Consider the following 72,089-nt stretch of genomic DNA (forward strand, 5'->3'; position numbering starts at 1 on the left):
AATAGGAAGCCAAAATGTGAACATTCTACGGCTTATTCACAGCCCTCCAGCCTTTTCGAAGCCCGATTTTGGGCTTCGTATGATTTTCTTGTCGTTCTTAGACTTACAGGGGGAAGGGGAAGGAGCTGGTCGAACACACACATGTATTGGGGGGCTACTAATAGCTTGCCGTCTTTAAGTTGCCCAAAGTTCGCATATATAATGAGTAAATATTAGAAAACCTGCAATTTTTCTGGCTTCATAATGATGGAGTTTATATCTATATATACACCATTTAGTGCAAGCTTTTGCCGCGGAGTCGCTGTTGTAGTCGGTGTATATGTTTTTATACAGATTTATGTTGTAAGCATTTTACGAAGCCCTAAAAAAGGCAGCATGGCAATATCATATGTTTTAATTTTTCATCTTAAAGATAACAAATCTGTGATTATACATTGTGTTTGATTGAATACGTTGTGCGGGCCTTGTGCGTCCCCAATGAAGCGTTCGCAATGAATAGTAGCAATGGTAAATGCCAGTCATGAAGATGAAATCAGGACAAATGGAAGTGAGGTGAGTATATTTTTTAAATAGATAAATTCAATAAATTTCACATAAACCACCCATATGACTCCGCTTTACAGTCGAAATTTATAATTAATTACATCTCATAGCCCAACTAATTTAAGTGTACCACAATTTAAGTGAAAATCAGACTGGTTAACTCAACAAGATTAAATCCACAGGTTTTAAAACTACTTTTCTAAGATCGATTCATGGATTTATATCACATTACTTGCACATATTTATACAAACAAGTACTATTTTTAAAAGGATAACAAATATAGGTCCTATTTTGTGTTGTAGAGGCTGGTAAAATCCGAATTGGACAAGCTTTGTTGGAGAAAGTCCCTGTTTTCTTTCAAATTTATGACAGTAGAATAGAAAAATTATATTAAAAATTCAATATATTTCATTTGCTTTTTTTATATCAAGATTAATGGAATTAGAGATCGTAAACAGAATATTTTAGTTAGGTCAACCGGAGGATAAACTCACTTAAACATGAGGTTTCAGATTAATGTGTAGGAGTGCTAACATAAGTGCACTTAAGTTAAAAAGTTAAGCTAATTTTTTATATTTACTTCATAAATGTACATATCTTTTGAAGAAAACACCCGAAACATACCCGAATCTTCATCGATGTTTTTGAAAATAAGTTGAAAATATTTGTAATTGAATTCTTTCAAAAATAAGTGAAAATTAAGCACTATCGTTTTATTTTTTTTTTCAGTCATATAGTTTTGAAATATTTGACTTTTTAATTTATTGTTTGATGTAGCAGCTAAAAAGCTAAAAATCTGGACGATTTGCATGATCAACATCTTTATTACAAAATAGAAACTAGCTTTTAACTACAAAACGTATGTTTTTACAATTATAATTTATTATTATGGCTCAAGCACCCAATCTGATTCAATTAAACTAATGGCATTTCTGGAATCAACAAATGATTTTATTTTAAGGCAAGCAGTTTTAAAATCTCTTTTTCTAGTTCTTTAAAACCAGTGTAATAAAAATATATTAACTAAGCGCGGACCACTGACTTATGCAAGGTATTTGCGGTTTTTTTTTAAATTTATTTAAGGGTTATTGTTTATCGAAAAATTAACTTTCTTGTCTATAGCTGTAGCAAATTCTTTTTTCATTTTTGAGATCCGAAAATAACAGGTTTTTTTTAAAATATAATGTATATTATAATATAATATAATATAATTATTATATTATAATATAATATAATATAATATAATTTATTCGAATAAAATTCGGTATGCATTTGTTGCGCAAGCCTCTGTTCTAGCCGGTATATAAACCGGATATATTACCCAGACCCAGATATATATGCTGTACGCATTTTACGAAGCCCTAAATCTGTTACGTAGTAACACAATATGTTTTCATTTTTCTCGATAAAGATCTTAGATCATTTGTTTAATATCACCTTCTAATGAATAGGTTGTGCCGGCATAACGAGATGAAGCGATCTCAAAGAATGGTAGCGATGGCCAAAATAAATGCCAATCAAAACGGCATTAATGAAAATGAGGTACGGACATTTTTTTAGAATTGATCAAAAATTCACTACCTGTGAAATATTCACTGTGAACAAAATCTTAAATTTACTATTATGTTAATATTAAAAAAATAAACGGTGAATGGTAAACTGGTAATGAGATTTTATATAAGTAAGTAGTTGCTAGTAGCAACTAGGCATCTTGTTAATATATAATTTTTATTTCAATTATTTAAAAAATCAAATAATTAAACGTCTTCTATAAATACATTAGTTAATATTGACAATTTAATTAAATAAATTAATTATTATTTTTATCTATGAATAAAATGCAAACAGAAAATTGCAATAAATTAAAAATACAATAAGAATAAGGTTTATTATTCTATTTTATTATTATATTTGAAGACACAAGTTCATGAAGGGTGTATGTGACAATTTTTTCAAAATATGTTTTTTATGTTAAAAGTACGTTGTTCGAACCTAGAGATCTTTCAAAGAAGTCAAACACGTTTTAAAATTAATATTTTCTAGAGTGTAAAGGATCTATGTACACAGTAAATTTTTAAAATGTAACTGCATAAAGGACCTATGTACACAATGTACATATTATACAGTGATGAGCGCGCTAATAACCGGCAAAATAGCGCAAAAAATGGAAAACATACTAAATTGTGAGATAAAAAAAGATAAAGCTAGTCGAGCTGGGATATTTAGCGATATTAACCTATACATTTACATTATATTGATGGTTTCCCACCTTTACACGTATCAGAGGAGTATGTCAACTAAAACTGTAACTGTGACAGTGGCATTTCTCAAACTCGTCCGATACGTTTAAAGGTGATAAACAATCAATATAATGTCAATCTATAAGTTACTATCGCTAAATTTAACACCTCCATTAGTGTTCGTCTCTTTTTTTCTCACAACTTAATATGTTTTTCATCTTTTGCGCTATTTTGCCGGTTATTAGTACGCCCATCACTGTATAAAAAATATATAATAAATTATTATTTTAAATATTGTTAACAAATATATTAGTTTTAGGACTACATATTCTATAAATTTACTATATTTTGATCTTATAGTAAAAAAATTCTAGTATAAAAATTTTAACATCATTTTTCTCAATAACTTAAAAGTGTGACATAGACCCTTCATGCACTTGTGTCTTCATTTATTTTGATATAGTTATTTAAACACTTTAAAAAGCTATAAGGAAGTTTCCCCAAGAAGTGCATCATTTTTTGGTTATTTCACGTTGAAATATTCGCTTTGACACTTGACGAATATGAACCTATTTTTCATTACCTACAACTTTGCTTCTACTGGGTCTAGAGTCTAGAGAGTTCATACTTTCATAGACCATTTTTTTCAATTATTTATAAGCTATATTTTTACTAAGAATGTTTTTTCGATAAAATACTTCATTTTTAAGTTATTTGCAAAAAACCGTCTAAATTTTTTTTTTTTTTTGTTGAACAGTGAACATATTATTTTCTCGCACATAACTCGAAAAGTATTAACTTCGTGAAAAAATGCTATAGAATAGAACAAAAGTTACTTATAATTAGTCAGTTTATCCATTTCTGGACTTATTTTAAACGTATATTTTTCACCCCCGAGAAGAGGTGAAACTCACCCACAGGTCAAAAGCACACATTGGCACAATATACAAAGGAAGTGCTATTTAATATGTTCACAATATACAAGGTGTTTTATAAAATAAGTAAACGACTGTTACAATAAAAGTAAAACTCGACAGATTTTTTGAATTATTTTTCGAAATAAAATAATGTTGATGAACACACTATACAAAACATGTAGAACTATAATCAATTTTTTTGTAGAAAAGAAAAGTAAGGCTGGGCGTGAACGGTGGTCTAAGGCAGAAAAGTCACTAGTATGTCAGTATTTTAAGGATCATATTCAGAAGAAAATTGCGCCCAAAACAGGCGAGTGTGCAGAATGCATCCCTAAATATAAGGACTTTCCAAAGAATAAAGACTGGCTGAAAATAAAGACTTTAGTGTATAATACTTTTAGAGCAAAATGACCCATTTTACCATTTTTCATTTTAAATTAGAAATGTTTATTAGTTTAACCGAATGCATTTTTCTTTAATAGTTATATAATAAGATATTTTACTTTATCTTTAGTTTATTTCTATTTTTACACACATGTTTGTTCTACCGAATATAACCTTTTTTTTAAATAGGATGTGTTAAATTAATAAACCATTTTATCACATTGTCAGACTTTTCAATATGCATTTGATCCTATTACCAGTCGTTCCCAAACTTTTTGTTTCTCATGGCTTTACAGATTAATCCATTGAAGTTAATCACAAATAATACAAATTAACATTGGGAGTGAGTTTGTTGACCATTAAGAAGATGGGTATTATTTTCGGCTGCAATGCTCTTCAAATGGGGATTAATTGTTTTTTTCGAATCCTGAAAAAACTAATAAGTATTTTTGAAAAATTTAAACGCAGAATGAAAGACGGAATTATTGCCGAGGGCCGAAAGTCCCTTAGAATAAATAAAAAGTTTATTTTGAATGAGATATTTGAAATTAAAAATCACACTAAATTTTCTCTTAGTTTTTCACCCCTGTAACTTATTAAAATAAACATTATAGAAGTTTTCAGGGACTTTCTGCCCTCGCTAATAACGTAATCTTTCATTCTGCGTTTAAATTTTTCAAAAATACTTATTAGTTTTTTCAGGATTCGAAAAAAAAATGAATTCCCATTTGAAGAGCATTGCAGCCAAAAATAATACCCATCTTCTTAATGGTCAACAAACTCACTCCCAATGTTAATTTGTATTATTTGTGATTAACTTCAATGGATTAATCTGTAAAGCCATGAGAAACAAAAAGTTTGGGAACGACTGGTAATAGGATCAAATGCATATTGAAAAGTCTGAAAATGTGATAAAATGGTTTATTAATTTAACACATCTTATTAAAAAAAAAAGGTTATATTCGGTAGAACAAACATGTGTGTAAAAATAGAAATAAACTAAAGAAAAAGTAAAATATCTTATTACATAACTATTAAAGAAAAATGCATTCGGTTAAACTAATAAACATTTCTAATTTAAAATGAAAAATGGTAAAATGGGTCATTTTGCTCTAAAAGTATTATACACTTTAGTATTAGACATAAGTCTTTATTTTCAGCCAGTCTTTATTCTTTGGAAAGTCCTTATATTTAGGGATCCATTCTGCACACTCGCCTGTTTTGGACGCAATTTTCTTCTGAATATGATCCTTAAAATAATCACATACTAGTGACTTTTCTGCCTTAGACCACCGTTCACGCCCAGCGTTACTTTTCTTTTCTACAAAAAAATTGATTATAGTTCTACATGTTTTTTATAGTGTGTTCATCAACATTATTTTATTTCGAAAAATAATTCAAAAAATCTGTCGAGTTTTACTTTTATTGTAACAATCGTTTACTTATTTTATAAAACACCTTGTATATTGTGAACATATTAAATAGCACTTCCTTTGTATATTGTGCCAATGTGTGCTTTTGACCTGTGGGTGAGTTTCACCTCTTCTCGGGGGTGAAAAATATACGTAAGTCCAGAAATGGATAAACTGACTAATTATAAGTAACTTTTGTTCTATTCTATAGCATTTTTTCACGAAGGTAATACTTTTCGAGTTATGTGCGAGAAAACAATATGTTCACTGTTCAACAAAAAAAAAAAACATTTTTAGACGGTTTTTTGCAAATAACTTAAAAATGAAGTATGTGATTATTTTAAGGATCATATTCAGAAGAAAATTGCGTCCAAAACAGGCGAGTGTGCAGAATGGATCCCTAAATATAAGGACTTTCCAAAGAATAAAGACTGGCTGAAAATAAAGACTTATGTCTAATACTAAAGTGTATAATACTTTTAGAGCAAAATGACCCATTTTACCATTTTTCATTTTAAATTAGAAATGTTTATTAGTTTAACCGAATGCATTTTTCTTTAATAGTTATGTAATAAGATATTTTACTTTTTCTTTAGTTTATTTCTATTTTTACACACATGTTTGTTCTACCGAATATAACCTTTTTTTTTAATAAGATGTGTTAAATTAATAAACCATTTTATCACATTTTCAGACTTTTCAATATGCATTTGATCCTATTACCAGTCGTTCCCAAACTTTTTGTTTCTCATGGCTTTACAGATTAATCCATTGAAGTTAATCACAAATAATACAAATTAACATTGGGAGTGAGTTTGTTGACCATTAAGAAGATGGGTATTATTTTTGGCTGCAATGCTCTTCAAATGGGAATTCATTTTTTTTTCGAATCCTGAAAAAACTAATAAGTATTTTTGAAAAATTTAAACGCAGAATGAAAGATTACGTTATTAGCGAGGGCAGAAAGTCCCTGAGAACTTCTATAATGTTTATTTTAATAAGTTACAGGGGTGAAAAACTAAGAGAAAATTTAGTGTGATTTTTAATTTCAAATATCTCATTCAAAATAAACTTTTTATTTATTCTAAGGGACTTTCGGCCCTTGGCAATAATTCCGTCTTTCATTCTGCGTTTAAATTTTTCAAAAATATTTATTGTTTTTTTCAGGATTCGAAAAAAATGAATACAATGTCCGTGGTAATATTTTCCAAATCTATCTTTGGCTTACAACGCACTCAGTCGAATAGAATATTGTCAGCATATTGCTTGTCAGACAGCGACAATCAGTGACAATTTTAAATATTTGACATGGCATCAGGAATATTTTGAGTTGTTGATTAAATAATATTGATATACATATAGTGTATTTGACAAATAATTGATTTAAGACGTGAACTTAATAAAAAGTTGTTTATTGTGTATTATTTGTGGAAGGTCCAAGGAGAGAATACATCAGGATAATATATTCTGTGATCCAAGTATTTTGTTGTTGAAGATGTTCAAAATTGTAAGCGTTCCATAGTAACAATATATTATTAAAAAATCACTTTAACATTTTTCCTCTTTTCTCGATTGAGTATTAGTTTTTGTTGTACATATAAATTATTACAATCAGTGAATACCTAGTTAGTGAAAAAATTATCACATTTATTAACTGAATTAATAATTTGCAATTATACAAATAGCAGTTATCCAAGAACATTTAAAAGCCATCTCTTTAAAGTTAATCATGACATTGTCAAGTAGAATGACATTCTAGTAATGTTTACATATCCATACCAGTGTGAATTTTAGTACACGTAATTTGCCGTGTAAAGACAGAAAAGTAGGGATAGCCGTAAAATATTTGCGAATTATGTACCGATGGCCTTAAACAATAATTGAAGAGTGGAAATTCAAAATGGTCTAATTCCATTTTAGTCACATTTGACTTGTAACTGTTGTGAATTTCAACTTCCAAAGGGCTTGACCAACACTCATTAGGAGTCCCTGCTATAAACTAAAGAACCAACAAAAAACATATAATGCGTGATCCTATGTAAAGAGCACACAGTCAATTCAAAGCCCGGGTCGTAAAGTAAGCTGGCAACACAGCAGGGCTTCCTAAAATGTATTAAGTATACTTTTTTACACATTTGGGCTTCGATTTGCTGGATTATACTCCGGGCTACTAATAGTCTATTTAGTACATATAAAAAAATAAATGAAGGAAATTATTTCCCCTCTCAGGTTGCTCTTGATAAACTCGTTACCCTGATCATTTTAATAGAAAATACACTCCTATAAGATGAATATTTCACCCGGGCTGTGGGTTGTCTGTTAAGTATTCCGGGCTTCTAATTGTCCGATTGGTATGTATATATATATATATATATATATATATATATATATATATATATATATATATATATATATATATATATATATATCAAATAAATACAGTAAATAAGGTATAATCAAGTAAATATAGTACCTAAATATTGGAAAAAAAATTTTAGTTATTATACTTTTACCCAAAAAAAAATATGTAAGTATTAACGATCAACTGTACATACAAATACACCACTGGCTGAAGGAGTAAAATTTGCAATAATATAATATATATGTTAGTTACTTATACTTCGTTTCAAATTCAACCTAGAATGTAAGCTGTATGACAAACTATAAAAGAGGTTTCAAAATCTCAACTAATTAATAGATACAGCAGTGACAGTATACCTGTTAAGTATTAATAAGTAATTAAAAACAAAATAAATCAGAACAGAATGTATAAAAAGATATCAGAAGGGAATAATACAAAAAAAAATACAAATAAAAGAAAAAATGAACTAAAAGAACTACTGTCTTAGAACCTAAGGTTGGCACCAAGTTGGGCTGCCGATGTAACAAAAATACTACTTTGCAGTAGTATTTGTAGGACAAAAATGATAAGATGAAATGAATGAAGGAAGAGTGATGAACTGATAATGGAAGTATGGAGAGACAGAGGCAAACTGAATAGAGTTGGCTAGCTATAGATGCAAGAGAGCAACTTGACACTCAAGGATGGATACGGCTCATTTGCATGCCTGTCGAAGAACAGTAGCTCAACCTAAAGAGAGATGATGACTAGAAGAAGGGAAATCTTTTAAGATAAAAATATATGTTCAGAAAATAAATTAGATAAATATAATAATATAATAAAAATAGAAGGATATAGGAGATAAATAAAATAGACTGAATTATGGGCGCCAGAAGTTGGAATGGACCAAACTTCCAGGTATCTTACACTGCTGTTAAATAGTAAATATATTAAATTCAAAAATGGGAAAAAAAATAATTGATATACAAAACAAATAAATATTTATTAAATATAACTACTTAGATTTTTGACAACCTCTGAGTTAGAAAAATACAAACTATGTAACTCTAAAATGACAATGGGAAATAATTACCTATAGTAATATAAATATAATCTATAGTTACATTAGTAATGGAGTAGCTCTTATATGGAGCATACCCCCAACTTACATATACTAGGTTAAATAACAACCTTCACCAAATAATTGTACGATTGCAATACGTACAGCAACGTTAAACCCTATAGAACTAATGAACCAGAATATAATTAAGGGAGGATTATTCACAATGAATAATTTCCGTAACTCTCAAAGAGTTAAATAGGCACTAGCCTCATTAAGGTGAACCTACGGTCTACTTGATATATAAAAATCAGTTGCTTCGACACGTAGTCACTAAAAAATATAACAAGTAAAATGGATAGCTATTCAAAGGGAATAGCGTCCAAAGATATAATTAAAAATTGATTAAATGAATTTAAGTAAAGTTAAGCAAATAAGTTAAATAATTATGATTGACTAAAGAAAGATTAAAGTTATATGAATAAGTTAATAAATTAAGCAAATTAAGCGGAAAAAGTATATAAATTTAAATTGATAAGTGGAGACAAGCAAGGTTAGTACTAAAAATATAAAGTTAATTAAGTAAATAAATGGTAGAAGTAAATTTCAGGTAATATATAAAGGTAAAGAGAATCTCATATGGGGAAAAGATGATCTGAGCTCAAACCTCTTTGACCAGAGAGTTTACTGGTTTGGGGAACACTAGCAACTATTATAGATATATAAAAACAATATGCAACTTAAATATTGAAACAAAATATGTGCGATAAACTATAAAACTTAATCATCAAAATAAATGTCCCGAGTCTTATACAAAAAATGAATGTGGTGTAATAGTGGAAGTGACAATCACTAGCAGATACTAAGTGTCCCAAAACAAACCCTATATGGTCCCCGAGAGTGTCCTTGCTACGGATTCCAAAATCCCTGGTAGGCGAATTAGCACAGGGATGGTGCTAGCTTGTACCAATTAATATACCGATGCCCTTCTGGGGTGCAGAGGGCAGGATACAAAGTAGGTATGTGGGAGGTTCTCCAGGCTGGTCTCCAAATGACCTGGCTTGGCGTAGAACGGTTGCTCCCAGTTGTGAGGGGAGCTGACGGACTGGTTACAGTTTAAGATTTCCCCCAAGTGGCGGATGACATGACTTCCAATTCCTCCGGGATCTCCTAAAACTTAGTCTCCTAGCTTCTCCAAAACACCACCAATAATTTGCCACTAAATATCACTTATAAAAGCTTGAAACTATTGTATTAAAATTTCCGTCCTTTTCAATCAGTCATCCGCCACTTTTCCGCTCTAGCGTACCAAGCGAAGTCAATTATTTCCCGTCGTTAGACGAGGAGCCTCACAGAACAAACTTACATGACAGCAAATGGTGTCTAATACCAACTGAAGAACTCGTGCCAACTACTAGTTAAGTATGACGTCAGTCAAAGATTTATTTTAATTAGATCTTACTGATTTTGAGTATAACTTAATGACAAACCGTTAATAATTAGAAATTAACGGAATGTTATAACCATATAAAATAATAAAACCCCGTTAACGTTGTAGTTCCTTTCTATAGTACATAATCAATAGCCTATAGGTACCCATCCTCTTAACGTAAAAAAGGAAACTATATATTATAGTTCATATAATTCAATAAAAGTTTCAAATTTATACATTGTAAAAAACAAGAAAACAAGCTTTTTCCATTAAAATCGTTTTTTTTTTATTTAAACAATTGATAAACACAAACAAAAATTTTTGATCTACTATTCGTGTATTGTTCCCGCGAATGCATATGTCTGCAAAATTTCATTCATTTGCATTGAAGAAAAGGCAGTCAAATTAACGTCTAAAAATTTGACGCAAACGATTGAACTAAATAAAAGCGTTTAATAATTATGTTTATTTTTAATACCATTTGTCTGTGTACACTTAATAACAAACACAAACCAGATAATCTATTTTCTGATATAGGTTGACCATAACCAGGTTTTAACACGTCCGTCGCATGGTGCTGAACGACCCTTCAATGGTAACACTCGTTGGCGGCATCGCTAATATATAAAATATATTGTTTTATCATAAGCTGTAATTATCCAGAGAGGCTCGGCGGAACCTCCCTGATCCCCCTTGCCGGCGGGCCTGGATATAGCCTTGCAAACATTATTCACGACGACGTTCCCTTAAAAACAGATGTTAAAAATGCCCTCTGGCACGAAAAAAATCTTTAATTCTAGGACGACATTCTGGAATGACAGACGGTATATCAATCTGACTCCTTCAGCATTCCCTATATGTACGCATCAGGTGCATTATGTGTGGTGAGTGGCGATATCCCAAAATGATCGACCAGTATTCGGAGAGACTCCCTGGCTGTGTGGCAGGTTGCCCCGTCCTGCAGAAATCATTGTTGATTTTAAGATTGTACCATTTTCGTGATATTTTCTGAAAAATATGACCGAAAATAGTAATAATATGTAAGCACTACGAGCCTAATAGGCCCATGGCTTGATGCACTATTCTTTTCCACTCCATTTTGTCAGTCGCTTTTCTTTCCCAGTTCCTTACGTTAAGTCTTCTCATATCTTCCCTAACTCCACTACTCCATCGTGAACTCGGTCTTCCTCTTCGCCTTTTCCCTGCCAATGCGCTAGATAGTACCATTCTGGGAATTCCAGATGGAATCATCCTCTGCACATGGCTCAACCATCTAAGTCTTTGCGCCTTAATTACTGCTAATATGTTAGGATCTTGATAGAGTTCAGTTAGTTCCTTATTTGTTTTTCTTATCCATTGTCCATTTAAGTTTTTCCCACCGAAGATTTTGCGCAGTATTTTCCTCTCCCAAATTAATAACAACTCTTGGTGTTTTTTTTGTTGTGACCTATGTTTCAGAAGCATACGTTACTGTCGGCCTTATTACGGTCTTGTAAGTTCTTAGTTTTGCTCTTCGTGATATATTTTTACTTCTCAACAACCCATTAAGAGCAAATATAGCGCGGTTGCCCGACATAATTCTTTTTTGTATTTTTTCTTCACAGTTAGAGTCTCTTGTGAAGACAGTTCCTAAGTACTCAAATCTTTCAATTTCTTCGGATTTACACTGTGTTCCCTTCGCTGTTTTCATTGTTATGTATTGCCCCCGAACGAATTGCTTATTTGTCCAGTCCATATACTTTGTTTTTGCTTCATTTATATACAATCCTTTGGTTGCTGCCCTCTCCTCGAGTTTCATGACTGTTTCAAAAGTTCTATTTTGCTCCTAGCCAAGATTACCAAATCATCCGCGAATGCCAAGCACTGATGTTTTTTTTTGTGGTAGATCAGACCTGTTCTATTAATTTTTGCTTCCTGTATAACCTTTTCTAGTAATATGCTAAACATTATAGACGATAATGGATCACCCTGCCGCACTCCTTTTTTGACCTCAAAGGTTTCTGTTGTAGTATTGTTTATCTTGACTTTATTCATTGTTCTTTAGAGAGTTAATTTTATAATTCTAATAAGCTTTGGACAAACGTCCATGTCTTGCAATGCTGTGAGTAATCCGCTTCTTTTGACTCGATCGAAAGCCTGTTTAAAGTCAATGAATAGAACCATGGTGTCTTTATTATATTCGTAACTTTCAGCCTGTATTTCTCGTAGTGTGAAGACTTGATCCACAGTACTTCTGCCTTTTCTGAACCCGCATTGACATTCTTCTATGCTTTTATCAACCTTCGTTGTTAATCTGTTTTTAATATGCATAACCAATATTTTATACGTTATGTTTAGCAGCGCTATGCCTCGGTAATTCTGACAATCAGCCATATTTCCTTTTTTGTGAATAGGACACAGTATTGCTTCTGTCCATTTCTCAGGTAGTATTTCTTGTTCCCATATATTATTAATTAGTTTATGGATTTTATCTAATAACTGATTTCCTTCAAATTTAATCATTTCAGCCATTATGTAGTCGCTTCCTGGGCTTTTGTTCATTTTTAATAAATTTATCGATGATATTCTGAATTTCGCTTATATTCGGAGTCTGCTCTTCACTCTGTTGTTTTTGTATTTCATTTACTAAATCCTCTGTTTCCTCGTTATTATCGTCTGCCTGTTCAGGTCCATTTAGAAGCTCATCAAAGTACTGCTTCCAGCGTTCTAATATCTCTGGTTCACCCATAATCATTTCTCCATTTTTGTCTTTATAATGTACAGTTTTCGGTTGGTGCCCTCGTTTCTCATTTTTTATCCCTTCGTACAGGTTCCTAATTTGATTATTTTTGTAGCTTTCCTCTATATTTCTCAGTTTAGTTTCATAATGTTTCCTTTTTTTCTCGTTTTTGGTTTTATTTCTTTGTTTAGTGTAATTTTCCTGCGCTTCTCTTGTTCCTTGAGTTATCATTTCTAATCGTAGCTTGGCCCGTTCTTCCAATGATTGTTCACATTCTTCATCAAACCATTCTTTTTGTTTTTTATTTGTGTTGTCATTGGTGTTGGAAATCATTGCTGCTTCTTTAATTACTTTTTTTGATGTTCCCCACATGCATTTTACATTACTTTCATCCACTATGCTCTCTAATTTGTTGTTAATAATTTGTCCATACAACGAAAAGAGTACTCCACGGAAAAACATTTTTCTCCAAAACTGATAACCACCCTGAAGCACCTAATATTAACACGACATTCAGATAAGTCATCACTACGTTCGGAAACCACTCAGTACGTTTTGACGCATGACACATACAAATTTGAGGTATACGCATTTTAGTAGAGATTATTTTGCCGCATACCGTATTTAATTATAGAAGATAACTGTGTTTAATACCGAAATATAAAATTAAATCATGATTCTTCTTCTTCTCTAGGTGCCGTGTCCGCTTCGAAGGTTGGCAATCATCAGAGCAATTATCACTTTTGAGACCGCGTCTCTAAATAATTCGTTGGTACTACATCCAAACCATTCCCTAAGGTTACTCAGTAATGAGTTGCGTCTCATTCTTATAGATCTTTTCCGTAGATTTGTCCTTGCAAAATGACCTAGAGTATTAGATATTATTTATCTCCTCCCATCATACGTGCTATATATCTCAGTTTTCCTTCTCTTAATTGCTAGAAGTACTTCTTTTTACCTATGCATACTTCTCATTACCTCTACGTTGGCTATTATATCTAACCATAAGATCTTCAGTACTCTTCAGTACATCCACATCTCGAAAGCCTCCAATCTCCTCACATCAATTTTCTTCAGTGGCCACGATTTAATCCCATAGTATAATACGGATAGAACATAGCACCTCATCTCCGTCGTATTTTTAACTCAAGGTTTAAGTCCTGACAGCAGAGAAGCCTCTTCATTGTTGTAAATGTGCTTCTGGCTGTTCGATTCTGATTCGATTTCATTTATGATTTTATCTAAGTTTTTGAATTCTATTACTCTTTCAATAGGCTGATTCTGTAAATACAGCTCACGAATGTCCTGAACTGTCTTTGTTATTATCATATATTTCGCCTTGCTTATGTTGAGCGATGGTCCACAAACACATATGTCCAAAAGTTTGGAATATTGGAATATTTCATTATTTTATTAATTTTTATATAATATATTTGTATATTATACACTGTTTTGGATAGTTAAACAAAAATCATTTTGCTTCAATTCTCATCAATACTAAATAAATCTCAAAACCAGATAACCGATGTGAAAAAAAAAAGATTTTATTTCTTGGAGTGAAAAACACAATGTACAACTTACATTTAAAAATATATTAGTATAGATAAAAATAATTTTGAATAAAAATAATAATCAGTATTCCCTCCATTGGCCTGTATGCATGCCTGTAGGCGATTTGGCATGCTGCCGATTAACTGGTCGAGCTAAGCTTGCGGAATTCTGTCCCATTCTTCATGAGCAGCATATTTTAGTTCTCGAAGTGTAATAGGGGGATTGTCTCGCTTCTTGATGCGTGTTTTGAGGATGCCCCAAGCATGTTCAATGACGTTCATGTCGGGGGAATTCGAGGGCTACTGTAATGTAGATATTCCTTCTTCTTCCAGAAAATTTTATACTGCTGCTCTGCTGTTCGATGAGGAAGTGCGTTGTCATGCATAAACAAAAATCCACCACCTACTGCCCCTCGGAATAGACGCAGGACAGGATTTAAAACTTCCTCGATGTGCACAGCACCAGTGACTCTTCTCTACAGAACCAGCAGTGGCGTCCGTGTACCACTCATAATACCACCCCAAACCATAATACTGCTACCTTCAAATGGGATACGCGGTTGGGCTGTTTCTAGTCTGGCTTGTCATCCTGGGGCCCTCCAAATCAGTGTTCTTCGCGAATCAGAAACCAAACCAATTTTTGACTCATCAGAGAACCTCACGTTATTCCAGTTAGGATCATGATGCACCATTTCTCTAGCCCATTGCAACCTTACTATTTTGTGTTGGTAGGTTAGTCTAGGAACATGTAAGGGTCTTCTACGATGCAGATTTACCGCATTTAGTCTGAGTGTTTTTGTTTGCCGTGAAATATTCAGTCCTTGAAGCCTAGCAATTTCTCTGGATATGCCACTTTTAGATTCCAGACGATTTCTTCGAGCTATCAATGTTATTTACAAGTCTTGTGCTGCTGTTGTACATCGACCTCAACCACTTCTGGGGCGATCCTTTACGTCATTTGTATCTTGGATACTTTTTTTTTATTTTCGATACAGCACTCTGATTATCAATACAATCTGATGAACATCAACAATATTCACTCTAGATCTGTCAAAATGAGATATAACGTTTCTATACATTTTTAAACAACTCAATTCAAATTAAAACTTTCTACTCTATCTCTTTGATTTAAAATCTTTCTCGTATAATTAATTTTTTACTCCGTTCAAAAACTACCAGCACTGTATTTCTTTTCCTGGATTCGATCTTTCTTCCCCTATTTATTTTCAGCCTTTTTTCGTTTTCAACTTTTTTTGATGGGCATTATTTCCCAAACACTTATGGTTTTTACGAATTTTCCTACCATATGTATAAACAAAAATATAATTGTTACAGTAACATGTTATACAGCTTTTTTCATAAAAAGACAATGAAATAATTAATTCGTAAAGATTATTCATTAATTTAAAAACTTTTATTATATCAGACTCGATATTCTGTGCGGTTAAACCATGCACCTTCAATTCGGATTAAAAATGTCCTCCTATTTTAAATTTACTGCCAGTTTCATTGTTCACTACAGAAACAAACGGCGTAATTTCACATTTGATATTCCTTGCCTATATGAATCGAACTAAATCGACTACCGTTTTCTCTATTGCTCCATGCGTTATGTTGTTCTGTACTTTATCATCAAAGCTACCCGCTTCCGCACAATCACCATTTTCCAAACGCATCATCCTAACTTATTCTCCCTTCATGCGGCTCTAGGACCATCTCTGTCCATTTTATAAATATAAATGGGAATAGGATCAACAATTCATTCTTAGGAACATTTTTCTTTTGATATGCCGTTTATTTTCAATTTTCGCTCGATTTTGTCTGTTTGACCAACTTTTACCATCAGAAAAAGGCGATTTAATATTATGGGATGCGAAGGAAACTCTAAATATTAGAATTTGTTTGAATATCTGTGTAACAGGAAACAGGTCATTTTTATTTTTCAATAATGATGATTTGTCATATTATATGTATATAATGCCCTTGTATTCTCAATATTTCTAAACTGAGCAGAGACTTGGACTCTTCGCGCATGCGAGCGCCAAAAAATTGATGCCTTTCAGATGTGGTGCTGGAGAAAAATGCTGCGCATACCTTGGACAGCTCATAGGACAAAGGTTTCCATTCTAAACCAACTCAATATTAAAAAAAGGCTATCCACAATATGTCTGCAACGAATTCTGCAATTCTTTGGTCACGTGGTTCGCAGACGTGACGACAGTTTGGAGAGATTAATTGTTTCTGGAAACGTTCAGGGGAGAAGATCAAGAGGACGAACACCAACTAGATGGTCTGACCAAATAAAGCATTCAGCTGGAAACTCATTCTGCGAAGCTCATAGAGCAGCTGAAGATAGAGATCAATGGAGAAACATTGTTAGGAATATTGGAAGAAATCACGATCCTTAGTAATGGGGAAACAGCAGGAGAGAGAGATGTATATGTATATCATACTAGAAGGGCCGGCGTAGCTCAGGCGGTAAGTATGCTTGGCTCGCGTGCTGGTAGTCCGGGGTTCAAATCCTAGGCCGGCAAGAACAACTAGACATTTTTAAAATGTCTGTAGGCCCCAGGTCCACTCAGCCTGAATAAAATGAGTATCTTGGGTAAAACCAGGGGTAATAATAGGCAGTTGAAGCGTAGCAATGGCCCTGTTACCTTCCTTCTATACCTTAGGCCCTAGATATATCAGACTACCCTGTTATAATCCCAAAGCCGCGCCAGCGGTACAAAACGGTAGACTATTATATTTATATATCATACTAGTGACGTAGTCAATCAGACAGTGATGACGTAATCGATATTTTTTAAATGAGATGGAAACTCATCTAACATTTTTCTTGTAGACACAAATCCACCTGATCAGAAACCCACTTTAAAAGGGAGTCACAGAGTGCCTGAGGGTCTAATCTTTATAAATTTTATCCACCGTTTGTAATTTTAAATAAACGATGTTAATTTATCAAATTTTTGTACCATTTCAAGGGTTTATACCCTGGCATTGGTGTCTCAGCATGACGTTATAAAGCAGTTCTAACACTGATGATAATATTTTATATATCGAAAATGGATCATTCAGGGCATTCACCCACAGAATCGGGAAGTCGGACGACGACCTATGCCGGACCTGTCGCGTGAGGGAAGACGCAGAACACTGCGTTTTCCAGTGCATCGTCTTTGCTCACGTGCAGGTCAGGCTTCGTAGTAGGTTTGGCGACATCGGCCATAACTATATTATTAATTTTGCGATCGGAAACAAGGCAGATTTCAAAGCCATAATTGACATTATAACCGGTACCATTAAGAGAAAATCCGAGTTAGAACGACTGGAGCAGAATGGGTGAGGCGGATCTAAACAATAGTTGTAAATTAAAAAAAATATATAAAAAATAAAAAAAATAAAAAAAACAAAATAAGAAATAACAAAAAAAATTAAATTAAAAAAAATAATCCGCGTCAGAGAAATATGAACCTGATTCTTCCAGGGCTCATTTATCTGCCACACTAGAGAACAGTCACCCAAGCCCAGCCGTTTTTAGGCAGGGGTTGGCACACTTTCCTCCGTGTAGGAATCGGAATTTTCTATATTTAGTCCTACCATCTTTAGGCTGAAAAATAGACCCTTAAATGACTCATTGCTCCTGGTTACTTTCTTTCAGACAGCTCCGGATATCCCCATGCATCGTTCGCTAAGGAGCAGGTCCAGGGATATTCCGGGTCGGAAGAGGGGGCAGTTTTAGTTGGTAGGCGGTTGGTCATGGGGGGCATGCGGGAAGAATGGGCCATACTGTGGTTGGTGCGCCCTAGCGTGTTCTCCTCTCCGGTCCGAGTTCAACAGTACTAGGGACTCCTACTAAGAGCGTTCCACCTCAGTCCAAAAAAAGGCTGTAATGGAATACAATGAGGGAAAGTCCTCAATTGACTAGTCAAGACCAGATGGTAAGTTATAATTCACCCCTCCGAAAATCACTGAAATGGTACATGAAGCCCGCTGTGGAATTTCTTCTTGATACATCACTCCTAAATTCTCACATTATTTTCAACCAACTAGCCGATAAAAAGATAAAAATAACTGAATTTAGAGAGCATGTAATGAAGTCGCTCCTTAATTAGGAAGACAACATTGAGCCACATAATGATTTCGAATGGGAACAACAACAAATTAAGACGAACTAGAAGAATATCGACGCAAATTCATATTTTGGTAAAAAAAGAAGGACCATTATGATAAAATGAAAAATGATTCGGGGAAACATAACAAAAAATCGGGTCAGAAAACTGAGTAACTTACTAAGACACTTGTGAAGGCCAACCTTACCTTTTTTGAGATTGTTTCGACAGAAATTTCACATAACTGATAATTTTTAATTTCTCTCATGTTCCTATTTAACTTTTGTATGTTATTTAGTTTTGAATGAATATTTTTTATATTTTTACCCAAAATAAAGACATGTCAAAATTTCGATATCAAATTGAAAACTGATATTAGGTATATGCGACGACTGTATGCCACAGCGGTCGAATACTGCAATAATTGCGCTTTTCTACACAACCTCTGGCAAAATAGGAACTATATCACAGACGGTATTAAATCGGTCGTATACGACCGCCGTGGCATGAAGTACTTATTGAACTGTCGGTCGTATACGGCAGTCAACCTGTTAAAACACTAAGCAGATTTTTAAACAATTGTTTTAACAATCTTTTAAACAAAATCAAAAGATCACTTTTTTTTACTCGGGAACATATTTTGTTAGGTTTTTTTGGGTCATTTGAAACAAGAAAGTTATCTTGTGATTTTTCTAAAAAAAATGGTTAATTTTCGAGTTTAGGCGATTTAAAATCAAAAAATTCAAAAATACGCATTTTTGAGGCTTAAAAGCTTAAATATAGAATAGTAATTTTGCGGTTGACAAGTACTTATATTGTCGTTTAAACATTCATTTTCAATATTCTGAAGAGTGATCGGGTTCAACTTTAATTTACACCGTTGTTATTTAATTTTAAAATATGCGTGTCCATCCGATTTTTTTGCCGGTGCGGCGCGCTCTATCTCAACAATTTCCTATTTTCCTCCGAAAAATATTTTTTAGGAATTCTTTGGGATATTCTAAATAAAACAAGTTTCTTATCATTTTTCTCAAAAGATAATAGTTTTAAAGTTATAGACCATTTAAAATTGGGTCTGGATCCCGCGTATGAAAAAAAAATTGATTAATAGCAAGCTGAAAATTTGTTGTTAGCTTAAGGGTGTCTAGTCGGACAAACATTAATATATGGGAACACTGGAACAGGGTAAGTTTTAACTGTGGAACAGGTTAAAAATTTGGAACGGTCAGACCACGAAAACGGCACATGTATTTTGTCCGACAGAACAGACTTAAACTCTCCGAACAGAGATTAAACTCTCACGCAAAAATCAGACTGCTATTTATCACCAAATTGGCGTTTTAATGAGTGGAACATGTAGAATATGTCAAATGACAGGAATTATGACAGGTGATAAATAGCAGTCTGATTTTTGCATGAGAGTTTAATCTCTGTTCGGAGAGTTTATGTCTGTTCTGTCAGACAAAATAAATGTACCATTTTCGTGTTCTGACCGTTCCAAATTTTTAACCTGTTCCACAATTAAAACTGCCCCTGTTACAGTGTTCCCATATATCAAAGTTTATCCGACTAGACACCCTTAAGCTATTAACAAATTTTCAGCTTGCTATTAATCAACTTTTTTTTCATACGCGGGATCCAGACCTAAATCTGAAAATGTATATTTTAGCTTTTTTCGGATTTTAAATCGCTTATAACTAAAAAACTATAAACTTTTGAGAAAAAGACAAGAAACCTATTTTATTTAGAATGTCCGAAAAAATCTATAAAAAATATTTTTCAGATGAAAATGGGAGATTGTTGAAATAGAGCGCGCCGCACCGGTAAAAAATCGGATGGACACGCATAATTAACAATTAAATAACAACGGTGTAAATTGAAGTTAGACCTGATCACTCTTCAGGATCTTGAAAATGAATGTTTAAACTATAATATAAGTACTTGACTTTCTTGTTTAGAATGACCCAAAAAAACCTAAAAATATATGATCCAGAGCAAAAAAGGCAATCTTTTTATTTGTTTAAAAAATTGTTTAAACAACTTCTGCTCAAAAATTTCGCCCAGCACCCTTCAGATTTGTTTAAAGGGAACTTTTTTAAATAGGAATTCGCAAAGAATCCGAATAAGAAATTTTTTCAGACGGGAGCGGGCTCATCACATAAACTAATTAGGCTTCAGCTCCAACTTCATTAGGTATTCGTTTGTGAATTGGGTATGTCCAATTCTTAATCTTTCGATGACTTTTTTTTTTCGTTACTAGGCATAGTTGGTGGCTAAAATATATTGACACTTTGCCGGATCTCGTGTAACTTGCTTTTGATTGTTTCCCAGTGGATTTGCTGCCGCTGGCAGCAAATCCACTGGAGAACAGGGGATTCCACTACGGAACAGAATCACTACGAATTTAAACATGTACTTTAAAGAGTTGATCATTTAGTGTAGAAGCTAATTTGGCGGCGTGATCTGCTTTTAAAATACCGGAGATGCCGATGACAGTAACAACTACGCCTTGAGAAGCAAGTATACCATAGGTGTTATAGGTTTCATGAACTAAAGGATGCTGAATGTATAAACTTTTTATGGAAAAGGGTGACGATACGGAATCTGTGCATATTGCTTGGTTCTTACTATCTATTACATTCTTTCACGGTTTTTGCTGTAAATTTTAAAGAACCGTTTGGATTGACATGAAATTTGGCACACGGATAGCTAACATGTCAAAGAAAAAAAGTGATGTTGTGCCGATGTGTGCTTTTGCCATGGGGGTGAATTTCAGAAAAAATATATGTCCAAAATAAGTCCAGAAATGGATAAAGTGACTAATTCTAAGCAACGTTTATTCTATAGAGTTTTTCCACCAAGTCAATACTTTTCGAGTTATTTGCGAGTGAATATTTCATTATTTAACAAAATAACCACGTTTTTAGATAGTTTTTCGTAAATAACTCAGAGAGTAAGTATTTTCTAGAAAAAACATTCTTTGAAAAAATATAGCTTGTAAAAAACTGAAAAAAATGATGTATATGTTAGGGCTCTATACCTAGCAAAAGCAGAGTTATAGTTAATGAAAAATAGGTTCATATTTGTCAAATTCCAAATCGAATATTTCATCTTAAAATATCCAAAAAATTAAGCACTTTTTGGGGAAAACTCATCACACCTTTTTTAAAGTGTTAAAAAAAATTTTATTTTTATTTTAAAAAAATTTCTAGCACCAAAAGTAGATAAGTTACGCCCAAAATAACGTTGGTACCTTTTGCTTTGGCAAAAAATGATCGGGAAAATCACCCCCTAATTAGCAAATTAAATGAAATTATTCGTTACCGCTACACAACTTACTTTACTTATGTTGTATTTATATGATCTGTAAGTTTCATTAATTCAAAGTGTTTATTTTTGAAAAAATTTGGTTTTAGAGTATAATTTAAAAAAATTTTAATTTTGAAAAACATGCTTTGTTTTAAAATAACTTAAAAATTATTAGAGATAACAAAAATCTTAAAGAACAAAAAAGTCGGCTATGCTTTTCTGAATATTTTGTATTTTTTTGTTTTTCTGTAAGACAAAAACTGATTAAGAGTTGGTGTTTCAAAATTTGCATACACTCGTGATTAGTAACTCGTTCAAATCCTTTTAACTGCAGCCCATTTAAAAATAAAATCTTTGAACCGATGAGACCTACAGATCATATAAACAATACATATACGAGTAAAAAACTTGTGAAGTGGTAACGATTAAGTTCATTAAATATGCTAATTAGGGGGTGATTTTCCCGATTTTTTTATCAAAACAAAAGGCACCAACTTTATTTTGAGCGTAACTTGTTTACTTTTGATGCTAGAATTTTTTTTATAAAGCAGAAATAGATCTTTTTTAAACACTTTAAAAAAGTTAAAATGAGTTTTACCCAAAGAGTGCTTTATTTTTTGATTATTTTTCATTGAAATATTCGATTTCGGATTTGACCAATATCAACCTATTTTTCATTAGATATAACTCTGCTTCTGCTGGGTATAGAGCCCTAGCATATACACCATTTGTTTCAATTTTTTACAGGCTATATTTTTGCTAAAAAGGTTTTTTTCTAGAAAATACTTACTTTTTGAGTTATTTGCGATAAACCGTCTAAAAATGTGGTTATTTTATTGAAAAATGAACATATTATTATTCACTCGCAAATAAGTCGAAAAGCATTGACTTGGCGAAAAAACTCTATGGAACCAAAGTTGCTTGAAATTAGTCATTTTATCCATTTCCGGACTCAATTTGGACATGTATTTTTTCACCCCAACAGGGGGTGAAAATCACCCCCAGAGTAAAAGCACACATCGGCACAATATCACTTTTTTCTCTGGCGTGTTAGCTATGTGTTTGCCAAATTTCATGTCAATCCAAGCGGTTCTTTAAAATTTAGAGGTTTTGCAATATTTTACCGTTAAAGAACGTACTAATCGATTTTTAATGATTTAAAAGCTTCTAATATCGCACATCAGTTTCCTGTGTATACGCTGCATACGTTTTATAATAAAAAATGATTTCATTGTGTTATCACCTGTGGTAACAGCACATCCAGTGCCTATTTCACTTTTGGAAGCATCTCTGTATACACTTTTTTATAACTGGTCCTTCTCTAAGATTTTTTAAAAGGATTGTCTTATTATTATTATAATGGTCGGAGTTTCGTGTTTGTTGTAGGCCAACAGAGAAGTATTTAAATGTAGGATTTATCTGTTACAATGAGGACTAGCTAAAATTGGATATAGAAGTGTTTTTGCAATTTCGATGGTATTTCTTAAAGTTCATCTCTGAATTTCATTATTCAATATAGAAATTATTTGTTTCATATTTTCATTACGAAAGCAATTTATTTTTGTACTTCTTGTGCTATACAGTAGTGGACCATTGGTTGTCGAATGTTTAGCAATAACTCAAAACAGTTGCAAAATCGTGAAATATGCGTCAACTCAAAATCGCCAAAAATATCAGTTATAACCATAGTCTATAAAGGGCTCGATAACCTTATCAAGTATTGGTCATATATTCATTAAATATGCACTCAAAATTTTAACTTATTATAATGTTTTAATATAACGACAGATATATAATATTATTAATATTAAAGTGGTTTTTATACGGAAAGTATGTAATTATAAACATTAATTAGAGTTTTGATTAAAATAATTTTTATTGTTTTTGTGATTTTAATAACAATTTATGTTATATTATATTCAAAACCACAGAAGCGGAGAAATTTTGACGTTGCAACGATTGCAATGAAATTATTTAAATTTTAAATCAAAGTAATTAGTGTGAACCAATCTAAAATTATTTGATGATAAAAGTGATACAACCTTATTATTAAAATTAAATTATTTCACTAATAAAAGGTCATTTTGCTTTAAATTAATTTTGTTATATTAGTTATTATGTGCGCATAGTTCAGGATATTGGAAAATACAATAGGAGAAAATCGAGTTATTTGCGAGTAAACATGTTCATTTTTCAACCAAAAAACCACGTTTCTAAAAAAATGGTGTATGCACGAAGTCTGTATACCCAGTAGAAGCAGAGTTGTAGCTAATAAAAAATAGGTTCTTATTCGTCAAACTACAACTCGAATTTTTCAATGTAAAATAACCAAAAAGTGAAGCACTTATCAGGAAATGTTCCTTTAAATTGTTTAAAAAATGCTAAAAAAGATGGTCGTTATTTTTTGGTTAAAAAATCGTGAAAATCACCACCTAATTAGCATCCCAAATTTATTTATATTTATATGAACAGTAAATTTCATCGGTTCAAAGTGCTTACTTTTATAAAAGATTGGTTAAGACCAAGTAAAAAAAATTTAAATTTTTTAAAAAGATATTTAAAAAAATAACTTTCAAAATAACTAAAATGCCAAAAATCTCAAAGAGTAAAATATCTAAGTTTATTTCTATGTTGCTCTGCAAGACAAAAATTGGTTAAGATATGGCTGTTTAAAATTTGTATACACTCATGATTAGTGACTCGTTCAAACTCTTTCAACTACTGTCCTTTCAAAAATAAGCTCTTTGAATCTACGGAACTTACAGATCATGTAAAAATTACATAAGTAAAGTAACTTGTAAAGCGATAATGAATAATTTTTTTTCCTTTATAAGTATAAGTAAAGGGCGATTTTTTTTTATTTTTTTTATAAAAAAAAAGGGACCAATAATTTTATTTGGAACGTAACTTGCATATTTTTGATGCTAGAAACTTTTTAAAAAACAAAAATAAATCTTTTTTTTTTAAGAATTTAGAAAAGTTGCAATTAGTTCTCCCCTAAAAGTGCTAAATTTTTGGTTCTTTCATATTAAATTTTTCACGTCTCCCAAATTTCATGTCAATACAAGCAGTTCTTTAAAATGCAGAGGTTTTTCAATATTTTACCGTGAGTGAATGGACTATTGAAACACAGTCTCACTAAATGTCCAAGATGAAAAACTAAAACCTTACCTTCCAAATATATAAAAAAATTGTTAGAAGACTCTAAATATGTAGCTATTCTAATAGTTTTTGAGCTCGCTACTACTTCTAATAGAGCTAATGCGCTAGAATCTAATATAGATAATGTCATTGATTAAAACATATCTTTCACCAGAGGGACCGCAGACGTTTGGATACAGTAATTAGCGTCTCCTTGTAAAGACAATTAAGTCAACTTTACTAATTAATAAGACATTTACTCAACACAATTACTATACATTACACTGTAATATGTTCAAGCAAATGACCTCAGTTGTCTGGGCAGTTAAGCTAAAAGAATCAAATTCTGTCTTTACGCTAGCTAAGGCAACTTTTATCTATATTTGGCTGTCATATGCAGCAGCTTAAACTTATTAGTTCCTGAAGTTGTATTCTGCAATTTATTTAATTTTGCAATAAAATGTTTTTGTTTTATTTCATTATTATCTTTAGTTTTGTAATATTAACAATTTATATAATTTCAGTAAATTATATTTTGTCATTGTCCTTTTATCTGACTCTTTGTAAGCTTTGTCAATAAAATTGTAAAATTTTTGTGTGACAATAAAGTATTATTTCTATTATATTCTATTCTATTCGAATATATTTTATATCTTTGAAGTTATACTTCTTTAGGCGCGTTGGGAGTAAATGTATATGTGCGCGAATTCAACCAAAGTTTTGGTTCTGGGCGCAGCTGTAGTATTATACGTGCTCTGATTTGGTAACGACAATGACCTGTCAATAATTGTTCAATATGTCGGTTATGGATAAACAAGTGTTGTGTATATTAGTTTTTATTGTTGTGGGGACAGAAAAAAAAAGCAAGTTTATAATTATTGTAGTGACTTTTTAAATAGTTTTTAAAAGCAACAGGTGCGTAATTGTAAATGTTTCAGTAGTGTAACAAAAAACTACATAGGTACTTATTTGGAAAATGTAAAATGTAAGTACCTACCTTGTAGGTAATACTTTGATTTACATAATTTTATTACCAACAAAATGTCTACCAATCTTCATTTCTATATTCTGTATTCTTACTCTATATTTTGTTGTATTTGATTTCCAGAAAAAGCAAACTAATTTGATTAAATTCAAAACTGTCAAGAGTTTAAAACGTTCAGTAGGTCTATCTTCCCGCATGAAGGGCCTAGCTAAATGTTAAGGCGCTTTGATTTTCAACCAAATCACCCTAACATAGCGGGCTCGATCCCGATGCAAATTTTTCTTTTTTTTTTATTTTTTTTATACATTTTATGAGATTAGTATTTAAATAAAGTATAAATAAACTGTTTAAAGTATATTAATTTCGTTGAAATCATATAATAGAAGTATAACTTTTTACGTGCGTATAAAGTAGGTATACACAGATTCTTTTTTTTTTACTGTCACAGTAATTTATTGTCCGCCCAGGCATAGACTTAAAAAAGAAAATCTTCTACCTTTTTCGAAACTCTAGGAACAAAATTTATAGCAGGTGGAGATTACTACCGTAAACATACGCTATGGGGTTCACGCCTAACAACCACTAAAGGCAGAGAGCTAGCAAAAGTTATCCAGGATAAAAGCTACTCATTCCTATCGACAGGATCACCGACACATTGGCCAACCGATGCAAATAAAACACCAGACCTATTGGGTTTCTTTATAACAAACGGAATATCTTAATCATATACAGATGTAGTACCAAGTTTTGATTTATCATCAGATCATATTCCCATAATTGGCAAAATTGACACAATGGTGATAATCAAAAAACCAACACCTCGACTTCATAGCTTCAAAACCAACTAGGACACATACCGGCTAATCATAGTACAGGAAGTAAATCTACTAGTGAGATTGCAAACTCCCGAACAAATAGAAACAGAAACTAGTAATCTAATCAACTTACTTCAAAATGCTGCCAAACAGTCTACCCCTAAACTTGGACAAAAAAAAATTTCAACCAACATTCCTCTTGAAATAAAAAGACTAGTAGCAGAAAAACGAAAAGCCAGATCAATTTGGCAAAGAACTCACTGACCAGACGACAGGACAATTTATAATAACAAAACAAGAAACTTAAAAACAGCTCTAAAACAGATGAACAACAACTCATTTGAAAACTATGTATCAAACCTTTCGCGTCAGGATAACTCTATCTGGAAACCAATCAAAAACAAAAATAAATCAATAAATACTTCACCTCCAATTCGGAAAAACTCAATACCACCAGGACCATGGGCAAAAAGCAACAAAGAAAAAGCTTATTTATTTGCTGAACATCTAACTGAAGTCTTCAAGCCACACGACAATGACCAAGTACAAGAAGTAGAGCAGGAACTAGCCTTACCAATTAATCAACGAGAGCGACTAACTTTAATTACACCGAAGGAGATCAAAGATGAAATTAATCAATTGAATGAAAAGAAGGCACCAAGCACTGATCTCGTAACAGCAACAATGCTAAAACAACTTCCTAAAAAAGGTATAATGAAGTTATTGTACATATTAAATGCAATCTTAAGACTTAATTATTGGCCTATATCACTAAAAATTGCCCAAGTAATTATGATACCGAAACCTGGTAAAGCTTTAACGGATGTTTCATCATACCGCCCAATAAGTCTACTGCCAATAATGTCAAAACTTCTTGAAAAGCTGTTACTTAAAAGAATTATGAGCTTCCTAGAATTCCAAAACTGGATCCCAGAACACCAATTTGGATTCCGGCAAGGTCATTCTACATTTATTTATCTATTTATTTATTTATTTATTTATAGTACTATACAATTGACCTGGCCTCTTGTGACTAATCCAGGTCGTTTCCTGATGGGATTACAGTAGTTTATTACAATACTATTACTTTAAGAATTTTTTCTATTTGACTAATTAACAATATAGCCCTAATCTACTACTAATTATGAAAACTACAAATTGTAAACAATTCTAATAAACAATTCCAATGAACAAATAATAACAACTAAACAAAAACTAATAAACAAAAGATAAATTATTACTTTTTTTTTTGAACATATAATTTTTATAAAAGTGCTCCCATTTCTCATTCTCAGATGAGAAATGCCAGCACTATTCATCTAAAAATAGTCACGAATAATTTTAAGTGCAGGTCTAATCGACTTTATGATATTCTCAATGGTATTTCGGTGAGCCTCAGACCATTGAGTTTTAAAATTTCAGGTTGTTAGTTTAATTTTTTTTTTGTTTGATTAATATTTTTTTTGATTTTTGATTTATTTTATTTTATTTTATATTTGATATTAATTTTTAATTATTTATTATATAAATATTTATTTAATTATTCCAATATTTTATTTTATATTTTTATATGTAATTTTAATTTTTTTTGTATAATTTCTTATTCAAATTCATAGAGGTTGGATATTATTTACTTGATTTCTTCTTCGTCTAATATTATATAATTTTAATTGTTTCTTTGATATTATGTCCGCTAAATTATTTAGTGTATTAAATAATTCTTCATGTTGTATTATATTTTCTATATTTATGCCAACAAGGTCTCTTCTCATTCTTTGTAGTTCTTGTGTATTTGTTTGTCTTTCGCAAATAAATACTATGTGTTCTGGTGTGCCTATTTCTCCACATTCACAATATTGATTGTCTTTTAAGTTAAATCTTTGTAGGTATGTAGGGTACGGACCGTGCCCTGTAAGAAAATGGATTAATCCTTTTTTTGGGTTAAAATAATTTGGTATATTATTTAAATTTGGAATAAAATTATAGAGACGTCTTGCTTTAGGGGAATTATCCCATTCGTTTTGCCATTTTCTATTTAATATTTCTTCTAATTCTCTTTTTGTTCTGATTTCTATTCCCATTAATTGTATTATTTTTTCATAATTTTCTTTTCTTTGCCAATATCTACATGCACGTTTTTGTGTTTCCAAGTGCATGGGCATTACACCAGTCAATACTGTTAAAGCTGATGTTGCTGTAGTACTGAAGGCTCCTGCCATTCTTACAAGGAAACCTCTTTGTGCTTTATTCAGTTTTTCAATATTTGTATTATTTGTTAGTCTGTGTGCCCATACACTTGCACCGTACCCTACAATTGAGGCAAGTATCGTACTCAGGTATACGCGCATATGCTGGAACGGAATTCTATACTCCCTTTGTGCTAGGCTTGCAATGCAATGCATGACTTTCGCTGCCTTCTCACAGACGCTATTTATATGGTTTGTAAAGAGTCTTGGTTCATCGATTATGATACCAAGATATCTAGTTATTTTTGTTCTTTTTATTGCTTTCCCCCTTATTTGTATACTTGGATTTCTTTCAAGGGTTCTCTTTATAAGGCTATATGTTGTTTTTGTTTCTGATATAGTTAGTTTAACTTTTTTCATCCATTCATTTATATTTTTACGTACTCCATTTGATTTTATTTCTAGTTCTCTTCTTGAATTAGCATCTATAATAAGCAGCAAATCATCCGCATACGCTATGCTCCCTAGAACTTCAGGATCCACAGCTAACCGTTCCAGCAGTACTTCTAACATTATGTCCCAAAAAATAGGTCCACACACTAAACCTTGTGGACAACCTTTATTTATATGTCTCGTCTTTTTATCCATTGGACAACTTTAGCTGGCATATCGGTCTTGACAATAGTTTCTGAAACTTCCGTACAAGTTTCTGGGGCAATGCATCTGTCGAAGTCTTTCGAATAATGCCGGCCACCATAAATTGTCAAAAGCTCCAGAAACATCTATAAAGATCATCAAAATATACTTCTTTGTGCTCCCCCCAATTATATTAAAAACTTTATTAATAGCATCTTCTGTTGATTTTCCTTCCCTAAAGCCATATTGATTTGGATGAAGTCCAGTTTCGTGACTTATTTGATTTAGTCTTTTACAAAGTAATTTTTCATGTAATTTCCCCATTGTGTTTAGTAAGCATATTGGTCTATAAGATTTAGGTAAAGTTGGATCTTTATCTTCTCCTTTACTTATAATTATAACTTCAGCTTGTTTAAAGTTGTTGGGAAACTTTTGTTGTCTTAGACATTCATTATATAAAGAAGTGAGTATAGGTATTAAGTACTCTGAAAGTGCCTGAAGAATTTCTACATGAATGTTATCTGGCCCAGGAGCCTTTTTTCTTTTCATGTTGTTCATACATTCATATATTTCTTCTTCAGTAAATTCTTCTAACTGTCTTTCTTCTGGTATCTCATACTCTTGTATCATCAGTGTTCTAATATTTTTTGTTTTATTGTTTCATTTTCTAAGTCGTCAGGAGGTAGTAATACATCTAGTAGTGTATCAGTTGAATCCTCCCAACTTTTTGTATATGAACCATCTGCTTTTTGTAAAGTAGAAAGTATTGTTGGACATTTAAGTTTTTTAGATACAATTTTGTATGGGACACCCCACATATCTAATTCTAAATGTCTTGAAACAAAAGCTTCCCAACTTCTCGCTTTCGTTATATTTATTTCTTCTTTATATTCGTTTTTTAATCTTCTATACTCTCCTAGAAATACTTGCCTCTGAGAAAGATACTACTTCGTTGATATCGCTTTCGCGCATATCTTACTCTGCTTCTCATTCTCGTGAGGTTTTCCTTCCAGGCAAAGTTTTTTACTTTTTTATTATTGGACATTTTTGGAATTACTGTATCCATTGCTTTTCTAATTGCTTTAGTTAATTCTTTTGTCGCAGTATTTATATTATCCCCTCTTTGTATCAGACGTGGTGCACGGAATTCAGACCTAAGTAGTTCAAAATTCGCTTTTTTTATATTGTACCTCAACGAAGACATTTCCGTATTACGTGGCTGTAGATTACTCAAATTGAACGTTATGAGATTGTGATCACTTGTTGTTGCATGTTCAACTACATTCCAGTCTAGAACTAGGTTTGCTGCTGCGACATTCGATAGAGTTATATCTATGTTACTAGATGCACCTGCTCTATTCTGGAAAGTTGGTGGATTTCCTAGTTTATTATGAACTATTATTTGAAGTTCATTTATCATCTCTTCAACTAATGTACCTTTCTGATCTATTTGATTTGAATTCCATAATACTGATTTAGCATTAGCATCCGCCACAATCACAACTCGTTCGTTTCGGTATGCTATGAATATAGCTCTCATCTGTTCCACGTAATCGTCTATGTCTTCACTGAACTGACAATACAAGTTTGCGATAATTATTTTCCCTGCCGTAGTTAGAAGTTCTAAACATACACAATGTCGATTACTATATTGACTTATTAATAGAATTTTCATAATATGAAATTATATTATTAATAGATAGATTAATTAATAGATAATAGAGATATTATCTTTGTTAAAAATTATGGTTACAGCCATAGGATTATCTCCTACGCTCGCACATTGTGCAGTTATAGGCACGTGTGGGACTTTATTCAATTTTGTGTATTGTTCCTGAATGCATATAATATCAAGATTTTTTCTTCTGCTAATTTCGTTATTTCATATATTACGGTTGCACTACGCATTCCATTTATTTGTCCAATATTTATTTTGAATGAATGATTAGCCATTTATATTTTAATTTATGTCTCTACTTACCTCTATTTTTACAAGGTACGCAAATTTTGGGTTGGTTAGTTTTGTTGCAATTTCTATTTTCATGTTCATCACCACAGTGACCACACTTGGTGCAGTGTTTACTCACATGTCCCAGATCATTACATCTTAAACATTTTGGTACTACTAAGTAGTCTTTTGAGTTTATACTTGTAAATCCTACATAAATTTTATTTGAGATCAATCTTTGTCTGATTTGAGGTGAAGCCTCTATTACATAATGAACAGTAGGTTTATTTCTTTGTCCAGTTTTAAATTTTATATTAAAATTCTGATCAAATTCCTCCCTTAGAATATCATCAAAATTTTGTGCATATATGCATTCTTTGGTGTTTTCTTCTTCTTCATTACTAGATATATCATACATAATTATTAAGGGTTTTCTTTTTCCTTGTATTTCACATTTAAAATTTTGTTTTATTTTATCATTATTTTTTATAGATTCTAAATCTTCTTTTGTTGGAGTTTCTATTATTAAAATTTTTCCAGTGGTTCTCAGTTTATTAATTTTTATTTTTGTTTTTCTTGGATCTAAGAGTTTTGTGAATTCTTCCTGCACCTTCCTTCCAGTCTGTGCAGTCTCACTGGTGATGAACAAAGTATTTATCTTTTTGTTTGTTTCAATTATTTGTTTATTATCAGCTTTGTAATTTATAGATTTTGCAGTTATATCTGCATACGATAGCTTTTCTCCCTGCATTTTTGTTATTTTATTTCTTAAGTCTTCATTTTCAATTCTTTGTCTAGTATTTTCTTCTTTTAAAATTTTAATTTGACCTTCCATATTGGCTAATTCTATAGTTAAGGACATAAGTTTTGTTTTGAGTGTATCTTTTCCTGTTTTGTTTATTCTCTTACCGAGGTCCATTTCCCCTTCAATGAAGTCAAATAAGTCTTTTATTTTATTTTCTGTTATAAACTTTTCAGTTAGACCTACACTTAAATCAATTCCTCCACTTAATTCTACGCTAATCCTAACATTATAATTTGACCGCTCGTCTACTTGTGACGAAAGAAAAGTGTCAAAACCTCCACTAGTAGGTATACTGCTAATGGAAGATTTCTTTGTATTGCTGTCGCCCATTATGCCAAGTTTGTTTAAGAAACCATATATAAAATATACAATCTCTCAAAACAACCTACTGTATTTTATAGAGCTAAGTGTCATATTATCATAAGTTAATAAAGTCCTTTACCTTGTGGATCACTTACAAGGCAACAATACCCGAGAAGGTCCTCCACACAAGAATAGAACTTCCGCTTCTATGGGCTAGGACAAATCACCCATCTACAATCCATCTAGATATTGCTCATACCTAGTTTCTTATTAGGTGTTCTCCAAAATGTATATTATTTCACCAATAAAATAACAATTCTCTTGAATTATTCTTCAATTGACTGTATATGACGTTTATAGGTATGACATCAATATAAAATATTTTTATATGCTAAGAATCTAAATTTTATATTTTAAATGATATGTGATGTTCTTTACCCTGTCGTTTACTTGTAAGGTAACAACACTTGAAATGGTTTTCTATAGAAGAACAGTCCTTCTGTTTTTATGGTCTAGGACAAATCTGTAATCCACTTGGATGTTGTTTAAACTTATTTTTTTTATGTGTTCGTGTTCAGAACGTGCTAATGGATTGAATGTTCAAACTAGAATTTCTCAAATGTGTTATTTTCACCAATAAAATATTAATTTTCAGGAACTATTTTTCAGTTGAATGTTGACAGTTTTGACAACCAAATTTTATCATTCTACAGTGCAACAATGCCATCGCATAGCAAATGTAATTAATAGAGCTTTGGACAATAAACAGTATTGCACATCAGCCTTTCTGGACATCAGCCAAGCATTTGATAAGGTATGGCACCCAGGATTACTTTATAAAATCAAAAAATCCCTACCCAGCAAATACTTTGACTTATTAAAATCATATCTAAATCACAGAGACTTTGAAACTAAAGTGGAGGATGAACTATCAAACCGTAAAAAAATTTAATCAGGAGCCCCACAAGGTAGTATATTGGGTCCACTTCTTTATGTACTGTACACATCCGATTTACCAACCTCTCCAAAAACCACCATTGGAACTTTTGCTGATGACACAGCAATATTTGCAACTGAAGAGGATCCAAGAGCTGCAGTATTAAAACTTCGAGAACACCTAGACCAAATTGAACAGTGGTTAAACAAATGGAAGATAAAATCAAATGAAAATAAGTCAACACCTATAACTTTCACACTATGGAAATACCAATGCCCAAATATTAGCCTTAATCAAGTCAACATACCACAACAGAATATCCTCAAGTACCTGGGGCTTCATCTTGATTCTAAATTAAACTGGAAACAACACATTTTAAAGAAGAAGAAACAAATTGAGTTGAGAGTGAAAGAAATTAATTGGCTTATAGGTAGAAAATCTTGACTCTCAATTGAGAACAAACTGCTGATTTATAAAACAGTAGTCAAACCTATATGGACGTACGCTATAGAACTATGGAGTTGTGCCAGCAAATCAAACACAAAAATTATCCAAAGAACTCAATCAAAAATTCTACGCACCATCGCAAATGCCCCGTGGTACATTTCCAACCAAACCCTTCATACATACCTAAATATCCCGTTAGTCAGCACAGTAATTCAAGAAAGAGCCAACAGACACCACGAGAAATTGAAAGGCCACCCCAACCAATTAATATTACCATTACTGCAGCCACTAAACAATAGAAGATTGCGAAGATTATGGCCCATAGATCTTCGCTGAAACTGAGGTGAAATCGCTGGGTGATGTACCTCATAACGCCATTTTAGTGTACAATACTACATTGATATAAGTTATTGTACTTGTTATCAAATTAACTCATACTTCTGATTGTTAATAAATGTTTACAAAAAAAACATTGTATATTAATATTATTATTGTTTTGTACATGTTCATGACCCCTGATCGGATAAAGCAAAATAAACTACTAAAAAAGGAAAACCTATATATCACAATATTTTCGTACTATGTACAGTATGCGCTAAAATAGACAGAACTGAAATGAATATTGAAATGTTTATGATTATCTATACATTTAGTATACAGGATATAGCCTTGTTAACATTATTCACGACGACCTTCCCGATAAAACTAACGTTGAAGATGCCCTCTGGCACGAAAAAAATCGTTAATTCTAGTCTGCAATTCCGAAATGTCAGACGGTAGATCCGTCTACCTCCTTCAGCATTCCCCATATGTACCTATCGGGTGGCGTTAGGTCTGATGAGAGTGGCGATCTTCCAAAATGATCACGCAGCATTTGAAGAGACTCCCTGGCCGTATGACAGGTTGCCGCGTCCTGTTAAAACTATTGTTGAGAGTAGGGTTGAAAGGTTTTCCGTATGACCGAAAATTTTTTCTGCAAAACAGAGAACCATCCTGAAGCACGTAATATTAACACGACATTCGCCTAGGTTATAACACGTTCGGAAACCACTTAATATCTTTCGATACATGACACATACAAAATTAACCCTTAAGTACTAACAACCCGTCTCTCAGACGGCATCTCATGTCGAAAGTGGCATATTTCCATTTTCAGAAAATTTTGAAAGTCACCCGTTTATGTCTTTTTAAGTTGGGTTGTTCTTTAGTAGTATTGAATTCGACAATTTGCGGCAGGTTGTTATTCGAAAGATATTTAGGCTCAATGTGTGATTTCCGTCTAATAGACGGGGTGTTCGTGTTTGTGCCCAGTTCGTCATTACACATAATGTGCCCCAGTTCGTCAAAAAACATCAAATAAGGGAATAAAGACCCTGAGGAAACTCTTTTGAAATGGTTTGATGAGGTAGAAGACGACATCAGCGAAGTGGAATTAATATGTGATGCAAATGTTGCCACTGACTACCATTGCTACACTGTACTAACTATAGTACCTGTAATTTTTTTTTGTTTTAACATTTTTTAAAAACCTTTTTTTATTCTTATTTTTCTTACTCTTTGCTTAACTCGATTATAAATTTTTATTAGGATTCTTCAATCCTAATCCTTCCATTCTTGTTATAATGTTTTTTATTTTAATAATAAAAAAAACTAGATTAATTACTGTATTTTTTAGATCTTCTTCTTCTTCTTTATGTGCCGTCTTCTACCGAAGGTTGGCGACCATCAAACGATAGGTTTCTCTGTTTTGTGCCGCATGTATTATGTTCGCAGCTTCTGGTATTTGAAACCATTCTCTCAAGTTTCTCAGCCAGGATTTCTTCTTCCTGCCCAAACCTCTTCTACCTTCAATCTTGCCTTCGACGATAAGCTGTAGCAGACTGTACTTATTATTACGGAACACATGGCCCAGGTATGACGCTTTCCTCCTTTTAACAGTTGTTAACAATTCCAACTCTTTACCCATTCGTCTCAATACCTCTGTGTTGGTCACTCTGTCTGTCCAAGGAATTCTCAGTATGCGTCGATACAGCCACATTTCTAGAGCCGCTAACTTCTTTATAGTTGCTGCTGTTAACGTCCACCCTTCTACTCCGTAAAGTAGCGTAGAGAGTACATAGCATTTTGTGGCGCGCCATCGGAGTTGCGGTTGCTTAAGAGCTTTCTCATTTTTATGAATTTGGATCTTGCTATTTCAATTCGGATCCTAATCTCTACGTCTGGGTTCCACTTATCATTTACTGTATATCCCAGATATTTAAATCGGTGTACTCTTTCAATACGTTCGGCTTCAATATTCAGGTCGATATGTTGAATGTTCTTTTTACTGATCACCATAAATTTAGTTTTCTTTCTATTGATCTTAAGTCCAAATTGGTTGCCAGTTGTATTTACTCTATTTAGCATCATCTGTAAATCTTCGATGTTATCGGCTAGTATAACAGTATCATCTGCATATCGAAAATTACTTATTGGTACGCCATTAATCTTGATGCCCTCATTGTACTCTTCTAGTGCCTCTAGAAATATTTGTTCCGTGTACACGTTGAAAAGCAGTGGCGAAAGAATACAGCCCTGTCTAACCCCTCTAGAAATGGTTATGTTTTCACTCACCATATGTCCATTCTTTATGTGGGCTGTTTGATTCCAATATAGATTTTTTATAATCTGGATGTCCTTAGTGTCAAGTCCTGAAAGATGTAATAGTTCTATGAGTTTGTCATGTTTGATAGTACCAAATGCTTTCTCATAATCGATAAAACAGGCGTAAACATCCTTCTGTTGATCCAGGCATTTTTGAATCAAGACTTGTATTGCAAATAGGGGCTCTCGAGTTCCAAAACCGCATCTAAAACCGAACTGTGTTTTACTTATGCTGTGTTCTAATTTTGCTCGTATTCTGGAATGGATAATACGCAAGAATACTTTAAGGGTATGACTCATTAAACTTATAAGGCGATATTCGCTACACGTCTTAGAATTGGATTTCTTGGGAAGGGGCACAAATGTAGATTTCAGCCAGTCCGATGGAATTTGACCAGTATCGTATATCTTATTGAACAGTTTCAATACTACATTCATGTTGTTCTCGTTAAAAACTTTTAAAAATTCGACTGGTATTTCATCGCATCATGTTGCTTAATTTTTTAGATAATCAATACTTTCAGTGTCATCGGGATATTTTTTTGCATTAAAATATTTAACAAAAACAAAAATTACCACTAAAAGGTTAAACCCGTCTGTCAGGCGCTAAGTTAGTGTTTACGTCATTTATTTAAGATGTTAGTATGTACTTAAAACCCGGGAGTAGTCGCGCTCACTTCTGTAACGTGAATAGTCGCGTGTTAGATTTCATCTCACAATACAAATTTAAATACGAATTTATAACAAATTTTTATTTTATAGTATTTTTATTTACTTGCTATGTTAGAAATATTATTTCTAACAATTATTAAAGCTAATTGGCTCTCCCCAAAGCCATAAATTCCACAAAAAGAAGAAGAAGAAGAAGAAGAAGAAGAAGAAGAAGAAGAAGAAGAAGAAGAAGAAGAAGAAGAAACTACCTACGCATTACTACACCCTTCCTAGAACCACTTACGAAATTCTTTCAAAATTTCAAAATGTTTCATCAAGTTATCGTGAAAAAGGATAAAATGTGAGATTCTATCTAACGGCGCGACTACTTGCGGGTTGGTTGTTGGTAAAGGCACACGCGTTTCAGTACCCTTTATATTGCCGCATGGCGTATTACTTTTAGGTGCAGGTACATAAATAAGAGTAGATCTATTAACTATTTTATGGTGTTACAAATGGTTTGCTGCAAAATATGCGTTACTTATTACAGTATTATTGTGACAACGACCATCAAGCATATCTAAATTTTAATACATATAAATATTTCCCTACGTCAAAAATATATTCGTGTGCACGCATATTCGGATTTATTTAATTTTAAAAAATACCACTGCATAATCGGATTAATAAATGACTGAAATAATTGAATAATGAAAATATTTTTGTGCTAGCGGTAAATGGAAATTAATATACCAAAATAAAAAAAGTATTTTTAACATATTTTGCCGAAAAAATAATGTAGAAATTTCTACAAAAGAATTGTCGAATTATTCATAACATACAGCAGAGCTTATACATACAGGGTGAGTTTTTAGTGCGGGATCGGTCGATAACTCCATTATGGTGTAAAATATCGAGAAAAGTTATTTAAAAAAAATGTAGGTAATAATATTTTCAACGCTTGGAAAATATGTCCATTTCTACAGGGTGATCAGTAACTGCGTGATATATCAAACATATAATTTTTTAAATGGGACACCCTATATATTTTTTCATATTTATATTCCCCTTATAATTCTTCTTCATATAATATATGGTTTTGCATTACTATACAGAGTATTTAACAAGTTATGACCATTTTTATTTCGAAATCACTATGAGTTTAACACCCTGTAGATAAAGAAGTAATTCGTAGACAATAATTTGTTTTATGTAATAAGATAAACAATATACTGTAGTTTTTAAATTATGTCCAATTCACATCATTGACGAATATTTGTATACAGGGTGAACTACAAAACCAAATTACGATTTTCTTAATTTTTTTAAATGGATCACCCTATATTTTATTTTTCAATATTATTGTATTTAATATACTCTTTCATTTTCATATAGCATTCCCTATATCTGAATTGATTACTTTCCGAGATATTTTTAGTTTTCTTCAAATTTCGGGAATACATTCAATTTTTCTAGTAGAAATAAGTTAGTATTGAGTGATAATTAAACAAAATTATTTTTATTAGATAAATAACTAACACAAAATATAAACCATAGCAATATGCAGTGAATATACCAATAAATGTGATAATAAGAAATTATCATATTTCCCTAATATACAAGAATTGTAAAATTCCTACAAAAAAAATTTTTGTATTGTACCTATATAATAATATAACAAGATTATTTTTATTCAATAAATAACTTACATGAAACATAAATCAAAACAGTATACAACTGATGTAACAGTTTTTAGATTGGTATAACAACAGCATTCTAAGCCAAGCATTTTTTAGTAGAACATTCATTTTTATAAGCACTTTTAAACTACAAAACAAAATTACAATTTTCTCAATTTTTGTTTAATTGATCACCCTATATATTTTTTTTGAAATATTGTATTTATGATACTCTTTCATTTTGATATACGAGTAGCATCTCCTATACCTAAACTTATTAGTTTCTGAGATATTTTTAGTTTTCTTCATTTGCCGGGAATACATTAAATTCTTATAAATATAAATAACTTAACAAATAAGTATTATGTAATGATATAACAAATATTTTCATTCAATAAATAACTAACAAAAAAATAATAAACCATAACAAAATTAAAGGAATGTACCAATTAATGTTATGTTAAGGATATAAGTCTAAAGTAAATGTTGAAAATGACCACTTTCAACGTATATGCAATTTTGTAACCGATATTCAAATGACCGAGCCACATTTCTAACATTTTTGTAAGTCAATATTATTAAAAGCTTCTTTTATTCTATTTTTCATATCATCAAGCGTTGTTGGATGCTTCTGGTATACAAGGTATTTTACATAGCCCCACTTGAAAAAAATCAATTTTGGAAGAACTGGAGCACCGTCGTATAAAAACCTCAACCGTCAAAAAACGTGGACCAATCACATAATCTCTAACAATATCACCTTAAACATTTATAGATCACCTAGTTTGAGTGTTAACAAAGTAGGGATTTCTTGATGCATATTAATGAAATTTAATATGAAAATTATATTATTAATAACTGCGGGTCACAATCTGCAATTAGGAATGTGTTACTAAAAACTTCTTGGCTGAGAATGCTGTTGATATAATACTCTAAAAACTATTAAATTAGTTGTATATTGTTTTGATTTATATTTTGTGTCAGTTGTTTATTAAATAAAAATAATCTTGTAATTTTATTATACACAAGATATTTTTTTTGTAGGAATTGTATGATTCTTGTATATTAGGGAAATATGATAATTCCTTAATATCACATGTATTGATACATTCATTGCACATTGCTATGGTTTATATTTTGTGTTAGTTATTTATTTAATAAAAATAATTTTGTTTAATTATCATTCAATACCAACTTATTTCTACTAGAAAAATTGAATGTATTCCCTAAAGTTGAAGAAAACTAAAAATATCTCCGAAAGTAATAAGTTTAGATATAGGGAATGCTATATAAAAATGAAAGAGTATAATAAATACAATATTTCTGAAAAATAAAATATAGGGTGATCCATTTAAAAAAATTAAGAAAATCGTAATTTGGTTTTGTAGTTCACCCTGTATACAAACATTCGTTAATGATTTCAATTGGAGTTAATTTAAAAACTACAGTATATTGTTTATCTTACTACATAAAACAAATTATTGTCTATGAATTACTTCTTTATATACAGGGTGTTAATCTCATAGGGATTTGAAAATAAAAATAGTCATGACTTGTTAAATACTCTGTATAGAAATGCAAAACCATATATTATATGAACAAGAATTATGAGGGGAATATAAATATGAAAAAATATATAGGGTGTCCCATTTAAAAAATTATATGTTTGATATACCACGCTGTTATTGATCACCCTGTAGAAATGGACGTATTTTCCAAGCGTGGAGAATATCATTGCCTACATTTTTTCTAAATAACTTTTTTCGATATTCTATACCGTAATGGAATTATCGACCGTACCCGCACTAAAAACTCACCCTGTATATAGAGACTAGGTATGATCCCAGCTGATTTTCAGATTATCAAATCACCAAAATTATAGGTCTGGATCCCGCGTAAGAAAAAAAAGTTGATTAATAGCAAGCTGAAAATTTGTTAATAGCTTAACGGTGTTTAGTCGGATAAACTTTGATATATGGGAACACTGGAACACGGAAAGTTTTAATGGTGGAACAGGTTAAAAATTTGGACCATCAGACTACGAAAAAGTCAGATGTATTTTGTCAGATAGAACTTTCAATTGATTTGTTGCCCTTTCATTAAACTCTCATGCAAAAATCAGTCTGCTATTTACCACCAACGTAATTTCTTTTATTTGACATGTTCTACGTTTCGGATTTATTACATTGCCCAGTTAGTGATTAATAGAGTTTAACGAAAGGGTAACAAATCAATTAGAAGTTCTGTCCGACAAAATACATCTGACGTTTTCGTAGTCGTAGTCTGACATTCCAAATTTTTAACCTGTTCCACAATTAAAACTTCCCCTGTTCCAGTGTTCCCATATATCAAAGTTTCTCAGGCTAGACACCCTTAAGCTATTAACAAATTTTCAGTTTGCTATTAATCAACTTTTTTTGGTACACTGGATCCAGACCTATTATTAGGTGGTTGAGATTCCTGTCAAAGTGGTTACTTAAACAGTACTAGTCAAAAGTCCCCTTTTTATCTTTTGAACGATTGAACCTATCAAATTTCAATGACCGTGTTTTACCAACTAATATTAATGATCTTGTCGAAAAATGGCAATTGGACCAGTGGATATTGCAGCATCTGCAGCAATAAGGAAGAAAATGGAAAGAACCATGAAGGCAAAGGCAAGTTCTCAAAAATATAATACTGAAATTGTTCTTAAAGTATAAGTAGCAGCTTGTCAGATTTAAATTCTTCTGATGCAGATGATCATGAAGAAGAATTCATTGCTCCTTTGTCAACAGTTACAGTCCAACCATCTACGTTACAAATGCGGATTTGCTTGCCAAGTTTAGCTTCGGCGTGCGACAGAACCGGGGTCTCCGATCGTTCTGCTGCAATTATAGCAGCGGTCTTAAAAGATATGGGAGTTACGACTGTGACTGATACATCGAAAGTAATTGATAGGATGGAAATAATGCGACAGCTTGCATCTCATAGACGTTATTTTCAGAAGCACAAGAAAGGACTGTCAATCAAAAGTATATTTTTTGATGGGCGTAAAGACAAGACTGCCTTGCAACAAAAAAAGGCAATAAGTTTTATCGAAAAGTAGTTACAGAAGAACACGTAACAATTATTGAAGAATTAGGCTCTCGATATGTAGGGCACGTATCTCCTTTATCAGGATCGGCTGCAAACATCGCGAATAGCATACAGACATTTATCCTGAAAAATAATATTGATACATCGAAGTTAGGCGCAGTTAGATGCGATGCGATGGTACGGTAGTGAACACTAGCCCTCAAGTAGGCGTTATAAGAAAACTGGAAGAATACTGCTACACCTCACTTCAATGGCTAGTATGCTTATTCCATTGCAATAAGCTACCTCTACGTCATTTAATTCAACAGTTATATGGACCCACCAATGGACCACTTGGTTTTTCAGGGTCAATAGGGAAGCTTCTGGCTTCGTCGCTTCTAGGGAAGGCTGTCGTCGATTTCGTCTCTTTTTTTTTTTTTTTTTTTTTTTTTAATATGCTTTATTGTCATGAAAAATTTAACAATTTTATGGACAAAGCTTACAAGAATCATAAATAAGAATAATAACAAATAACAAATACAATTTACTAAAATGATATAAATCGTCTATATAAATAAAAATAATAAAGAGAAACAAAAAAAAGTAACAATCTATTGCAAAATTTAAAAAAAGAAAAATTGCAAATTGCATATTCTACCTTAAGAAATTTAATAAGTTAAGTTATTAAGTTAAGTTAATAAGTTAAGTTAAGCTGCTGCATATGACACTCAAATATAGATTAAGATTATACTTATAAATAAGAATACTGTACTTTCTTAGTTATTGGTTAAGAAACTCTGCTGTTGAATAATATGGTCTTTCAGATAAATAGGCTTTAGTCATTTTACGGAACTTGGGGAAAGATGTTGCAGATTTAAGTTGTAGAGGGAGATGGTTGTAAAGTTTTTTTTTTCAGAATATAATATAGATTTCTTTACTAACTCACTGGACGGGATCGGTAAATAGATGTCAAAGGTAGAATTTCTGGTGGAATAGTCATGTCTAGGTCTTGCTGGAAAGACATGTAGATGTTTACGAATTAAGCAAACAGTTTCTAAAATATATAAAGAAGGTAGTGTTAGAATCCTGTGATCTTTGAAGTAGCTTCTGCAATGTGTTGTTCTTCTGAGGCCAAACAGATATCTTATTGCTCTTTTTTGTAATTTAAAAATAACATCAGTTTGGGCAGCCGTACCAGAACCACAAAAAGGGAGACCATATCGAAGATGTGACTCGAACAAAGAAAAATATGTTATTTTGGAAGAGGCTAAATTCATTTCCTTCGAAACAGATCGTATTGCAAAGCAAGCTGAGGATAGTTTCTTGCTTAACACATCAATATGAAGGGACCATTTCAGATTGCTATCTAAAAAAATACCAAGAAACTTTACAGAATCAACGATACTGATCTGGCTGTTATGAAGAGGTAAGGGTTGAAGAGATCCTTTATAGGACAATGCTACTGTTTTATCTACGTTAAAAGAGAGTAAATTTGAATCGGACCAAGATTTTATTGTAAGTAGATCAGAAGTTATAGTAGCATGAAGAGTTGCGATATTTGAGTTGCTCCAAGTGATACTGGTATCATCAGCAAAAAGAAAAACGTTTCCATCGATTTTTACGCTAGTGATATCATTAATAAAGATAAGGAAAAGTAGAGGACCCAATACTGAACCTTGTGGTACCCCACATACAACATTTTTGAGACTAGAGTCTGTATCATTTGCTCTAACCAGTTGTTTCCTATTATCCAAGTAAGATTGAAACCAGTTCGAAGAAATACCTCGAATTCCGTAGAAATCTTTTTTTTTATCAAAATGTCGTGATTCACACAATCAAAAGCTTTGGCATAATCACAAAAAACAGTGGCAGTGTGCAGATTATTGTTTAATGCTTGATATACCCCATGTAGTACAGAAAACATGGCATCTGTGGTACATTTATTATTTAAAAAGCCGAACTGATTTTGTGATAAAATATTGTTATCAACGAGAAAGGACATAAGTCGGGCTTTTATGAGTCTCTCAATAATTTTGGAGAGTACCGGTAGTAATGCAATAGGTCTATAATTGCAGGCATTTGATTTTTCACCACCCTTATGAAGAGGAATAATGATGGCCGTCTTTAGGCACTCTGGAAATTTACCTTTCTCAAAAGAATCATTAATTAGAGAGATAAGGACTCCCAACACACTGCCTGGGAGATTTGAGAAAATTTTTATGGATAGTCAGTCCATCGGTACTACAGGAAGATTTGCTTTTGATATTATTGATTGTCTGAATCAGTTCAGATTTATCAACCGGTCTTATAAAGAATGAATTCGAGACCTTTCCTGAATTAGGGAGATAGGAAATGGGATCTGGTTGTGACACAATAGTTGATGTTATATTTTTACTCACATTAACAAAGTATTCATTTAGATTTTCTGGGTCAGGAAGGGAAAATGTTTGAGCTGTGTGAGTTTTATTACGAAGATCGTTTATTATGGACCAAGTTTCTTTTGCAACACTTTTAGAGCTTCTCAGACGATTTTGATAGTACAATTTTTTAGCTGATTTTATAAGTTTTAAATAGATTGCCCTGTACTTGGTGATATATTCAGTAACAGAGACGTTGGTAGTAAATTTCTTGATGTACAGTAGTGAACGCATATTTTTGGCTGATATGCGGACACCTTTGGTAGTCCAGGGTTTGTGATGTTTTGGCTTAATTGTGATTAAAGGAAATGCTTTATTAAAGATACAGACAAGCTTATTCAAAAAGTCACTGAAATTATTATCGACGTTCATAGAAGGAAAGGGCCACTCAGAGGTTAAGCATAAATTTTGGAATTTACGAAAATTCCGAGCGGAAAAAATCCTGCCTAAACGTCGAGTTTTCGAAGAGTGGTTGCTAAAGATGTTAAACTTCGTATAAACCGCTTCATGATCAGATAGTCCCGCATTAACAGTTGTAGCGCAGACATCACGGGGTGAGAAGTCTGAGACAATATAATCAATTATGGTAGATGAAGTTTTTGTAATCCTTGTGGGAGAATCAATGTGCATTGTTAGACCATACGATTCAAATATGTTGACTAGGGATATTTGTGTAGCACAAGCAGCAGCATAATTAATGTTAAAGTGCCCGCATAAAATTTTTCTGCTTTTATGGGGCAGGTCATCTAACAAATTAAGCAGGTTCTGAAAAAATAGTTCCACGAAAGAGTCAGGTGATCTATAAATGCAAATAATATAAAGATTAAAGTTCTTACTGTAAACTAAGGAAAACTCAAAGAATGCTTCGCTTAACAGAAAATCATATTTTGTTACCAGAGAAAAATCATTATTTGTAGAAAGAATCAGGGTACCTCCATGCGCTGAACTTTGACGATCGTACCTAGCAATAGTGGAATATTTTTCTACAAAAAAAGGCTCGTTGACTTCAAGACAGTGCTCAGTAACCGCAACTATCGGAGGAAACCCTAATTCCTCTAGAAATAGAAATAATTCATCAGTTTTATATCTTATAGAACGAATATTAATCATAACCATGCTAAAGTTGTTATCACTAAAATAATTTGAGGATTCTAGTCCCTCAGAACACGTCGTGATGTTTAAAAATTTCGTTTAGGAGACACAGCGGAATAGTAATTTTGGTGACATTCCCTTGATTTTTGTAAATGGATAATTCTTTCAGAAGCGAGAAAGGACCTAAAAGCAGCAAGATCAGCTTCCACCTCATCTGGACTAATTCCATAGACTTCGTTAAATTCTAGAAGAATTTTTCGTAGATCTTCCGTGTTGGTAGGAAGCCCTTCGGAAGCCAAAAACAGTTTAACGCTTGTGTTCGTAAATCCATCGTAAAATACAGAAGCAGGTTGGTCGTGTAGATAAGCAAGATGAAATTTAATGGCTTTTAAGATATCCGGTTCCCTTAATCTGGCTAGAAGATACCGACGATTAGAGTTATTGGTTAATCTAACTCTTGGTGGAGTCAAAGGATCCAGATTTATAGATGGTTCTAAAGTATCTTTCTTAACGAAATTAATTTGCGAATGGAAAGGATTCTTAGATTTACAAATTTCGATGGCCTGCTTGTCTGAACATATATTTGTGTTCTGTACTTCATCTTTGTTGTTGCATAAACTGGTAACTGGATTTTCCGGGATAACAGGGCTTCTGATATTCTTCGGATTCTTATGTGACTCGGATGGTTCGGAATATGAAGATTCAATGGACCATTTAATGATTACACCAGGTGGCCAAATTTTCTTATTAAATAGTAAGTTAATCGATGATCTAGATTTTATGCATATTTTAAATGAAGAACCAGTTGATGTGTCGGCATCTTTAACGAGGGCGTAACATCTAATATATTCTTTGATACCTAGCTTCTCTTTAATGTAGTGTACCACTTGTATTGGGGTGTATATTGGGGTTAAGTTACTAATAATTACAAACTGACATTTATCTTCTGTGTTTTTTGACTTTTGCTCTGGACTTACTTCGCAACATTGAGGCTCTTCAGTTTGGGTACTTGTGGTGGCATAAAATGTTTTTTTCTTCAATACTTCTTTTTTTGTTGGTAAGGTAGGTAAATTTTTGGAAATATTGCTCATTTGATTTGAGATTTCACTGACATTTGAAGAAAGCCTTTCTAATCCTACCTTAATTTCAGTAGACGTTGAGTCTTGGATTTGAACCTTTATAGTCTCATCTGAACCGCCGAAAAAAACTGACGATAAATTGAAATCATCATGTTCCATCTGCCTTACAGATTTTAAAACCTTTTCAGGATTCAGCAGGTTATTCAGTCTATGGATCTCGTCAATTTTTTTAATAATATAGTCCAGTTGTCGTCATTTTTGGTTAACAAATCGTAAGTCTCCATAAAAACTGGCAAATTATCAGTAAGCTTTTTAGTAACTTGTGTTAAGGCCTCAAAGTTTTCTAGAGGTATTTGATTTCTTGATAGATTATTTATTTTTTCATCTAAATATCTTAAGCTAGGCGAATCACATAGGTGTACAAAAATATTTTAGATGGGAAAATTTTTGATCCAATAAGGCTTTTGTGAACGACTTGTTTAGACCTGTACACTTCATACAGAAAGTTCTCCGACAATCTCCATTACATCTTAAATTATTCAATTTATCCGAATCAGAAAAATGTGAAAGACAATTCTCACAGCTGTATGTCATGGTTAAAAATTCTATTGCAGTAATAAACAAGGTCGATGAAAGTAAACAAAAAGTAGAACGACTTACTACTAGTAACTCACAACACTCCACAAATCAAAACAAACACGTAAACACAACAATTAGCAGTTGGCCGTGTTGCAAATCAAAACATACACAACCTCACGCTACCAGAGTTACTGACTGACTTATTCAATAGAAAACAACCTAGCAATATTATTAGAAACAACATACCTTAGTACCGATCAGAAGTACTTGTACCAAATCAGTCAAGCAGTTGCAGCGGAAAAATGTCCTAATGATTTGAGCCTTAAAAACCTAGGAAAATATCACACGCAAGGTGACAGTTGCTAATCGGTTGCTTCGATTGTCCCTGGAACTGAATGTCCCTATTGGAACTGAATATCCCAGCCCCCAATTAATTATGTTAGTAAGTTTCATCCAAAATGTGTATGCACCAGTTTGGTTTTATATAAAACTGTGTCCTAGCTGTTCTGATAGTTCAAAACATTTATGGCGAATGATTCATGATTCACGATTTTTATCAGTTGATAAAAGAAAAATTGTCAATGATGTTATCCAAAGGAATGCTGATTCATTTGCCCATCCCGAAAATTTATTACTCGGTATGATGAAAGTTGAACGAGAACATAATATACGTGAGCTAGGACTACGCAGAGTGCCGAAAGCTAGAGAAAGTCAGAAAGAAAAAAAGATCCAGAGATTCAAAATACCAACGTTAAATTTTAGTGCTGCAGATTATATTGACATAATTTCTATTTCTGAATTTAATGTTACGGCTCCTCTTTTACTATAACATATTTCCAATGAAGATGTAAGGAATATGATTGATTCTGGGAATTACAACAACGTAGAAGTCTTAAACTGCCCTTGTCGTACCCAAACCCAATCCGTCGAAATAACTGTTAAGTTAGTAACTGAAGCATCAGCTGCTGTTTGTGGACCAGAATCAAGGGATGGCTTTATTCGTTCAAGGTTGCAGTCTAGAAATATTGTTTTTTACCACAAAATCAGACTACCAATCATAAAATGTATATCGTATCCTAAAACAATTATTTAGATTCAGAGAGCTGACAAAAAAAAATAATTTTTAAACTTTTATTATTTTTTTGTTATTCCCAAAAATTTAAATTTAATATGGAACCTGAATATAGGGTCCAATATAAAAAAGATTTCTTACGGTTTTATTATACATCAAAACACAATTTTTTCGCACTAGCCCCATAAAAAATAATGACTTCAAATTGTTCGTTTCACCTATTGCCTAATATTAACTTCACAGTGCCTTGTTGAACTTGCTTGTTTCTTCATCAAAGTCACGTCTTCAGTTTGAACATCCTATTGGTCTCTTGTTATCTCTTGGATATAACAATGTAATTCTGGTGGGTCATCAATTGTCAGTTCTTATCGCTAAATGTCCCGTCCACTGCCCTTTTAGAGTTTTGATTCTGTAGATTACATGGGCTTTCTGTCTGATCTATTCTATTCTTTTGCGATTTTTCTTTGTTATACATCACTCCATTGGTCTTTGGTTTCGATATACAGGGTGTCCCGAAAAGAATGGTCATAAATCATACCACACATTCTGGGGTCAAAAATAGTTCGGTTGAACTTAACTTACCTTAGTACAAATGTGCTCATAAAAAAAGTTACAGCCCTTTGAAGTTACAAAATGAAAATCGATTTTTTTCAATATGTCGAAAACTCTCAAAGATTTTTTATTGAAAACGGGCATGTATCATTCTTATGACAGGCCCACCTTAAAACCAAATTATAGTGAAATTTTTCCACCCCATAAAAAATTTATGGGGATTTTGTTCCCTTGAACCCCCCCAAACTTTTGTGTACGTTCCAATTAATTCATTATTGTGGTACAATTAGTTGAACACAACGTTTTTAAAACTTTTTTGCCTCTTAGTATTTTTTCGATAAGCCAGTTTTTATCGAGATGCAACTAATTTTTTACTATATTTACATAAAAAATTTATGGGGGTTTTGTTCCTTTAAACCCCCCAAATGTTTGTGTACGTTCCAATTAAACTATTATTGTGGTACCATTAGTTAAACACAGTGTTTTTAAAACTTTTTTGTCTCTTAGTCTTTTTTTGATAAGTCAACTTTTATCGAGATGTGACTTATTTTTCAAAATATACCAAAAAATTTAAGTTATAAATAAATTTTCAGATTATTAACAAGTGTCTATAATCATACTTAACCATATACAAATAGGTGGTGGATTCGACAAATATTCAAAATATCTCGATAAACACTGCCTTATGAAAAAAGTACTTAGAGGCAAAAAAGTTTTTAAAATATTGTGTTTAACTAATGGTGCCACAATAATAATTTAAATGGAACGTACATAAAAGTTTGGGGGGGTTTAAGGGAACAAAACCCCCATAAAATGTTTATGGGGTACACAAATTTCACTATATTTTTTTTAAGATGCTGCTACCATAAAGATTTCTCATGCCCATTTTCAATAAAAAACCTCTAAAGTTTTCGATATATTAAAAAAAATCGATTTTCATTTTGTAATTTTAAAGGGCTGTAACTTTTTTTGTGTGCACTATTGTATATAGGTAATTGAGGTTTAATCAACCTATTTTTGACCCCAGAATCTGTGGTATAATTTATGACCAATCTTTTCGGGACACCCTGTATAAAATCGAAAATCTGTCAAAATGTATAAAGATAGTCTAGTCTGAGTTGAGATAGTCTTTAGCTCTATTCATTAGTTCTCGACGGGTGTGGCTATGATCCAGGTTGGTGAATCCACTTTTTAATCTAGCTTTCTCTCTTGGCTATGCAGCATCTAATGAGATTGCTAACCTGTTGTTGGTGCTCTTTGTGAACATCTTGTATATTATTGTTAGTAGAATTATGGGTCTGTAGTTTTTAATATCCCCTTTGCTGCCTTTTTTTTGAATAAGAATTATGTTTGCTGCATTCCAGAGGTCTGTTATGAATCTTCATCTTAGGCTGTTCATAAATATGTACTGAGTTTTTCCAGGTTTTTTGTCTGCGTACTTAAGAAGGTCTATTTTTATGCCATCTATTCCAGCTGCTTTATCGCTATCCATTTGGGCAATTGTCGATTCCACTTCTTCCGTATTTGTGGGACATCGTCTTGGTAACTGGTTGCTTTTTCAAGTATTTTATGGATGTTATCCTGATTGTTATTTTTTTGTTTTCGTTTGTTAGTTAGAGCATAGCAACGATTTTCTTCATTTCAATTATTATGGCTCTTCTTGTTTTCTTATAAGCTTTTCCTCCTTTCTTTAATTAGTCCTATCGCCAGGGGGTACAACGGCCTCCTTTATTCAGATGGACTTACCCAAGTTTTTTTTATGTATTTTGACCCGTAGACCACGAATTTTTTTGAATATGAGTTGATCCGGATGTCGATAAGATGAACAAGGATTTTGAGGAATTATATAACAGTGATTTCTCGCAAAAAATAACATTTTTATATTTTTTGGTCCATTCTAAGCAAAAAATATTTTTAAAAGATTTTTTTGTAGGATGCATAGTTTTCGAGATAAACGCGGTTGAACTTTCAAAAAATCGAAAATTTGCAATTTTTAAACCCGAATAACTGTTGACTAAAAATTAAATTAGCAATTCTGCTTACCGCATTTGAAAGCTTAAGTAAAATTTTACCGGTTTTGATTATTTACATTGCTAAAAATTAATTTTTTTATTGTCAAACAAACCTATAAACAAATAGTGTTTTCTGTGCCCAATGCATGCGTTTTAATGAATGCTACGTAGAGATTGCCTGTTTGTAGGCGCGCCTACTCGTTCGATTTTAAATGAGAAATGCATTGAAAACATCACTCAAGCACTATGTGTTTATAGCTTTGTTTTACAATAAAAAAATTAATTTTTAGCAATGCAAATAATCAAAACGGAGAGTATTTGACTTAAACTTACAAATGCGGTAAGCAGAATTGCTATTTTATTTTTTAATCAAAAGTTATTTGGGTTCAAAAATCGTAATTTTTCGATTTTTTGAAAGTTCAACCGCGTTTATCTCGAAAACTATGCATCCTACGAAAAAACTTGCAAAAACATTTTTAGCTTAGAATCACCCAAAAAATACAAATAAAAATTGCGAAAAATCACTGTTATGTAATTCCTCAAGTTCTTTGTTTATAAGAATCTTATCAACATCCGGCTCAATTGTTACCCAAAAAATTCGTGCTCTACGGGGCAAGATACATAAAAAAACTTGGGTAGGTTCATCTGAATAAAGAAGGCTTTTGTACCCTCCCTGGCGACTGGAATCAATATTTTGTATCCGATATTTTTTAGATCCTCCTTAATATTTATATTGCCTTACAAAGTTCTCTGTAATGTTTTCTCTGTATTTCAAATTCATATTTTTATTATTTTGTTTTGTTAACATTTTTTATCTTGCATTAGTGAGTCTATTACATATTCATACCTACACATAAAACTAAATTAAAAATAAATAATGTCGGTGCTAATGGGTTACGAAGAATATTTTGGAAGATTTAGAAATAATAAACACACGAACATAACTTGATATGAATGATGATATAAATAAAATGAAATAAAGTATGTCAAAATAATAATATAACGGTATAATAGACTAAAATACCGTGTACATATTGTTTTTCGAGTATTCCATCCACTTTATTTATCTAGTGGTTCCATGAAATACCACATAAGTAATTCAACTGGACTACGTCTGTAGAACTAAATACAAAGCTTAATTGTTATGTTCAAAATGGTGACTTGGGAGACTCTTGGCCTAGTCCACAGTAATGCTTATTTACGTTGATAATTGGAGACATCAGAATGACCAACAAGTTTAATATTAAAGGTCAGGCTCAGAAACTCAGATGTTCGTGTATTGTTGAAAGTGCAGACAAAGCGAGTAGAGCGCTGCGGTTATTAGTTCATTCGAATTGGGTCAGAAGAGATGAATATGAAAATAAATAGAGAATATTCGGGCTGAAGATAATTGTGTAACTATGGATTGAAAACTGGATGTTAATCGGACAGCTTGTATATTAGTGCACCCTAATATCTATGTGCGTATTTTGGCATTAGATTCGAGCTTGACATGTAACGCAATTGCCATATCCTCATTTTTTCATACTATCACATTACTTAAAGTTGCATTTAAAAAATATATAGTTTTTAAACACCAATTAAGTAAAGTTTTTTATATTATTTTCACCAATTTTGAAAAAACGTAAAAACGTTGAATTATCCACGTCTGTCTCTCCGTCCGTCCGTCTGTCTGTCTGTCTGTAAACTCAACTCCTCCGTCACTATACCAGGTAAAATGACAACTGAGGTGTTAAATGAAAGCTTATAATCTCAGGATGGTACTAAAGGTGAGAAAATTGACATAGGCTGTCTGTTCGTCTGTCCGTCCGACCGGCGACCGCGAATACAATTCCTTTGTCACTATACCAGGTAGAATAACAAATGAGGTGTCGAATGAGAGCTTATAATCCAAGGACGGTACTAAAGTTGAGAAATTTGACCTAGGCTGTCTGTCCGTCCGTCCGTCCGACCGCGAATATAACTCCTCCGTCACTATACCAGATATAATGACAAATGAGGTGTCAAATGGAAGCTTATAATCCAAGGATGGTACTAATGGTGGGAAACTTTACCTACGCTGTCTGTCCGTCGGACCTAGGATTTCTGGTTTTATTATATTATTCGACTTTATTATATTTGGATTTTATTATATTTTATTATTCGACGCGCCAAGACGAGAACAAATATATACTTCTGGTTTCATGACTATCTGTCCGTCTGTCCGTCCGTCAGCGAATACAACTCTTCCATTATTAATATTGACAGAATAATGCACGGACAGATCAACAGACAGCCTAGGTCAAATTTCTCATCTTTAGTACCATCCTTGGATTATAAGCTTTCCTTTGACACCTAATTTGTCATTCTACCTGGTATAATGACGGAGAAGTTATACTCGCGGTCGGACGGACAGACGGACAGACAGCCTAGGTCAAATTTTTCACCTTTAGTACCATCCTTGGATTATAAGCTTTCATTCGACACCTCATTTGTCATTTTACCTGGTGCATCTATACCATAGATGTGCGGTACATTTTTTCAATATGATGCAAATCTTCGAAATGCAGCCCCTTAAATATTATTGAAACTTACCTTTTATTTTTATTAAATGCAATTGCACAAAATGAACCAAAACTTTTATTTTAAAAACAAAACGTAGCTTAAATTGAATGAAATATGCAACATTAAATAATATTTACAAAAATTTCAATTTTACCCTTCTGACTTTAATTTTGTAGTGTAGTGTAGTCTAAAGTAGCAGTTAGTGAGGACTCTATTTAAATGCGTGCTAAAGTTTCTTAGTTTTGTTCGTCTTATGGGGCTTCGTAAATAGTTTTTAATAATTTTTAATTTAAAAAACTTCTTTCCCACTAGCTACCAAGACAGGGTGTTAATAAAATTCTTAGTGAGACACAGTGCCGGAGCTAGGGTATAAGGTGCCCGCCAGTAAGACTAGCATAGGCTCCATTCAGTTTTTTTTTAATTAGTATTTTGTATAACATCAGAAAAAAACTCATTTTGTCGCCCCCAAACAGATGCGCTCGCCTGCAGTGTATCCCTTCCAGGCCCTTTATCGCCGGCTTTGGTGATACAACTACATTTTGGGTATAAAGAAATTAGGTAATTTTTGCACAAATAGTTCAAAACCTCTAAAGGTTTCCTGGGGTATTTTACCATTTGGGATATATCACGGAATTCTTCTAGAAGACCATTTGCCTCTACTTATATCCGATTATTTTTCTTTTTAATTGAAAGTGCCGAATGAAGCTCCAAACAATATTTTTCTAGTGTTTTATCATCTATTTCTCTCAATTTAAAAATATCATCACAAAATTATTTATTGATGAATTCTTAAAAGCGAAAATCAATAAATGAAAGAATTAATGGCAATGAACAACTATACCTTAATAATTTAATTTACACAAACATTTGGGGGGTTTAACGGAACAAAATCTCCATGACATTTTTATGGAGTGCACAAATTTCAATGTTATTTTTTTTTAAATGTTCCTGCCATATCGTGACTTGGTATGGTGAGGTATAATAATTGTCAATATTTTTATAATTAAAAAAAATGGCGATAGACAAATTGAGAGAAACAAAACTTTGTCCATAATTAAAGAAAAAGGATATGTGCCACTTATTTAGAACTCGTCGATCTTAAAGAGCATATGTCTATTTTAGTGCACTATTCAATAAGGCATATAACAGTTTGCAATAGAACAGTATCCACAATCATTCATATAATGTATAAGACTGGAAACATTTCTACAGGGTGGTCAGAAACTCTCCCGACAAACGAGTAGGGGAGATTCCTCAGATAATTTTAAGACAATTTAACCCAATTCACCTAGTCCAAAAATGCTTCCAAAGGGAGCTAGAACTCTTTGAAGATGGCGTCTTGTAATTAGTTAGTTTTTCTTAAATACCTCCAGAACGTTTCTAGTTAGAAAAACAAAAACTAGCATGCATATTTATCTTCCAGATTTAAATCCATTCTATCTATTGCTAATTTCAAGTAACGGTCATAGGCGTCCGTTTTGGGTAGGGAGACGGTTATTTTATTGCATAACTTCGTTGTCTTTAACTTTTAAGTATTTTTGACTCTGGATTACTAAAGCATAAGGCATTCTCGTACTAAAAGGTACTCTTTCATTAATTCAGTAGGACACACCGTTTCCTAGAAAAATCAATATGAAAATTTTTCGTTTTTTAAATTTGAAAAAAATTGGCAAAAATTTTCAAAGAAAATGGTGTATTTTACTAAATTAAAGTAAGAGTAACTTTTAGTACTGGAATACCTCATAATCTAATAATCTAATGTCAAAAATGCTTAAAAATTAAAGATATAAATTATGAGATAAAATAATCTTTGACCTACTCAAAACGGGCGCATATGACAGGCACTAGAAATTCGCAATTAATGAAATCGATTCATCTCTGGGATATAAATACACATACCAGTTTTCGTTTTTCTTAATAGTTTTTTTTATTTTTTTCAATTTAAATTTAAATTTTATAAAACGAAAAATTTTCAAATCAATTTTTCCAGAAACCGGTGTATCCTATCGACTTAAAGCAAGGGTACCTTTTAGTACTAGAATACCTCATAATTTAAGAATCCATAGTCAAAAATGCTTAAAAATTAAAGACAAAAAAGTTATGCGACAAGATTACCGTTGCCCTACCCAAAACGGACGCCTGTGACCAGTACTAAAAATTCACAATGGATGGAATCAATTTATGTCTGTAGTGTCTGTAGTGAAGTAGAAGCGTTCTGGAGGTATTTAAGAAAAACTAATTACAAGACGCCTCCTCAAAGAGCTCTAGCTCACTTAGGAAGCATTTTCGGACTAGGTGAATTAGGTTAAATTGTCTTAAAATTACCTGAGGAATATCCTGTCTTCGTTTGTCGGTAGAGTTTCTGGACACCCTGTATAAGAGATACAGATTTTTAATGTTTGTTAATAAATCTGTATTTCTGATCTTCTGCAATTATTCTGGACCTAATGCAATGTTCTAAGTTCACTTGCTGAGATCGAACTACACATTTTTTTTTAAACAGCGCGTTTGTTTTAGAGCGCGGAAACAATTTAAAATCAGATTCTGTTTAAAAAGTTTCATCATTGCGTCTATTTTTATTGTACTATAAAGTTACATAGTTCAAAGGTTTTCGTGCGGGTCGTAATGCATCCACCATTGCTAGAAAGTTTTGGCCTATTGTTACACTTATTGTAGGCGATATATCAGTAGACAAATTAGTAAGATGTGTACGTTAAATTGACAGTGATATATTAGCCGAGCATGTTGTGATAAACTAGCTCTAGAGTCTGGACTTGCAGCAGCCGATTGCTTTATGAAGACATTATACAGAGTGAGTTTTTATGTATGGAAACCCTCAAATATCTCGGAAACGGCTTGCACAATTTTAATAGATTTTGGCACCTAAGGGTTTTATAATACGGCCGATATTGCAGTGGTAATTACATTGTTGTCAGATCTTCCGTTTTTCTGGAAATCTATTGAACATTCTTATTTCAAATAGAATACTCTATAATAAAAATATATTTAATTTTTTGCGTTTTCAAGTCCTAAAGAAATACTGATTATTTTTCATGTTATATTCCCTATACCTAAATGCCACAACTTCTGAGTTATTGCTACATTTATTTAAAAAAAAATTAAACAAATTATAATATTCAATTTTTTCGGCCCGGATAGACATTATTTAAGGTTCTTTGGATCGTTGGGAACAAAAAAGGTCTTTTTTAATTTTTCTCTAAAGTTAATTGTTTCCGAGTTATCAACAAACAAAAACTGAAAAAAATTGAATAATGACGATTTTCAAGGTATAAAACACAAACAAATTATATTATTTTTTAAACTACGAAGTACCCATTCAAGTTCAAGCTTATTTATCAGATACCGAGAAGTACTTTAAGCTTGTTTTATTTTAAAACATTGTTTTTTAGTTGTTCATGCAGCCCGATCGCCCGTTCTCTCATATGCGCTTCATTAACAATTAAATAACAATGTTTTAGAATAAAGTGTGCCAAAAATTCTGATGATGAACTGATAGAAGAAGATTTGTGCTTGAATTTAGGTACTTCGTAATTTCAAAAATTATATTTTTTACTTTTGCTTTTGAACCTTGAATAACATCATTTTCTCCTTTTTTTAGTTTTAAATTGTTTATAACTCGAAAACGATTATCGAAAAATCACCAAAAGACCTTTTTGGATCCCAATGATCCAAAAAACATAAAGTAAACCTACCCTAGCCGAAAAAATTGATTTGAATAATTTGTTTAAATTTTTTTTAATAAATGTAGCAAAAACTCCGAAACTGTGGCGTTAAGGTATAGGGAATATAACATAAAAAATAACCAATATTTCTTATGGACTTGAAAACGCAAGAAATATACAGGGTGTTCTATTTGAAATAAGAAAGTTCATTAGATTTCCAGAAAAACGGAAGATCTGACAAAAATGTAATTACCACTAGAATCTAGAATGTCGGCTGTGCATTAGAAAACCCTTACCCACCAAAATCTATAAAAATAATTTCCGAGATAATTGAAGGTTTCCATAAATAAAACTCACTCTGTCTGTATGTATAAGACAATAATATTTCTGATGCGTTTAATTTTAATTTTCCTTCGAATATATTGACAATAATAATAAAGTTGATTAATTTTTTTTTTAGAGCAAACATACCAAATATGTATTTGGCTTATTGTACATATTTAGTGCAAATATTCGAGATTTTGCATATTTCTACAAAAGTTTCCATAAAACTTAAATTTTTGACGGATTTTATTGTACTGAACACTATTGATGGTACTTAAATAGGTAACCAATTTAATTCAACCTCGTCACATAATAGCTTCGTTCGCGGTAACGAAACTGGACTAGTCCAGGATTAGTTACGAATTCTCTTAGCACTCGGGTTGTACGCAAGCTCGGTTCAGAATCAGTTCAGGATTGATTTACACCGCGAATGAATTTAGAACTAGTCCATAACACTATTATAACCTAGTTTTTAGGTGTCCATCTTATTTTGATGAATTTGTTGTATATTTTTGCACAAAAATGGACATATTGACAAAAATGGACAGAGTGCCTTTACCTCCAGCATACAGATTTGATTCAATACCTAATTTAAAATTTAGTATGATATTGACAGAGGGTCATACTCAAATGTAAATATATTCTTTGCTGAACAAATTCAGAGTAAAACAAGAAATACGTAACTTTTTGCTTAAATGGAAAAATTAACTTAACATTTTTTGGTTTTAAAACCTACTCTTCACAACCCAATAGGTCCCCATAGCGCTCATGTAACTTCAAATTTAGCATAAATTCCTCCCCTACTATTACCAGAAAATGAACCGAAGTGAAATGAAGTTTATGTTCGGTTTTAGGCTTATGTTTTTTCAGAAGTTAGTTTTTAAAATGAAGTAATTATGCAGTTTTTATAGCAATTAAAAAACCTACAATTTGTTTGTAAACTAAGGATACTTTACAAAAATTATAAAGCGAAAAGGGTTAAAATGCATCAATTAGACCAGTAAGGATCTGTTTTTAGGTGGATGTGAGAGGTGGCATTCAGATTTTTGCGGATATAGTTAGGTGATAACTTCTTTAATAATGATTGATTTATGCTCCTTCTCAAATATGCCCGGAACATTAATAAAAAATAAAATATTTAAACATTTCAAAAAATTTCTTTTTTTTTGCTCATATCTTTAAAACAATTCATTTTGGAACAAAGTCGTATTAGGTCTGGATCCCGCGTATGAAAAAAAAGTTGATTAATAGCAAGCTGAAAATTTGTTAATAGCTTAAGGGTGTCTAGTCGAATAAACTTTGATATGTGTGAACACTGGAACAGGGGTAGTTTTAATTGTGGAACAGGTTAAAAATTTGGAACGGTCACAGCACGAAAACGGCACATTTATTTTGTCCGACAGAACAGACTTAAACTCTTCGAACAGAGATTAAACTCTCATGCAAAAATCAGACTGCTATTTATCACCAAATGGGCGTTTTAATGAGTGGAACATGTAGAATATGTCAAATGACAGGAATTATGACAGGTAATAAATAGCAGTCTGATTTTTTCATGAGAGTTTAATCTCTGTTCGGAGAGTTTAAGTCTGTTCTGTCGGACAAAATAAATGTGCCGTTTTCGTGCTGTGGCCGTTCCAAATTTTTAACCTGTTCCACAATTAAAACTACCCCTGTTTCAGTGTTCCCATATATCAAAGTTTATTCGACTAGACACCCTTAAGCTATTAACAAATTTTCAGCTTGCTATTAATCAACTTTTTTTTCATACGCGGGATCCAGACCTATATGGAAATAAAACAAAGATAATTAAATTTCCTATCAGACGCGATTGGTTAAAAATGTCTTAATTTATCACCCTTGCTGCAAAATAGCAATAAGTATAAAATAAGGGGGCAAAACAAGCCTGTCCTTATTCAATGATTTTACATCACTTAGGTTACACTTGGAATCTTCCTAATTCGCTTAGAAAATTTTTGTAATGTGCTAAAACCGTACACCAAATTTCATTAAAATGGACTTACTAGATTTTGTATAATAATTTTGCAATCTAAACTTTTTTTAAAAAATTAAAAATTTTTAAAATCTTGCACAACAAAAACTAGAACTTACAAAGATTTGTCAATTATTTTGAATATAAAGAAGCACTCCAGCTATCTAATGCACTTTACAGAATTGAAATCGGATTGTTTAAGCAGCCTCAGCAATGTTTTAAAATTATAAACAATTTTTTGGCTTATAAACAAATTAGTCATATGGCCAGAAGGGGGTGCTACGGGCTCCTTTATTTAGATGGACTTACTCAAGATTTTCATGTATTTTTTGACACGTAGAACACGATTTTTTTGGGTAACAGTTGATCCGGATGTCGATAAGATTGTTATAAACAAAGAACTTGAGGAATTACATAACATCGATTTTTCGCAAAATAAAACATTTTTTTGTATTTCTTGGGTAATTCTAAGCAAAAAATGTTCTTACAAGTTTTTTCGTATGATGCATAGTTTTCGAGATAAACGCAGTGGAACTTTCAAAAATTCTTTTTGAAATAACTGAATAATTTTTTTGAATAAATTTGATTAAAAATGAAATAGCAATTCTGCTGACAGCATTTGAAAGTTTAAGTCAAATTATACCGGTTTTAATTAATTGCATTGCTAAAAATTAATTTTGTTATTATTAAACAAAGCTATTTTTTTATAAGCCAAAAAATTGTTTATAAGTTTAAAACATTGCTGAGGCCCCTTAAATAACCCGATGTTAATTCTGTAAAGTGTATTAGATGGGTAGATCACCTCTTTATATATAAAAAAATTAGACAACTTCTAAATGGTCTACTTTTTGTTAAGAAAGATTTTAAAAAATTTGAACTTTTTTAAAAACATTTAGATTGCTTTATTATGCAAAATCTATTAGGTCGATTTTAATGAAATTTGGTACGCGGTTTAAGTATGTTACAAAGAATTTCCTAAGTGAATTACTAAGGTTCTAAGTGCCACCAAAGTGGCACTTAGAACTTCAAAAACATTGAATAACAACAGGCGTATTTTGCCCCCTTATTTTGTATTTATTGCTATATTGCAGAAAAGTTAATACGTTAAGACATTTTTGACCAGTCTTTTATCATAAAAAATTCAATTATCTTTATTTTATTTCTGTACGACTTTGTTGCAAAACGAATCGTTTTAAAATTATAAGCAAAGAAAGCAGAAAAAAATTGACGTTTTTCGAAATTTTTAAATATTTTAATTTTTTTATTAATGTTCCGGGCATTTTTGAGAAGGAGCATAGTCAATTATTATTACTGAAGGTGTCACCTAACTTTATCTGCAAAAATCCGAATGCCACCTTTCACATCCAAAAATAGACGTTTTTTCACAGATCCTTACTGGTCTATTTCTGAATTATTTTATTTACCAATATAATAATATATATGAACGATTAGACTTCTGAATTCACCTGCTGTGATACGTTTTAACTTTATTTTACCTGTAATTATTTTCTTAATAATAAAAAACGCTTACACTTACACAATAACTTTTTTCGTCTAGCAACTAGTAAAACGTAATAGTCTTGTGGATAAATTTAATTAATTTTTTGTATTCTGTGCACACTCGCCTACTCTTGTACTAATGTTGTGGGTTTAAACCGCAAAAACCCCACTGGAACTGAATTTCTCCGTTTTTTGTTCTGGCATCACCAAAAACTCGGCAGCAAGACTTTACATCTGGTGTTTAGATCGTTAGGATTCGCATAATCCAGGACAGGCATTATGCGGGTGTGTGGCACGTGCGACAGATTGAGGATGAAAATAACTTCGTATTACCTGATATCATCCGCATCTGCGTTATTGAACTTTCAAATGACATAGTCTCTCCCTTTATTATTCGTCTGGTGGGGTCGTAGTTCCAGACTTGTGTGGGGAATTACAATAAATTTTGACACCTGCTTGTAAACAATCGATATTATATTTTTTAAGAGTTTAAGTTATAGAGGTTAAGCTTTGAGTTTATTGTATTAGTTTTTTACAACAAAATTACAAAATATAGAAATATTTGACAATAATCGTATTATATAGGGTGAGGCAGATAAAGGGTCTATTAAAAATATCTCGAGAACTAAAGGCAACAGAATTATGAAAATTGGAATGAAGGGGTTTGGAAGAGTGACCTATTTAATGAAAATATTTGTATCTATTTGCTATTTCCGGTTAGACCGGAAGTAGGCGATAACTTCCTTTTTTGAAGTTATACTTCTTTACCGGCGATAGAGGGTGAATTTTTATATGTTAAAACCTATCAGCCCGGCGCATGCGCATTATAACTTTGTTCTGATTGGATGTTCAAATGACATGTCAAAAATTATCCGATATGGCAGCTGTAGGACAGCTGTGGTTTGGAGGTAAAGGTAAAGGTAAACAAATGTATAATATATTAGTTTTATTGTTGTGAGGACAGAAACAAAAAAGTTTATAATATTGTAGTGACTTTTAAATAGTTTTTAAAAGCAACAGGTACGTAATAATTGTTAATGTATCATGGGTATAAACCTACCTATTTGATCTGCCAAAATACATAGTATGTAATACTTTTATTTATATAATTTGATTACCGTCAAAATTTCTATCAATATTCACCTAATATATTGTTTTCTTACTCTGTTTTGTTGTATTTTTTCAATTCTAAATCATTTCAATTCAAAATTAAAATAATTTGATCAATTTTCAAAATATCAAAATATCACAAGTTTAATCCGTTTAGTTAGTCGATCTTCGTAAATAATGACACATAGTGTCCGTGGCTAAGCGTTGAAGGCGAATGAATTCCAATACCAACCGTGCTTATCAGCGCTGGTTCGAGTCCCAATAGAAACTTTCTTTTTTGTTTTTTTTTTAATACATTTTATGATTGTAAGTATATTTATTATATAATTGTATTTTCAGAAAATACGTATTTAGTTAAAAAAATTTTTCCACAAATAATGTTCAGACATCATCTGTGGCTTGTTTAATGTGTTTGTGTGTGTTTTATTCTTTTATTATTTTAATTTTTGGCACTGTTCTAATAAAAATGTTTGAGAAGTAGTAAGTATAAATTAGTTTAATATTTAAACAAAATATAAATAAAAGGTATATTAATTTCGTTTAAATCATATAATAGAAGTATAACTTCTTACGTGGTTACAAAGTACACACACATTCTTTTTTTTTAGTGGGACACCCTGTATATTTTTACATTTTTGTATTGTCCTCGATGTCTTATTTCTGAAAATATCAGGTTTTGTAATATTATAAAGGGAAGTTTAAGATAATTACGTTTTTTTTTTATTAATTTTGTAGTAACTTTCACACCCTGTAGAATTGTAATAGTTTGACATCAAAAACTTTATTTATGTTCAAATGATTTTTAATATAGTCTACTATTGTTAAAAATTATTTCTTCTTCTTTACGTGCCATCTCCGCGACGAAGGTTGGCAATCATCATTGCTATTCTCACTTTCGACACTACAGCCCGAAAGAGTTCAGTTGAGCTGCATCCAAACTATTCTCTGAGATTTCTCAGCCAGGACATTTTTCTCCTACCTATGCTGCGCCTTCCTTGAATCTTTCCCTGCATAATAAATTTTATTAGTTCATATCTGTCACCACGTATTATATGACCCAAGTATTGAAGTTTTCTTATTTTGATGGAATCCAATATCTCCCTTCTCTTCTGTATTCTCCTTAGTACTTCCTCATTGGTTATTCTGTCTGTCCAGGAGATTCTCAGCATTCTTCGATACGTCCACATCTCAAATGCTTCCAATCTATTGAGGCATTGTTTATTTAGAGTCCATGTCTCCACACCATACAAAAGAACAGAAAATACATAACATTTTAGTACTCGCTTTCTAAGATCTAGGCTGAGGTCTCTACTACACAATATTTGTTTCATATTAGTGAATGCACTTCTACCCTTTTCTATTCTAATTCGGATTTCTTTGGTATAATCGTTTGTTTCAATAATGTTCGTCCCTAAATAGTTATAATTCTGAACTCGTTCTATCGTCTTATTATTTACGTGTAGATGTTTCTAATATTTTTCTTTGATATAACCATGAATTTCGTTTTCTTTATGTTTAGTGACAGACCAAATTCTTCACTTGTTGCAACAACCTTATTTAAAAAAAAAATAAAAATTATTAGTATTGCTAAATGTTGAATTTTATTATACAGGGTTGGTCGAAATTCTGAATGAATATTTTTTAAGTTTTATTAAATGGCGCTATAATCGAAAAAAAAACGATTTATCGTGATACCATACGTAAATTATAGAACCGGTCTAATATCTCGAGAAATACACTTCCAAATGAAAAATCAAAATTAATACATATTTAACATTTTTAAAAAACCTATCGAATTTAGCTAAACATGACCCTCCACCCGACTCCCTAGAGATGGGGTGTGGGGTAATTTTAAAATCTTAAATAGCAATCTATATTTTTTATTGCAGATTTGGAGTCGTCATGAAAAATTTAGTAACATTTATCCGAAGCATTTTTTAGAATTGTTGATAGATGGCGCTATAATTTGAAAAAGACAATTTATTAGCGCCATCTACCAACCATTCTAAAAAATGTTCCAAATAAATGTTGCTTAGTTTTTCATGACGAATCCAACTCTGCTAAAAAATGGAGGTTGCTATTTAAGGTTTTAAAGTTACCCCTACTCCACCTCTAGGGGGTGAGGTGGAGGGTCATGTTTAGCTAAATTCGATAGGTTTCTTAAAAATATTAAATACGTATTTTTTGGTTGTTCATTTGGAAGTGTATTTCTCGAGATATTATAGGTCTGGATCCCGCGTATGAAAAAAAAGTTGATTAATAGCAAGCTGAAAATTTGTTAATAGCTTAAGGGTGTCTAGTCGAATAAACTTTGATATGTGTGAACACTGGAACAGGGGTAGTTTTAATTGTGGAACAGGTTAAAAATTTGGAACGGTCACAGCACGAAAACGGCACATTTATTTTGTCCGACAGAACATACTTAAACTCTTCGAACAGAGATTAAACTCTCATGCAAAAATCAGACTGCTATTTATCACCAAATGGGTATTTTAATGAGTGGAACATGTAGAATATGTCAAATGACAGGAATTATAACAGGTAATAAATAGCAGTCTGATTTTTTCATGAGAGTTTAATCTCTGTTCGGAGAGTTTAAGTCTGTTCTGTCGGACAAAATAAATGTGCCGTTTTCGTGCTGTGACCGTTCCAAATTTTTAACCAGTTCCACAATTAAAACTACCCCTGTTTCAGTGTTCCCAAATATCAAAGTTTATTCGACTAGACACCCTTAAGCTATTAACAAATTTTCAGCTTGCTATTAATCAACTTTTTTTTCATACGCGGGATCCAGACCTATTAGACCGTTTCTATAATTTACGTATGGTATCATGATAAATTGTTTTTTCCGATTATAGCGCCATCTATCCGTAATTCGAAAAAATGTCTCGAATGAATAAAAGTTGCTTACTTTTACATAAGAAATCCAAATCTGAAATAAAAAATCGGGGTTTCCATTTAAGATTTCAAAGTTACCCACCTCTAGCGAATGGAGTGGGGGATCGTATTTGATGTCATTGCATAGATTTTTAAAAATTATTGAAACATGTTTTACTCAATTTTTCGATCCGATGTTTAGTTCACGAAATATTCGACCGTTCCGCTACTTTTGGGACACCCTATATATGATGCGTATATGTACAAATTAATTATTAAAATTAATCTACAAAATTATTATAAAAAACTTATGTAAATGTGTTTTGTATTACAGTTTGCAATATATTTCTTGGAATTTATTCAGTAAAAATTGAACGCAAAAGTTTATTATTTAATCTAAAATCAATTTTAAAGAAAAATTACAAAGAGATAACACCTACCCTTCAATCAGCTAAGTAGCATCGACAAGAAAACAAAACTTTTAACTAATTAACTCTCTCTTGTTTCATTAATAGCAAAAAAACAGTGTCGTAAGTTAGCACCCACTGCTAAAGGTGGGTCTACATAATTTATAAGTAGGAAATGCGGAGTGGTGCCTCTCGGTGCCAACGAGGCGGTCTTTTATCAAAACGTACGGTTTGTTCCTGTGTTACATCAGTTCTCGTTTGTCGTATGAAGAATTACTGATTTCCAAGTTCCTGGAAGAAGTAGGAAGATGGGACCAAAACGGATCTGGGGGACGCTTATGCTGAATGTATGGATAAACGGAATCAATATTGGTAAGATTCAAGACTGACATTATTTTCCCATTAACCCGGAAAATATCGACCGCACAAAAAAATTGCAATACACGAAATTATAGGAAATCATATTTCCAACAATTTGTCCTTACACTTTATGTCAAAAAGTTAAAAATGGCGAAAATGTTGAGAAAAAAACGGTTTTATTTTAACCTTCCGCCGGTAACGTGAATTCTTGTAACATAGTTGGTAACGTCGGTATACGACACCGAATTTTTTAATAATGAATATCTTAGGTTGTGATTTTCTGTTAGTATTTTGATGTGACGAAATGTTTAATATAGCTATATTTAAATAACAATATAGTAGGAAATTATCAATATTTATTTATATTCGGGGAAAAAATGCACATTAAAAAAATTGGCTTCTTTTAGATACTAACCTAATTGACAAACAATTTACAAAAACATGTCAAGTTTTTAAATAAAAAATATCAACAAGCATATCGACAAAGGTTGAAATGTTACAAAAAAAATAAAATTATTCAACAAATGTCCAACACAAACTGAAATTATTGTCCGTTTGTTTCCTCATTTTCTTATACACTCCAATGCACCGCACTGTACGGTTCTGGTTCGGAATTAGCAACAATTTCGTCAAAAAGTTGTTGCAACCTGACTTGTTCTCTTTCGTAATCAATATTCACATACAACTCCTAAAATTAATATCTATTATTTAAACTGACTATGGACCAAAAACGACAAAAACTTACCGTTAGGTATAACACAAATGGTAACCTCGGTCTCTCACACCGTCAGGTCAAATAACATATGAACTATCCACACTTGGCCACAGATTTTTCAAGACTGAATAGTGTGATGAGAATTTGAAAGCTACCTGGCCGCGCAGACAAAAAAATTTGCGCATTTGAGTTTTACCGCGAAAAATACATTATGTCGGTGTCAGGGACCGTACGTTACCACTCGACGGTTAAACAAGATGGCGACTAACGTAACGGCGGAATTTATTGGTGATTTTAAATTTAGACTATTATTGACCCCCCTAAAGATTAGAAAAATAAAATTTTGTGCAGTTCGTCATGCAAGCTCAAAGGCTATCCCAACTATACTATATTCTTTTGAGTGTGATATTATTGCAAGTAATTTTTTTGTGTGTAAAACTATAAAAAACCATTTTAAAGACTTACAGACAAGGTGAAAACGGCGGGTTCTTTGAAGCAAATATTCCCATGAGATTTTTTTGCATAATAACATTCGTGAGACATTCCAGAATAAGCTTCAAAAAGTCGCCCACGCGAAAAGTGGTCCAAATTTTTTTAACAATTTTTTTTAAACAAATTGCAAAAATCAATATTTTTGGTCGGAACAAATTTAAAGTTTATCGTTTTCGACGTAAAAGCATTTTAAAATTGAAAAAAAAACGAAAAATGGCGACTTTCAAGGCTTAATAATTCGGTTAAAAGTTATTATAGGTGTGGACCTCGCGTATGAAAAAAAAGTTGATTAATAGCAAGCTCAAAATTTGTTAATAGCTGGAACACTATTACATTGGAACAGGGCAGTTTTAATTGTGGAACAGGTTAAAAATTTGGAACGGTCAGACCACGAAAACAGCACATTTATTTTGTCCGACAGAACAGACTTAAACTCTCCGAACAAAGATTAAACTCTCATGCAAAAATCAGACTGCTATTTATCACCTGTCATAATTTATTCTACATATTCCACTCATTAAAACGCCCATTTGGTGATAACTAGCAGTCTTGATTTTTGCATGAGAGTTTAGTCTCAGTTTGGAGAGTTTAAGTCCTTTCTGTCGGACAAAATAAATGTGCCGTTTTCGTGGTCTGACCTTTCCAAATTTTTAACCTGTTCCACAATTAAAACTGCCCCTGTTCCAGTGTTCCCATATATCAAAGTTTGTCCGACTAGACACCCTTAAGCCATTAACAAATTTTCAGCTTGCTATTAGTCAACTTTTTTTCATACGCGGGATCCAGACCTATTACTATGAAAGTCAGAAAGTAACTAAATCAAAGCTTAAAGCTCCCTACAAGATCCTGAAGAAATTTTTGTAATTATTTGATTACTAAGCTGTTATTTTTAAGTAAAAATAATGAGCGCCATGCACGTATTAGGCGGCCGTCCATGATGAGTGCGAACGAGATGCCATTCAGGCAGTCCAATGGGCCATCTCACTCGCACTCACATTTACAGCCGCGTCAATACGATCTTACCACTCATTATTAATAATTAAAAATAACAGCTTAGTAATAAATTAATGACATAAATTTCTTCAGGATCATGAAGGGGGCTTTAAATTTGATTTAGGCACTTTCTGACTTTCATAATAATCATTTTTAACCGAGTTATTAAGTCTTAAAAATGGCCATGTTCGCGTTTTTCAAAATTTAAATTGCTTATACTAACTCGAACACGATCAACTTTAGAGAAAAATTATAGGAGACCTTTTCTATCCGGAATGATCCGAAAAATCTAAAAAAAAAATTCTCCTGGCCGAAAGTATCGATTTTTGCAATTTGATTAAAAAAAATTGTTAAAAAAATTGGACCACTTTTCGCGTGGGCAACTTCTTGAACCTTATTCTGGGGTGTCTCACGAATGTGATTATGCAAAAAAATCCCATTGAAATATTTTTTCCAACGAACCCGCCGTTTTCACTTTGTCTATTAAAGTATTGTGTTTTGGCTATATGTTGGCAAACTTTCAGCCAAATTGAGGGATGATTTTTGGGAAATTTTATTATTTAATTTAAAATCAATCTTAAAAGAAAAATACAACGAGATAACACCTACACTAATCAGCTAGGTAGCATCGACAAGAAAACAAAACTTTTAACATAATTAACTGTCTCTTGTTTCATTAACAGCAAAAAACAGTGTCGTAAGTTAGCACCCACTGCTAAAGGTGGGTCTACATAATATTTACAAGTAGGAAATGCGGGGTGGTGCCTCTCGGTGCCAACGAGGCGGGCTTTTATCAAAATGTAGGGTTTGTTTCTGTGTTAAATCAGTTCTCGTTTGTCGTATGAAGAATTACTGATTTCCAAGTTCCTGGAAGAAGTACGAAGATGGGACCAAAACGGATCTGGGGGACGCTTATGCTGAATGTATGGATAAACGGAATCAATATTGGTAAGATTCAAGACTGACATTATTTTCCCCATTAACCCGGAAAATATTGACCCCACAAAAAAAATGCAATACGCGAAATTATAGGAAATCCAACAATTTCCAACTATTTGTCTTTACACTTTTTGTGGAAAAGTTGAAAATGGCGAAAATATTGAGAAAAAACGGTTCTGTTTAAAAATCAAGATGGCGGCTAAAGTAACGGCGGAATTTATTGGCGATTTTAAATTTAGATTACTACTGACCCCCTAAAGATTAGACAAATAAAATTTTGTGCACTTCGGCATGCAAGCTCAAGAAGTGCTATTCCAACTATAATACTATAATCTTCTTTTGAGTGTAATATTATTTGCAAATAACTTTTTTTGTATGTAAAATTGTAAAAATCCTTTTATCCACTTGAAGTACGATGTTTTGGCTATATATGTGGACAAATTTTCAGCCAAATCGAAGGATGATTTTTGGGAACGTTTATTGATTCATTTAAAATCAATCTTAAAAAGAAAAATACAACGAGATAACACCTACACACTCAATCAGCTAAATCCACAAGAAGACAAAAATTTTAACATAATTAACTGTCTCTTGTTTCATTTAACGGCAAAAAAACAGTGTCGTAAGTTAGCACCCACAGCTAAAGGTGGGTCTACATAATTTACAAGTAGGAAATGCGGGGTGGTGCCTCTTGGTGCCAACGAGGCGGTCTTTTATCAAAACGTACGGTTTGTTCCTGTGTTACATCAGTTCTCGTTTCTCATGTGAATTCCCTTTTCTAATTTATCCCGTAGCGGTAGACTCGGAGTTCGGGGAGTGTGCCAGTCCCACAGTATGTTTTCTGATGCGGTGGCCGTTGTTACTTTTTGATAACTTCAGGGGCGTAACGATGTGAAAATTGAAAGAATTCAATGTTAGATTACACTTGAGAAAACGCTCGCTGCAGATAAATTTTTTCATCCAAGCAAATGTCACTCACTTTAAATGGGGATTTTTAAAGTCGCGCGTTGAAAAAATGCGCAGAGTTATGAAGTATACTAAAAAATCATCATATCTAATAATTTTTTTTATAATTTAATCACCCGAATGAAGTTATTTCACCCTAGCGTGTAAGTTTATTAACCTTTTTAGTCAATAATTATTCTACAAGAAAATCAAATTAAGTGATCTTTTATTATTGTTTATTGTTATGTTTTGATCTTAAAAATCACAATAATTAGCGCCCAATGTTTACTTTTTAATATAAGAATGAATGCTAAAAAAAAGTATTTTAGAGGTTTGGAATTATTTTAAATTTCTAGGTGAGCGCCATCTTCCCCAGATAGCATGTAAACCTGTGGTAAGTTTGATTCTTCTTTGATTTTAAATTGCTGCGTCAAATATGACGAGGCAAGTTTGTGTCAAGTTTGCTGCAATATTGTTATGACAAAGATGATGATTCAAGTTTGTAGCAACTTTGCTGCAAGCTTACAGTTGCAAAGCCGTCATCTATTTGGTTGACTTACACGTTACGGTCGGTTCGGTTTCGTTCGTTACCCTGACTGATGTCACGCCCACAAAAACGAAAGTGTTGCCACCGGAGACAATTTTCAACATACAAGGGAAAAAGTTATTAGGCAAGGGAATCTTTGCCCCAGTCCAAATTGTAAAATATATTTAAAAAAATCAAAATATTTGAAAATAATTCAACATATTTTCATAGATTTTTTAAATAAGAGCATAGGAGGGAATTTTATCATTAAAGTGGGAATTTTTAAGGTACGTTGAGGGAAAAAGGGTTACTCGACAGCTGGCAATACAGGAAAAGTAACCTGCCAACCTGCCAAGCGGTGATAATTTGTGGTTATGTCCTATCCTATGTTGATATTTTTCTTTGAGTTTTTTACAACATTTACCGTACAATTCTCCGAGACTATTACTTTAATTACTAAGCTGAAGCTTCTTTTCTTCAGTTTTTCATAGACCCACCTGCTTGTGGTGATTAGGTACAGATTGGTATTCTTTTTGCTTTGGTGAAATTAAGGTAAGTTTTTTTTTATGTTTTTCGTAGCTTTTAGCTGTATTACTATCTAGCTATTGACTATCTAAAATAAATTATATTTATAATATTATATGTAAATAAGTGTTAGGTTTTATTGCAAAATTGTTACTTTAACACCTTTTTATCTCTTTTAATAGCAAATATTAATTCTGTTCACACAGCAAGAGTTTATAACAATTTCTTTTATTTGTTTCAAAGCTGATAGACAAAACTGAGCATCGGAATCTGAAGCTAGCGGGTTTAATGTAAGTTTCAATAAATAATTTTAGACAATATATTGTATTTTAGTTAAGTGATTACTGAATAAATAGTTATATAAAATGTTATTGTATTTTTTATTCACGTTGTTTCATTCAAATTTTGGCTAGTATGTCAAAACAAACCTTAAGGAAGTTTGTAACAAGTTTGAAAAAACAAACTCCATTCAACAAAACAAAAACAAACCTTCAGCAAATTTGTTATATCAAGTTTGTATCAAATTTGGAAAAACAAACTTTATGCAAGTTTGTCACACTGTAACTAGCAAGTTTGATTTAAACATGCTGCAAGTTTGCAAAGTTGCCATGGCAAACCTGCAGTAAGCTTTCATGTATTATGTATCAAACTTGTTGCAAGTTTGAAACAAGTTTATATTGCTATCTGGGTCAGAGCTATGCTACAATAAAATATCTCATATCAGTAACTCATTTTAAATTTTACAAAGTTAAAATTTACGTAGGAGGTTTTAAAGTACAACCGTAAAGAGTGATTCCATTTTTTAAACTGAAAAAATTTCTTATGCTTTAAAAACTTGGTCGGAGGTTGAATTTTTTATATGTGAAGGTTGTAAAAAACTTAAAAAACATCTAGAACGGTACTGTAGGAGTAAAAAGACTTTCTTTTGTAGCTGGTATATATCAATTTTATAAATTTTTTTTAAAAGATCTAAGTTGGACAAAAACTTTACATCACAGATTAACGAACGTTTTCGCTATTAGCAGACCATCATCAGGTTAAACCTTCTTCTTCTTCATGTGCCATCTCCTCTAAGAAGGTTGGCAACCATCACGGCAATTCGC

The sequence above is a fragment of the Diabrotica virgifera genome, chromosome 5 (assembly GCF_917563875.1).
Source record: "Diabrotica virgifera virgifera chromosome 5, PGI_DIABVI_V3a".
In the NCBI taxonomy this organism is placed as follows: Eukaryota; Metazoa; Arthropoda; class Insecta; order Coleoptera; family Chrysomelidae; genus Diabrotica; species Diabrotica virgifera.